At 42.7% G+C, this 72,089-nt stretch overlaps 1 long non-coding RNA gene across 1 annotated transcript; it reads right to left on the minus strand.

The window, feature by feature from the left end:
- Window positions 1–1,082: 1,082 nt before the first annotated feature.
- LOC133365424 (uncharacterized) lies at window positions 1,083–39,759 on the minus strand. Its single transcript, XR_009758210.1, has 3 exons — window positions 39,714–39,759; window positions 5,511–5,553; window positions 1,083–1,216 (listed from the first exon to the last, which is right to left on the minus strand). It is a non-coding gene; the product is annotated as an uncharacterized LOC133365424 (long non-coding RNA).
- Window positions 39,760–72,089: the final 32,330 nt, after the last annotated feature.

Genomic DNA, 72,089 nt, shown 5'->3' on the forward strand with positions numbered 1-72,089 from the left:
TGCAGTTCTTGCAGAATCAGTGTTATATGCCTCTCTCCAGTGGTACATGTCACCCCAGAGAGAAGCATAGCCACCACATTCCACACTAGCCACAGCTTCTGAATCAGCTTCAAGGACAGCCCCACACAGAGTGCATTACAATAGTCGAATCTAGAGGTTACCAGAACATGGATCACAATGGGAATGCTCTCCCTGTTCAGGAACAACCACAGTTGGTTGAAAGGCACTGTTTGCTGCAGAGTCCATTTGAACTTCTAATGACAACAGTGGATGTAGGAGCATCCTCAGACTATTCTTCAGAGAGAGTGCAACCCCATTCAGAACAGAAACACACATACTGTAATGCGCTCTACGTCGGGTTACCCTTGAAAACGACCCAGAAATTACAGCTTATACAGAATGCGGCGGCGCGCTTACTTACCAACAGCCGCCGACGGGATCACATCACGCCAGTGTTGTTTGACCTACACTGGCTGCCAGTTGTTTTCCGGGCCTGATTCAAGGTGTTGGTTTTAACCTTTAAAACCCTGTACGGTTTCGGCCCAGCTTACCTGAAAGAGCGCCTCCACCGCCACCAATTATGCCGCCCAACTAGATCAGCCACACAAGGCCTTCTCTCAATCCCTCCAACCAAAACAGCTAGGTTGGTGGGTACTAGGGAGAAGGCCTTTTCTGTGGTGGCCCCCACTCTCTGGAACTCCCTCCCATATGATCTTCGACATGCCCCTTCCCTAGATGTATTCCGCAAGGCCCTGAAGACGTGGCTATTCCAGCAAGCCTTTGAGGTCATTGGGTAAATCACCATGATTCTGTCATTTATCTTATGTTGTTATTATAATTGCTTTTATATGTATTGATGACTGTCCAGTATTTTACCTATTGTTATTAATGTGATTACATCTGTTATTGTATTTTATCTCTTTTAATGTACGTCGCCTAGAGTGGCTAATTGCCAGATAGGCGACAAACAAATTAAATATTATTATTATTATTATTATTATTATACCCCAAAAACTCCCAGACCTAGGAACTACCTACCCACAGGGCCTCTTCTTGTCAGGATTCAGTTTCCATTTATTAGCTCTCATACAGCCTACCACTACATCCAAGCACCCGACTCAGTTGATGCAGAGAATAAGAACTGGGTTGTATCAAGAAACTGATGACACCTTGCTCCAAATCTTCTAATTACCGGTCCCAATGGCTTCATATAGATCTTAAACAATATTGGAGACAAAATAGAACCCTGCTAAACATTTTCCATTATATAAACACATGTACCTGGAATAGGTTTGGTCTGGATTAGACATATCAGACCTGAAACATATCCAGTTATTGTATTAAATCAGTCCTCTCTTTAATACATAAATTATTTGGGTAAAAATTGTATTCTTCACAGTCTGTGAGTCCTATTGAAACTACTTATGCTTAGAATGTACCTTTAATTTCTTCTACATATAATGCATTTGTCAGACGACTAATTAATAAAATGACTTCACTGGATGAGTCATACCATGACCTCTGAGGTCCTCATTAGACTTCAGTGAAAAGACTAAAGGCCAAGGCAATCATTTTAAGCATAGCTGTGTGCTGATAAACATCTTCTACTAGTAACCCTGATAACCAGCTATGAAGCAGAGGTGGTGTGTGAACTAATGCCTGAAATCTAAACTGTTTGGTTATTGTTTGTTTTATGGCAGTTTCTTGATCAGGGGTTCCCAATCCTCAGACCATGACTGAATGGTCCACAAGCTTCATTCAGGTGGGCTGTGGCTTGTCTGTCAAACTACAACTAAAAATCATACAGTATATAGCAGAGCACATTACAACTGCAACAACAGGCATAAAAATAATTAAGTGGTATGCTAAGACCCTCAGCAGTTTTCAAGTGGTCCATGATGGGGGGAAAGGGGAACCACTGTTTTGGGTTATTTTTGGGGAAACTGTAGTACACATGTAGAACATGCAGGATACATTCTTGTGGAGAGCCCTCCTCAGCCCATACACAAACTGGAAGTGGTGGATGTATTTGGCTTGAGCTCTTTTGCTTAAGGATTGTCTTCAAATCCAGAAATATATTTAGAAATAGTGTCCACCAATCTTCAAGTAGATTGTTAGGATGCTTCCAATGAAAGTAGAACCAAAGTATGGTCGTGGGGAGGCTGGCAGGGATATGTTGTGGTGGCAGGATCAGCAGGCCTGGCTGCAAGCTTCTACACAACTCTTCCATGCAGCTATTAATATTAGAGCCACATTACTCTAATATTGCCAATCCATTGGATCAGTAATCACAAATATTTGTTTGAGGCTGATGGCTTTACCAGTGTTGAAGAGAGAAGTGATGTTGGCGTTGGAAAAAGGAAGGAAATCAAGATCCAAATGTGTAACAAAGCTTTATACCAGAAGATTTATTTTCATAAGCTTCAGAATCGGTATGGACATGATACTTAATTTCATCCCAAAAGCTCACCAGTTTGACCTTTTATGAAGGTCCATTAAATATTTATCTGAATCTAAAACTTGAAAGGGCTGCACACTTTACATCTTTATGCCTCTTGTTGCTCAGCACACCTCATAAAACGTTTGACCTTGAGGTATGTGTGGATGAAGGGAACACTTATACAGCTGACAGGTTACTAAAGACAAGCAGGAATGAAATAAGAGGCTGGGGGTGGGGGGAACCGCACACACAATGCTCTCTCACACAGTCTTTCACCGAACATTAGAGTATGAGAGAGAAGATGAAGTCAGGCTACTGACAACAAGCTGTAGAATGTTGACATTCTCATCACCACAGAGCAAACAGAATTGCAACTACACAATGCCTCTTGCTTACATGATGGAAAAGAACAGTGGGGCAGGGGGAAGATTTTGTGCTGAATCTTAAACTGCCAGCATTGGGTTCCCCCTTCTCCTGTGAGCTTTTTGACAACTGTAACTGTCTCAAAATTGTTAAAAGAAAGACTGCACCACAACAACCACATAACACCCCACAATTGTTCAAAAATATACACTTCAGACATTTTCATTTACTGTAATCATTTTTAAAGCATTTTCGTAAACTGCTTTTAGACAGAAATAATCCCCTGACATGGGCAAAGGGGAAACATCACTTTTTTAAAAAAATACAATGAAAAAGAAAAGAGGCCAACAGAATCATCAGTCCTAGACTTAGACATACTAAACACCAAGGTGAATAAAAACAGTACTGAAAAGGGGATAAACTTAAGAAGTGAATGCTGCATTGTGGATCTGTGGGATCCAGAGCACACAAGGCTGGCCCCCACCATTAGGCAAATGAGGCAGCTGCCTCGGGTGGCAGATGCTGGGGATGAGTGCAGTTGTCGGAGGTGTTGAAGACAGAGCTATGTGTGCCGCGTGACTTGCCTTCCACCACCTAAGCTAACCTACTGCTTCAAGGTATGGTGGAGATCTGCATCCAATCCTCAGCATTGAAGTAAGATTCAGCTGCCAATCTGGTTGACTTCTGTATGTGGAATGGTATGAGGAAGTGCCATCTTGGCCTCCACCTCAGGCAGCAAAACATCTTGGGCCAGCCATGGCTTGCACACAGAGGTACCAAAGAATTCATCTCAAGCTATACCTGGTTTTGACTTAGTGTCCGAAGGAGCTCACTGAGGAGAACAAGGTATGGAGGAGTAATAATCATGGGTTGCTGCCTCAGTATCAGAAGTTGTAGAAATATTGTTGTATGTGAACCAGCTCTAAGAGGACAATTCAGAAACCATGTATTGAGAATGTTCTGTTCTAGGCTATTGTGCTCTTTGACTGAATTGACTGGGGCACGCTACTCCAGTGTTCTTCAACCCTGGGTCCCTAGATTTTACTGGACTACACTGCCCATCACCATTTATCATTGTCTAAGCTGGCTGGAGCTGATGGAAGTTGGAGTCCAGCAACTTTTGGGGACCCAAGGTTGAAGAACATTGCACTGTTCTATACAAATTGCCCTTATAAACTTCAATAGGCACCTTAATTGGTATAGTACAGCTGCTGTCCACCTGACGCCCTCCAGATGTTTTGGATTACAACTCAGCTGTGGCTGATAGAAATTGTAGTCCAAAATATCTGGAGGACACCAGGTTGGTTAAGGCTGGTGTAGCAGAACTGAAGAACTTCTGTTGTGAATACATCAAATGCGGGACTTTGGTTTGGACAATAAATTGTGTAGGCTGTTGGGTCAAACCTCGTGCTTTTTAAAATATAAACAGAAGCAGAAGCAACAGGTGCTAATAATGCAGGAACCCGTTTGTCTTATAAAATAAAACCTTGTGATAAGAACCAAGCGCTTTGTATTTTACAAAGAATTTCCTGGTTTTTCCCCTCTTTCATTCTTGTTAGAGAAAATGTTGTTTTGTTGGTTTGCATGTTTATCACCAGTATCTATATTTTAATATTTTACCCCCTTTGAATTTTGTTTTATTTTAGGTGACAAGATTTCATCTCAGTTTGTTAAAGAGAACCAGCTGTTTTCCTCCGAGATAATTTTATGGAACTGTTGTTTGCCATAATTACATTGCAATTACTCAGTCATATCCATAAAAGCAGATGAGGGTTTTCTATGTGTCCTTCTAAGTTGTTGGAAGTCACAAAAATGATAGATGTTAGTTTGTCATAGCTTGACTGTTGCCCTCTGTTGGCAAGATATCAAATATTTTTCTTGTATGTGTATATGCGTGTTTTTAAGGGGAGAGAAAAAAGCATAAAGAAATAATTTTTCGAACGTCTTCATATATCCAACTTTAGTCATGGGCTTGTGAAAATATCACAAGACTTCAAAAACCATAGGCTCCTCCAGGCTACCTGTTTATCGAGCATTCATCCTGATTAGCTTGCACAAAACTTACATGGAGGTTAGACCAAGGTCACATTTGCACCATCCATTTAAAGCACTCTTATACCACTTTAAACAGTCATGGCTTCCCCTAAAGAATTCTGAGAACTGTTGACCCTTAACAAACTACAGCTCCCAGGATGCTTTGGGGAAGTCATGACTTTTAAAGTGGTAAAGGACTGCTTTAAATGGATGGTGTGGATGAGGCCTATATCTGGTTTTCATTTGTTGCACCAGGGCAACAGAGCACTTTAATTGCACAATTCTAACACCAAAAGTTCCAGTTTGTGCTTGAATCCCTCCTGCAAAATACCAACAGTCTGAAGGTAACCCATAATAATTTATTTTATTTATTTAACAGGATTTATAAACCTCTTAATAATCAAAACGTCTAAGTGGTTTACATAAAATAGAAAACACACATTAAAAATATTGATATAATCAGATGTTTAAAACAAGTTGACAAAAAATTCAAAATATAAATAAAATCAGCAGTTTAAAAAATACACATTATGAAATAAACTTTCATATTAAAATACATGGCATTTATATCTGAACATTATTAAAAGATGATATAAATGTGTGTGATGAGCATCTTGGAACTTATGGCTGCATTCAGACAGCAGTTTATTCTGTGTTCCTGATATTTCCTTACCTGATTTGATCTTTCACATGATGTCAAAGCCATTCCTGGAAATCTAGAAGAATATAATGGAAGTTTAGCTCTCATTTCTTTGTTAATTGCTTCCAGAAAAAAACCATTTGCAACCCCATTAATCCAGAAAACTGGGGGAACAAAGTGAATAAATTTGAGGCGGTATACCACCATGGAGTTCTTTCCTGCCATTTTCATGGGGGAACAGAAGTGCTCATGTGCAGAAGGGGTGGAGGAATAGTGACATGTCCAATGTTGTTCACTGTTGTGTAACACCATGCCCACAGGAGTGAATGAAATTTAGTGTGACACGGTGGTATATTGGTCAAAAAGCCACAGTTCCATAATGCAACATGTACAGCAGTGTGAAAGGAATGTTAGAAATTGGGTGAGAAGCACTATCATTGTAATCAGTAAAGCTAATGCAATAAACCCCATGTCAGAATACAGCCAAAATCTATAAATACTACAGAATGGATTGCTCCCTTCAAATTTGCTGAGAGGAAGAGCACTATTGGAGAGGTGCTGACCATTTCACTCAGAAAGGTGCAAGAAAGTAAGAGCATCATAGACCTCTGCTAGATTAAGTAAAAGGTCCATCTAGTTCAGCATCCTGTTTTACACAGTGGCCAGCCAAATGTTGGGGAAGGGCCATAACTCAGTGGCAGAGCACATGTTGCATGAAAAATGTACCAGGCTCAATTCCTAGTGTCAATCTTTGTCAGCAGTACTGAGCTAGATGGATCAATGGTCTGACTTGATACAAGGCTGCTTCCTGTATTTCTGTGCTTCTGAGAAGTTCACAGGCAGCTTATGAAGGTGATAGTCTTTTCCTGTTGTGACCGCAGCAACTGGCATTACCATACTACCAGTGAACATGCAGATTCTGATTTCAGCTACCTCTCCACTAATAACTACTGGTAAACCTGCCCCCCCTGCATTTGTCCAATTACCTTTTAAAGCCACCTAAACCATGGCAATCAATTTCATTACATGACCCTGAGTTCTAATTTATGATAGGTGGTACAATAAGCCTTACTCAGGCATTAAGTCCTCATGCTTGCCTGGCCTTACCCCAGCTATCTCATCCACTACTGGTCCTGCCCTTATTTAGGGATGGGGGAGAAATTCAATTCCCTTTGCATTTTAATGAGTACCTAATTTACTCTGCTCAGACCAATATGCAAACTGAAATGCCACTATCCTTCACAGCTTGTAATTCTCTGAATTTTGCAATGCAGCTCTCCAACCCATGTGTACAAAAATGCATCTTAGGGGAAAGTGTGCATAAAATGCAAGCATTAGTAAAAAAAATAACGTTAAAAAGGAGTTATTTTAAGGAAAATTGATTGCAAAAATGTGTTTATCAGGAGAAATTTGCACAAAAATGCTGATGATTTTCATGAGCATTTTGGGGGCGGGCAGGAGAGGAACTCACAAATTGCAATGGCAATGTGGATATTTGAATTTACAATTGGAAAAAAATGAGAAACTGAGATAAACCAAAATTCACAGATTCATCCATCCCTACCTTCAATTCATGGGGGTGGGGGAGATGCATGAAGCAGAGAGCCTGCTCTATACATGTAGGCTCCCTGCACGATTCAGAACTCTGGGCAATCAGGTTTTTAAATCGCTTGGGAAACCTACATGTTTAGAACAGGCTCCCAGTTTCATATCCTCTCTTCCAATAAATGGACTGTGGCAGGGCTAGGGAAACAATGGCATGGATCTTACTGACCATGGCCTCACTCTCTCCCTTGTGTATGAGGACTTAACATCTGTATTAGGGTTTAAGTTTCAGGCCCATCTGCACTATACATATAAAGTAGTATATCATGTATGGAACCAGGTTTCTTTGTGTATATCCCTAGCTCAATAATGGATTGCTTGTGCAAATTTGTAGTATAAACGCAAATTTGCAGTTCCTCCTAGGACTGAGCCAAAATGATCCCCTCCCAATTTCACCACTCTATTCACAGGATGCAATCAGAGACCACTTGGGATTATTTCCCCCGGGGGGGGGGGACTCACTTGCATTTTCTTTTTATCTAAAGACAGCAAGAAGAGGTCAGGAAATACTGCCTTCACTCTTATTTGATTCCCCTTGTGATGATATCAGTAGATCTCATTGACTATATGGTGTCATCATGAAGACTAATTGGATTAAGATTAAAAAGCATTGCCCTCATTCTGTCTTGGCTTTATGACAATGGCACAGAACCAATAAAATCTGACTATATCTGAAGCTCAGTCAGAACAAGGGCAGTGTTTGCTACCCTTGCTCTGCTGTCTTATGGATAAGACATGTAATTCTGATTAACAATTTTTGTTAGTCACAATTACATGTATATATTTTTAGGTGATTAACGGAATCCTTATAGAGATCCAGAAGACGCTTGAGTGAAGTTATGTTTTCGCTTTCAAAACTCTCTCTCTCTCTCTCTCTCTCTCTCTCTCTCTCTCTCTCACACACACACACACACACACACACACACACTAATCATCATGATCATCAACAGGAAAAGAGGGAGAAATGATACCTAGCAGAAATAGAGAACATGATTGGCATTCCCATTTCCAGGACCGTGCATGGGTTGTGAAGAGGAGATTAAAAAGGTGAGCAAAGTGACTTTTGTAAGTTCCTTCCAAAGCCCTTCCCCTTTCAAGCCAAAAAAGTTTGATTGAGAAATTTTGGTTCAGGCTAATGGGAGGCAAACATGTTTTTTTCTTTTACGAACAATCCCGGTGTGAATGACATGGCATCATGATGTAGGTTCCTTCTCATTGGGCCATTCTGAAGGAGGATCACAGCCCAGGCTTCTGATTGTTGCAGCTCCATTTTTGGAAGCACACTTTTTTTCTATTTAAACAATTAAATAAATAAAGATTAACTGCAACCCTCTGCCATTTTGTAATCCTTGGGACTTTTTAGACATTTCAACCAAGTTTGCAAATTCTTCAGAAGCTGTTTTCACCCCATCCTTTGAACCCTACAAAAATCACTGGGCCAAATATTACTTCATTTATTTGTTTTTTTATTTATATACAACAAAACAGGCTCTTAAGTTGTTTACAAGTATAAAAATTAATTACACAAACATTAAAATATAAATATCCTTAATTAAAATACACAATAAAACAATTAAGGCAACTTCATTTTATTATCTTTTTGTAGAGATCTTCTGTTTTAAAATAAAGCCTGGCAGTATTTTTGAAAGGCTTTGCTTAAAAAGTCATGCACTCTGTATAAATCCTCCATTTAGGGTCTCCAAAGGCTGGAAAGGTGCCTGAAAAAGCATTAAAATCTTACACTCTCATTTAAAAAGTGTATTTGTGGGTTTTCACCACACAGCATCTGCTCTAGTGCTAACTGACAGTCGTAATTAACTATTTTTAGATTTTTTTAAAGCAGTCTTTGACATACATGGAACATCATGTTAATCTGCTGCAGAAGCTTAGATTTTGGGGAAGAAGCTTATTTATTATGTGATATTTCCATTTTCTTGCTTTCTCTATCTTAATGCTCTCACTTCCACCTATTGCCTATATCCAATCTTGCTTCCTTTAGCCATTTCACACTGAAATTCAAAGATCCATTTTTAGTTGTAGGGCTCTAATTTTCTTTGGAGCTTCAGTCATTCCATTTAAGCCAGGGTTCGCCAACCCATTGCTCACAGGGCACAGTGGTGCTGGCAAGGCCCTTCATTGGCACCCCAGCAGGTAGCCCAGAATCTGAGCTTTCATTTAAAAAATAAACTAAGTCTCTAGCTCTCCTGGAAAAGACGTTATAGAGCAAAATGTGCAAGTACCCTTCTACATGATTTATGTAAAATGAGCCAGTCTGGCTGTTCTTGTCTGTGTGCTGTGATTAATAAGTGAGTTGTTTTGACACCAGGCAGCAGGAATCCCTAGAGCCTTAAAGAACTGCTTTTTGCCCTCCCTTTTAGTGCAGTTTTTCTGCTTCCATCTTTTCCCCCTAATCCTTGGAAACTCCATAGTTTGTCCTTCCTTCTTCCCTGGTTTGCCTGAGATCAGGCAGTGCCAAGCAGTTATTTTTGGCAAATATACCATACTAAGTGTGGGTGAATGTTAAGGAATCCCCCTCCCCACAAATGGCAAATGTGAAAATTTTGCAGAGAGGATTAGGCATGCCTCCTACTTTGCAGGAGCTAAAAACCAGTGACTCATTAAGAATCCACTGTATAATTAACTCACAGTACAATCGTATTACTTCCATGGGGCTTACTTCCAGGTAAATGGGTACAAGATAGCAGCCTAGGCTTTGGTTTAGGGGTGCCATTGGGGAAAAATAGAGTTCTTGTGCATTTAACAGTTGTAGGGCAGGCAGAAATCCAACAGGTCAAGCCTTTTCTAGTTTGGAAATACAATTACGGGAAAAGGTTCACCATGACTACTCTCTAATTTTGTGTTAGGCCACACTCCCATTGCAGTAATTTTGTGATTGGTACCCCCAGCACTCTCTCAAAATTTGAAATGTGCTCTCTGGTTCAAAAACGTTGTGACCTCGATATAAACTGTAATCTGGGGAAGGACTTTTCCAATGTTGGCTGCTTATATGTGGAATCCCATCTCGACTGAGCCTCATCTCTATATAGTTTTAGCTAGATGCATCTTTTTTAGCAGGCTGTTGGAGGAGGACAGATTGCAATGCACTCTACGTGGGGCTGCCTTTGAAGACAGTTCGGAAACTGCAGCTTGTGCAAAATGCAGTGGCCAGATTGGTAACGGGGACCAGATGGTCCGAACATATAAAACCGATTCTGGCCCGCTTGCACTGGCTGCCTGTATGTTTCCGAGCTTGATTCAAGGTGCTGGTTTTGACCTATAAAGCCTTACACGGCTTGGGACCACAATATCTGATGGAACGCCTCTCTTGATATAAACCCACCCATACACTACGTTAAAGATCAAAGGCCCTCCTCCGGGTGCCTACTCCAAGGGAAGCTCGGAGAATGGCAACAAGGGAGAGGGCCTTCTCAGTGGTGGCCCCCAAATTATGGAATGATATTGGTGATGAGGTGCGCCTGGCGCCAACACTGTTATCCTTTCAGCGCCAGGTCAAGACTTTCCTCTTCTCCCAGGCATTTTAGCATGTGTTCTATATTGTTTTAAATTTTTAAATTGTGTTTTAAATTGTTTTTTAAAAGATGTATTTTAAATTGTATTTGTTTTTAGTTACTGTAAACCGCCCAGAGAGCTTCGGCTATGGGGCGGTATACAAGTATAATAAATAAATAAATAATAAAAAGGGCAAAAAGGAGGAACCAGGGAACTACAGGCCAGTCAGTTTAACATCAATCCCTGGAAAAACTCTGGAACAGATTATAAAGCAGTCAATCTGTAAGCACCTTGAAAACAATGCAGTGATTACTAGGAGCCAACATGGATTTATGAAGAACAAATCCTGCCAAATTAATCTTATCTCATTTTTTGATCGGGTAACCTCCCTTGTAGACTGTGGGAATGCTGTGGACATAATATATCTCGACTTCAGCAAAGCTTTCAACAAAGTGCCCCATGATATTCTGATTAGCAAGGTAGGTAAATGTGGGCTGCATGGAACAACTATCAGGTGGATCCATAGTTGGCTCCAGAATCGTACTCAAAGAATGCATATCAATGGTTCCTTCTCAAACTGGGGTACCACAGGGCTCAGTCCTGGGTCCAGTGCTCTCCAACATTTTTATTAACGACTTAGATGAGGAGGTACAGAGCATGCTTATCAAATTTGCAGATGATACAAAATTGGGGGGCATAGCTAATACTGTGGAAGACAGAAACAAAATTCAAAGGGACCTTGATAGGCAGGAGCACTGGGCTAAAAACAACAGAATGAAATTCAACAGGGATAAATGCAAAGTTCTACACTTAGGAAAAAGAAATCAAATGCACAGTTATAAGATGGGGGATACTTGGCTCAGCAGTACGACATGTGAGAAGGATCTTGGAATTGTCATTGATCACAAGCTGAATATGAGGCAACAGTGTGATGTGGCTGCAAAAAAGCCAAATGCTATATTAGGCTGCATTAACAGAAGTATAGTTTCCAAATCGCGTGAAGTATTAGTTCCCCTCTATTCAGCACTGGTTAGGCCTCATCTTGAATACTGCATCCAGTTCTGGTCTCCGCACTTCAAAAGGATGCAGACAAACTGGTTCAGAGGAGGGCAACAAGGTTGATCAGGGGACTGGAAACAAAGCCTTATGAGGACAGACTGAAAGAACTGGGCATGTTTAGCCTGGAGAAGACTGAGGGGAGCTATGATAGCATTCTTCAAGTACATGAAAGGTTGCCACACAGAGGAGGGCCAGGATCTCTTCTCGATCATCCCAGAGTGCAGGACACAGAATAATGGGCTCAAGTTGCAGGAAGCCAGATTTCGACTGGACATCAGGAAAACCTTCCTAACTGTTAGAGCCATACGACAATGGAACCAATTACCTAGAGAGGTAGTGGGCTCTCTGACACTGAAGACATTCAAGAGACAGCTGGACAGCCATCTGTCGGGAATGCTTTGATTTGGATTCCTGCATTGAGCAGGGGGTAGGACTTGACGGCCTTATAGGCCCCTTCCAACTCTACTATTCTATGATTCTATGATTTAGTGGTTGTGTTATTTTATGCCTTGTTTTGATCTTGTTTGATTTTGCTGTAAACCACTCTGTGGCTTGTGCAAATAATCTCAATACATAAATAATCCTATGCATACTTTCCAGGGAGTAAGCCCCATTGAGCATTGTGTGACTGACTTTTGAATAAACATGCACAATGTTTCACTCTTAGTGAAAAGAAGACATCTACATTCACAAAAAAATTACATTTGAGTGTTGCACCACCTAATTAAATACATTAGGAAGTCCATACACATAGCTAAGCACTGCAGAACAAGATGGATCTCAGGAGCGAGATGGCAAAATGAGGGTATTCATTTCACTCTTTGTGCAAGAGCATTCCCTCAGTGGTGCAGTTTGGTAATTTTAGAGTCTGGACTTATTGGTCTTATGCAGGTGGGGGAAAGTTTGGTCCTCCAGATGTTGCTATACTACAACTCTCATATTCTCTCGCCATTGACTACACATGCTGGGACTGATGGAAGTTGTAGTTCTGCAATATGTGGAGGGCCAAAGGTTCCCCACAGCTGGTTTTATGGTCTGGTCTTTCTCTTTAGATGGCAATGTGCATAGGAGAGACCCAAGATATTTTTCTGTCTGAGGCAAAGGACAAGATGGCATCCTTCCATTTCATGTACAAGAGCCAACTGGTCTGGATCTTGCTTCAGTGTTGGCAACAGAATAACATCCTGCAGCATACCTGAGGATAGTGGGCTAGTTTAGGGGGTGCAAGTCACGTCATGTGGCACACAGCTCTATCTTCCAACAGAAGAAAATGGCCAGGGTCTCAGGAATCAGAGTCGGGAATTTGCTGCCTAAGGCAGTTGCCTCACACTGCCTATTGGTGGAGCCGGCCCTGGATGTCCCTGACTTCACTTCAAAATATGGTAAGCCAGTGCTGCTGTGTTTGGAAGTCCTCCTTCCCATTCTGCTGCATGGGCTGCTGGACTTCTGCCCAAAGTCCTACGCTGACAGCACCACTGATGCCCTTAATGTGTCATTCAGAAGTTTTGTGAAGTAAGTAATAAGGAATCCTTTTTATAACAAGGACTAAATAATGCATGTGCATGTGTTAACCAGCGATACATGTCAGGACTTCAGAAGATGTGAATGTCATTGAGTTGATAATGCTGGGTGCACCTATGAAAGTTATGTTATCGCTGTGCTGAGTGACCAAAAATGAGCATTCCCAATTTGCTGTTTGAGGATGTGTGTGTGTGTGTGTTACTGTTTGCCAGGAACACAAATAAAGCATTTAGAGACTTCCATGAACTAGATATTTCATTTTGTGCAACCATTACATCAACTTCTTCAAAAAACTATATTGGATTGTCTTGATATGTTGGTCTGTTGTCCAAGCCAACACCATGACATTCCCCACTGCAAAAGAAAAAGTAGTTCATTGTTTTCATTCCTTCACCCCAGTGATCCTGAAAGTGGTCTGCAAATGTTTCAGCCACTAAAACTGGTTGTACAGCAATGATTAAACCAGCTAAGCATTTTTCCTTCCCTTGTCTGCAACCACTTCAGGTTAATCAAAACAATGATTTTAATGCCTTACCCAAAAATCCAAGGTGGGCAGCCCTTTGCTAGTTTATCTGAAAATGTCAAGGATTCCATGGTATTCCCCCCTCCCCTTTTCATATAAGGAACAATGGGTCCAGATTTGCAGTTAAATTTCAGGACCTTAATGATCCAATTTAGACATCTACATCTGTTTTGTTTAGAAAATCTGTCCCTCGCTATATTATTAGAGACATGTTGCTGTGACTCATCCTCTTCAGAACACACTTCTTGAAAGGTCATTGCATAAGATAAGTTGAGGATAGAGGTCAATTGCTAAACATTTGGCCATGTCAGAGGGTACGATAAAGAAGAAACAAGGCTTTAATCTACAAAGACACGATAAGGTAATTGGTCCTTAGTAATGTCATCGCCAGCTCTTATTAGGGTAATTGATCCAAAGCCTTTTGGTAATGGAGCCCTCTAATAGGGAAATCTGTTGTGTTCTGGTGGGATTCAATGTGTGCGCAGAGTTCCACTGGCTTGGAGGTATTCTAAGGAACATAGGAAGCTGCCTTGTATCAGGCCAGATCATTGGTCCATCTAGTCTACTATTGTCAACACTAACTGGCAACAGCTCTTCAGCATTTCAGACAAGAGACCTTTCCAGCCCAACCTGGAGATGCCACGTACTGAATGTGGGATTCAAAGCTGTTATGGAAATTTGTATATGAAGAGATCATCAGCGGTCTGAGATACGTGTGTGCCATTGTGTGTATTTACCTAAGTAGCAGGCTTTTACCCTGCATTTAGATCACGGAGACTTAAGATGTAGTAAAATAAGACAAGCTACTTTATTTATAGAAATACATAGTAGATAGGAAAGGCATACCAAATTTCTAACTAAGTTGGAGGTGCAATGCCCAGGTGTGGGTATTGCCTCATGGCACAGGAGAGAGAGCAAAAGACAAAGATATCTCCTCTCTCCTCGGGCAGGGCAGATAAGTTTCCCTGAGCATATCAGTTTACAACAGAAGGAAGTTAGGTAGAGAACAGCTGGAGGACCTTAACCTATCTTCTTTCTGGAATACAAACAAAGAACCCAAACAGGAGCTGCTCTTGCCCCACTTCCAACAAACGCATGGGCTCTACCACTGAGCTACAGCCAGTGGTGCAGTGGCAAATTCAGAAGTGCAGGGTCCCTTCATGATAGTCATAGCTATACCCCCACACACAGTCACACCCCTTTCTAAAATTATGCAGCATTCCAAGATTTATAGAATAACCTGCCCAGGCTTGAATACTGCTTTAGAAGACTTTTCTCAGTGGCCAACACACTCCCCTTTAATGCTGATTGGCTCATAGGACACTGGAGACATAGGGACCCTGCTGGGATCTGACTTCCAAAAGAGTAAGGGGTCTAAGACCCCTGAGACCCTGGATGACTACACCCCTGGCTACAGCTTATCTTAAATGGGTAGAGCTCACATGGATAAAACATAGAGCTGCCTCTATATTTTCAAGCCCAATTCAAAGTACTGAGAAAAAAGAGGGGGGAATCCAGACCCCTGCTGGACTTTTTTCTGTAAGTGGTCTCATAATTTGTTGAAATTAATTAAAAATCAGTTCACAGAGTACTTGTAATCCTATAACTGACCTTGCCCCATACTCTGACTTTCATTTTCTGCAGTTTAAAAGTTAAAAAAAATGCATGGCTGATTTTTAATTAATTTAAGAAATTTAACATTGACGTCCATGATAGCTCAGTAAGAATCAACTGTCAGTGTTCTAAAAGCCAGAATAACAGCTGCTTGGCTAATCTGGGAGGCACACCCATGCCAGACATTTATTCCACTTTAAACAGTCATGGCTTCCCCTAAAGAATCCTGGGAAGAGTAGTTTGTGATGGTGCTGAGAGTTGTTAGACCTGTATTCTCCTGACAGAGCTTCAGAGGCCAGAGTGGTTTAACAGTCAGCCCCTCTTCTGGGGACTGAAGCTCTTTGAGGGGAATAGGGCATCTCCTAATAACTCTCAGCACCATTCACAAACTACACTTCTCAGGATCCTTGGGAGAACCCATGACTCTTAAAAGTGGAATAAATGTCTGGTGTGGATGTTGCCAGGGACAGCTTTGGTTTAAATTTGAGTGGGAGACTGCATGTGTCTGCTGTAGAATAAAAAGGTGGGGGAAACCCCACAAAATAATGATACTGTTCACAATGGTTTCCTTTTGGAAAGGAAATGGGCTTTCCCTCTGCCCAGTGCCCACCCACTGAATCTCCTCCCCTCCCACTCCTCCCCCTACTTTTCCTCCCCCTCTCTGCCCCTCCCCCATGGTCAGTTTCACTTATCCTAAGCTTAATTGCACAGGAGTAAATCCCATTGAACTCAACAAGCATGCAAATGATCAAACCTCCCCTCCCCCTCCCCCTCCCCCCTCCCTCCCCAATATTTTATACATGAAACATCACAAGGTAATAGCCTCTGATCTATTGTCCTGCATAGTAATTTAGCTTCCCAGATAGCTACTAATAGTCAAGTTACTGACTGGATTCCTTTCCCATTATCACTTGTTTCACAGCTGTATGCAGCTCCCCCCCTTCCTTCCTCCTCCCCCTTCCTTCTCACTCCCTCCTCCTCCTTTTCCTCCCTGTGGTCAGTTTCACCTATCCTAAGCATGATTGCATGGGAGTAAATCGCACTGAACTCAATAAGCATGCCCTCCTCCCCCATTCCTCCTCCTCCTCCCCTCCCCCTCCCCCTCCCCCATGATTATAGGGGAGTAAATCCCATTGAATAAGCATGCAAATGATTAATCCATTCTCAGCAAACTTGCACAGGTTCCCATTTCTTACCTCCCATTAAAAAACAGAGAAGTTCACTAATAGGCAAAAAAACCCCTTGCATTGTGAGAACATACCTATAGCCCACAGATATTTCTATCAAACTTTAAAAAGCAGGGAAATTAGGCAGCTATAGTGAATGCACCAGGGGAGCAGGAGACCTGATCTCCTCTCTGAGATATTGTACTGCCCTACAAATTTGTCAAAATGCAAACACCATTTTGGTTGGTCTTTCACAGACCAATTCACTTGCTGTGTAGCTTAGAAGAATTTGGTAACGTGCCTCTTAAACCGCAGGGTTTTTTTGCCCAAGTGAATTTTATGTTATGTGTTATGCTTTTAAATTTTGTAAGTCACTTATACACTTTTTGTGTAGCAGACAACTAGTTCTTATTATCATTATCATCATTATCATTATCATTATTATTGGTTGGCCCATTAGGGTGACTCAGAGATTGCCCCACAAACCTCAGTCTGCCTTCACCCAGTCTCCACCTGCCTGCCTTCTTACTTACAACCTCTCCAGAGGGTGGCACTGGTTGTCGGTTCCCTCCTTGTTAGTCTCAGTGTTTCCTTTGTAAAACTGATTGGGGAAGAAGATGGAGACAAAGCTAGAATTGGTTTGCTCTGCCTGTCATTGACTTTGATTGCACCAACTGTTGGCTTCCCTGTCTATTGCCCTTCATGTCCCAATGGTCACCAGCAACTACTTAACAACACCCATGTGTGTGCAGTAGAAGATCCTCATGTGCATGTGCAACCCCTGTATGGATGCATGGAAATCTTTTGACTCTTCATGTTCCCTTACCCTTAACTCAGGATGCATCGAGATGAGATGACAAGAAATCTATGATTTCGTTCATGGGGGGTGGGGTGGGAGTTGATGGTGAATGCAGCTGTGAGTGGTGGTGATGATGAGATTTGGTTCAGGATTGCAGCACTGAGAAAATATTGTGGGGAAAAGGGTTAACTCCCCCTCCCCAAGCAACCACAGTCCTGATTTGAATTACTTCTGCCCCATGGCTGTAAACAAACAAACAAACAACAAAAGCCCTGCGGGAGATCTAATCGTAGATCTCCTAACATGTCAGCAAGTAAAATTGTGCTCTCAATTGCCATTCATTAATGGCAGGAGAGAGGTGCGGTTGTTTATCTCTGCAGAGGCTGAACAACCAGGGTTCCTAAAGGCACAACAGACCACTTCTCTAGGTTGAAATGATCTATAACACATTTACTTCAGGGAAAGGGAGTTAACAAGAGTTGTCCTACTTTACTTCTAGAAACAAGACTATTGTACTCTGAGGTGATATATCATCACTGTACTCACATCAGCCTGACAACATACATAACATTTACTTTTTTGTTTCAGAATGGAGGGCATTGAGAAGCATTACAGGGGAAATTATTATGTCCACTTGATGACTCATTAGTTCAAGAGAAGTGCATGTTGTATTAAAGATAAATGAGACATCATCACAAATGTGTTGGTTTCATCTGTTAGCATGATCATTCAATGGATAGAATTCTAGTGTTCCCTGTATGGGGGTAAAACATCTTTTTAATATTTAGAAAGATTCTTCAACTCACATTGACCAGGACAAAATGGTGTACTGTTCCATTTATGTATTTTATTTAACAGTATTTATAGGCTCTCCTATAACAAAGTTCTCAATTTAAAATTCAAAAACAATATATTATTCAGCATACAAACATAAGATGAGAGTTGAGGCCAAACACAAATGTGGAAATTAATCTAAAAGCTGATGAGGATTCCATCTGTGACCCTATCTGGACAGGGGTAACCTGGCTAGAGTAATCTATACTCTGGTAACCTCAAGGTTGGATTATTGCAATGCACTTTACATGTGGTTACCTTTGAAAACTGTTTGGATGCTTCAATTAGTGCAGAATGCAGCTGTCCTATTGCTGACAGGTTCAAGGAGAACAGGTCACCTGTAACACCAATCCTGTTCCAGTTACATTGGCTGCCTATATGCTTCTGAGCCCAATTCAAAGTGCTGATTTTGACCTATAAAGCTCTTTATGGTTCAGGACCCCAATATTTTCTGCAATGTCTGTCCTGATAGGAACCTACCTGGACCCTTAGATAGTCTTCTGAGGCCCTTTTCCAAGTCCCTCCTCTGAGGGAGACTCAGAGGGTGGTGACAAGGGAGAGGGCCTTCTCAGTTGTGGCTCCCCATCTGTGGAGTGGCTCCCCATCTGTGGAGTGGCTCCCCATCTGTGGAGTACCTCCCCAGAGAGGTCTACCTGGCACCTTCATTGACATCTTTTTGGCACCAGGTAAGACTTAACTTTTTTCCCAGGCATTTGCTAGACTGAGTTGATATTGTTTGTTATTAGTATGCTTCCTGTTGCTGTATGGGGATGTTGTTATATTATTGTGTTGTTTTAATACAGTAGGGCCCCGCTTACCGGCGTTCCGCATTCCGGCGTTCCTTTTAAAGCCGATTTTGTGGCATTTTGCAACATTTTCGCATCATTTTTGCGCGACGGCCCCATTATAGTCTATGGGTTCTGCTTTACGGCGATTTCCGGTTTATGGTGGGGGCCTGGTCCCTAACCCGCCTTATAAGCAGGGCCCTACTGTAGTATAGTATATTTGTTTTTATTTTTAACATTGTTGTAAGTTGCTTGGAGTCCTTCGGGTAACAAGCAAATAATAACAATAACAATAACAACAATAACAATAATAAAAAAATCATCCCCTTTTAAAGCCATTCAGGTTGTTGGCCTTTATTACTATTATGGTAGCAAATTCCATAGTTTCTCTATGTGTTGTGTGAAGAGGTACTTTCTCTGTCCTGAATCTCCCAACTCTCTAGGATGGCCCTAAGTTCTACCCTCTCCCTTTCCATGTGTGCACAACAGAAGATCCAAACCATGCAGCTGATGCTCAGCCTGTTCTAGACAGGGTAGAATTCCTCTGAAATGATTAGGCTTCCAGTCTGAAGTTGCTCCTAGATCCACCTTTGTCACTAGTAGGGGTGGAAAGATCTGTCAATTTTGGTTCTTTCAGTTTCTCACTTATCTAATGTTAAATTCATTTCTCTACATTTCTGCAGCTATATGCAGATTTTTTTAAAAAAAAATCTTCATGAAAATTCTCCACCATTTTAGTGCAAATTTCTCTACATAAACTCATTTTTGTAGGCAGTTTGATTATTGTTATTGTTTGATTTATATCCTGCTCTTCCTCCCAGCAGGAGTTTTGATAAAGATACACATTTTTGCAAGCCATTTCTCATCACATCATGCCCTTTTCCATGTTATTTTCACTCATATAGTCATTTTTATCCACACTTTCCCCTAATATATGCAGGCTGTTCTTGGCAACCAAGAGGTCTTCTGTATCTTTAAAAGTTGTGCAGGGGGAAGGGAGAATTTCACCTTGTGGTTTTTCCCATTACAGTGTTGCAAGGAAACCTGCAAGTAGCTGAAATTTCTCTTCTCTTAAAGATACAGAATCATTCTCAGACTCTGAGCCTGGCAACCCTAGGCCCAGCTTACCCTCTGTGGCACAGGCTGGGTCACCAGCTGCAGCCTATCCTGGCCATGGTTATCCATGCTGTGGTAACATCCAGGATTGGTTACATAAGGCATTAGAATGTGGATACCTTTGAAGACTGCCCAGAAACTTCAGTTAGTTTAGCTGCCAAGTAAGGCAATGGGGGACGTAGTTGGGGTTAGGCAGCAAATTAAGTGCTTAGGAACTCCACTAGTTGCCAGTTCATTTCCAAGCACAATTCAATGTGCTGGTACTCACTTTTAAAGCTGCATATGGCTTGGAACCTAGGTACCAGAAAGAATACCTATTCCTATATCAACCTGTCTGTGTATGATACAATTGATGGAGGCTGTTTTATGGATGCCTCTGCCATTTGAACCGACTTTCCAGCCTCCCCCTGCCCCCCAACACACACATAGCAGACCTTCAGCATTCAGTAGTCACTGAACATGCTCAGTCCTGATGGGGCTGATTTGGGTTTGTACTTCTGCAAACCTTGGGGTTTTCTGAAGCCTGCTGATACCTCTTTTTTGTATGTGGACGATGCAATTTTAGCTACATAAGCATCACCCTCATGAGTATTACTTTGCCGTTATGGGATCTTCTTCACAAGTAGACCTGTACTGGCTTATGAAAAAGAATGTCAGCTTTGCCTTTGAGAAAGCAGACTGGAATCCTTACTCTTGACTACTAGCAGGAAGGGGTCCTGCCTGAAAAGTAGGTTGGGGACCTTTCCATGACCAGATCTACTTGTGAGTAATCACTCTAGCCTGCTGTTTCAGGTAGCAACCTTTCAGGTAGCAATGTTGTTCCTAGTATGTTTGTTCAGGCATTGTAGAACACCAGAGAAAGTGTGTATCTCCTCAATAAGGAACCCGCATCCCAGCAACAAAATCCAGAAGTGGATGCCTGCTCAGGGATAACATGTAGCAAAAGTTCCTTGGCCAGAGATAACCAATGTGGTGCCCTCCAAATATGGTTGGACTACAACTCCTGTCATCCGTGGCCATTGGCTATGCTGGCTGGGGCTGATGGGAGCTGAAGTCTAACAACATCTGGAAGGTATATTGGCTACCCCTTCCCTAGCCACTACAATACTTTGTCTCCTATGTATACGTAACATACTTAACCAGAGCCAGTGTGAGAAGAATCTATCTGAAGGACATGTTCTATCCTTTCCTGCTGGTATAAGGAGAAAGGGTGCAACCAGGAGAGGCAGAGTAAGGCTCATTGCACAACTGAGAGCAACTGACCTTGATGACTAAAGACAATGAGTCACTGTAGCATATCAGATCCATAAACCAACACTGGAGAGGCAACTGATCACAAGGCAAGTGGGGAATCTACTGAACTGATAAGAGGAATGGGGTTAATTCCATGAATCGAGGAACAGAATTGTCGAGGCTTCTGTAACTGAAAAGGGGCAGACAAGCATAATACTTGCTAAGTGTAGGTAGCCTATAAAGAGAAGAGTGCTGAAATTTCTCCTAGAGGACTCACCAGAACTCCTCAGTGAATGATAGAGGGTTTGGGGGCTCTGAGGATATCTTGGGCCTAAACAAAAACCTTATGCTGAAGGGAAAGCAGTGAGCACTGATCTCACACCCTCAAACAAAACAAACTGGTGGCAAATGCAGAAATGTTTTTGTTTAATGGCCTAACTTCCTGTCCATGCATTGACAAGGCATAAATACAGGCAGCTTGACTGATATTGAGCATTATATTACACCCTGCACTTTAAAGGAAGTGCTCTCACTTATTAAAATGCTTTCTTCAGTTTAGTCATAGCTTAGGAGTTAATAGTGAATTAATCATCCATGCACCAGGGGAGAGTGTTTTGATCAATATTCAGAATATATCCTTACTAACACATTTGATGGGTACCTCTTGAATACAACTACTTTATGCACCAAGTCCTCTTCCCCCATCCCCACACACAAAGCCAACCAATAAGCATTAGAATTGCATATGATATAAAAGGCTCGTCTCAGCAACAGCTTTGACTGCTCTAGCCAAAGTGTGCCCACCCATTCCATCCACAGCTAGGCAGTTTGCACATCTAATCCATTATTAACATGGTGCACAAATAATAATGGATCTCGGGTTAATTTTTCATGAGCCGCATGAAGCTCTAAAGATGTGCCTACCACAAAGAAACTACTGCATTTATGTAAATTATGAAAAGAGGAACAACACCCTTAGTAAAGCTTAGGGGAAGGAGCAAAAGTATCACTTTAATATGTTTAAACATTGACATTAACTCTGTAAATGTTTTTTTCCCCTTCTCAACTGCTATGAAGATACAAATTGCAGTAGCCCTGTGGACAACCCTCAGGTGGAGGTGACAGTATTCACAAATGGTGCTTCCAGGTGAGTTGTAGTGGGCAGCCCTTCCTGCACACCCACAAAAGTCAAGGTTTGTCTGAATTGGCCATGGGAATTATTATTAGGACTTTCTTCAAAAAGCTTGTTTCACTTAAAATGTCAAAGGTAAGATAGGGGCAAGGCAGGTAAAGAACTGGACTTGCAAGAAGGCCTGCTGAGGTGGACTATGTGACCGCACAGGTTGCACATAGAGATGTGAGTGGAGAATGTAATTGTGTATAGTGCTGTGCTTTACTTTTCCTTACAGGAGTAGATGATTACCATTCATTTGTATGGGAGATGGGAAAGGGCTGTATTTCAGGATGTCACTTGACTAAAGAATTCTTGAGTCAGGTTTAAGGAATCTGAATCCAATGGCACTTCTGAGTAGAAATTTATACGATTGGACTGTGTATCAGCTAATCCATTAATTATTTTTGCGTATGGGTAAAAGCAATCGTAAGAACACAAGAAGAACCCTGCTGGATCCAGTCCAGCATCCTGTTCTCACAGTGGCCAACCAGATGCCTATGGGAAGTCTACAAGTAGGGCCTGTGTGCAACAGCAATCTCCTCAATTGTGATTACCAGCAACTGGTATTCAGAGGCATACTATCTCCAGCAGTCGAGGCAGAACATAGGTATCATGGCTAGTAGCCACTGATAGCCTTATCCTCCATGGTCTAATCCTCTTATAAGCCATACAAGTTGGTGGTCACCATATATTACTGTGAAGTTTTGTTTTTAGATTATGCTTGTCTGTCATAGCAGAAGTCAGTCTTTAGAAGAGGCATTCCTCTTATGTGTGAGAGTAGGAAGATACCCCTTTAAAATCCTGCTTATAATAAGTATTAAAAACTGCTACTTGATTAATTAGGGGCATATTTTAGTTGATTATATGCTTTTTTTCTAATAAATTATTTAATCCAACTGATTAAACATTACAGCCCTAGTTGTATTGTGGAATGGCAATGGGGTAAGGGCAGATGTCTACTCAGGAGTAAGCCCTATTGAGTTCAGTGAGGCTTATTCTGATTAGATATGTATAGGATTGTACTGTAACCTTACTCCCTGGAGTCAGTGTCTGGGGTGAGGGGCTGGTTTTATCTCCTCTGAACTGAGCTCCGGAAGACTGTAGCCTGTTTGCTTTGTCCCATAGAGCTTAATGGGGAATACTGAGACTTGTATCTAACTCGAATCAATTCAAGTCCTAAGAGGAACAGTTGAATTATATTTAGCCTGGAGATTAAGGAGAAACATGACAGGAGTCTTCAAATATCTCAAGGGCTGCCATACAGAAGATGGCACTGACATGTGCCAGAAGAAGGCAGAACTAGAATGATTTTAGCTAAAAGTTAAGCTAATCTTCCTAACAGTAAGAGCTTTTCTACAGTGGAACAGGCTGCCTTGGAAAGTGGTGGGATCTCCTTCACTGGGAGTATTTAAGCATAGGGTAGGCAGCCATCGGTCAGGGATGCTGTGGGTGCATCTTGCATAAGTGCCAGATGAGGAGGTGGAGGTATGTGACCTGTCCCAGTAAGTAACCTCATTGTTCTTTCCACTCCACTGCTGGGCCTCTATGGCTACTTGAAAGGACACTTCCAAAAAAGGGTAGAATCCTAAGCATGCTTATGTGAAAAAAATGAACAATAGGTCTAATGTCAGATAAAATATATTTAGAATTGGAGCATTAATGTGAAATATACTCTTATTTCTTTTTCAGAAATTAACATGTAGGACAAATTCTCCTGTAATATGCGCTTTGCCTCCTCTGAACCTCTCTGTCCAAGTTTTTCTCTGTCTCTCTCTGCACTTGGTCACATGAGGGTCCGATGGAAATTTGGGAGTTGGCTCTTATGTCCAACGATAAGATTGCATTTCTAGTTTAGCCTTTTAATTCAGGTTTTGATTGTGAAGCACTGGAACTTGATCTTGATGACAGAGTGGGGTGCAAATCCCACACCAAGTTAATGAATGGCGTCATGTGGCACTGAGCCTGATGTCTCATCCATTTGTTTGAGAGGCTTTGTGCAAATAATTAAGTGTTGCTATGCCAAAAAAACTGTGCTGAAGCAGAGTGAGGCAATAATTGTAAACTTGTGAATATCAATTGTCAGAACTCTGTCAAGTGCAAGACTAAAAATGATCATTCAGCCAAGAATTTTAAATTGTAACTTATCATTTCAGATGGTGTAAAATTATCTTAACATATCAGGAGCTGTTAATGCTGATCAGGGACAATATGGGGGGGGCTGCAAAGTTATCTGTTTCCTATTAAGTTTCACTATATTAGAAATGTGTATTTCACTTGTTTACCTTCCACCCCTGGTGATCCCTAATGGTTAGGGACATAGGATGCCATCTAGGTCCATCTAGCTTAGTGTTGTCAACACTAACTGGTGATGTCTCTCCAGGATTTCAGACCAGGATCTCTCCCAGCTCTAAATGGAGATGACAGGAATTGAAGCATGGCCCTTCCCCATAGTTTAGTGGTAGAGTGATGGCTGTGCACTCCCTAGTTATGTAAAGTCTGTGCTGTAGTGCTCAGCTTACTTGATTTAAATGGAACATCTCAGTGTTCAGGTAAATCCTCAGTGGTGGAGCACATGTTTTACATTCAAAAGGTCCCAGTTTTAATCCCTGGCCTCTCCACAAAAGATTGGGAAATACTCCTGTCTGCAGTCCTGCAGAGCCATTTCTAATCTGTGTAGAACTGCTTGTTAAAATTGCTAAGATGTTTTTAAAGCTTTTTAAAAAAGATGTTTTAAGGATGTTTTGTTCTAATATGTTTTTAAAGATGTTGTGCTTTAATATATTTTAATATCTGTTTTTATGATTTTTGGGGTGTTTTAGTGTTTTTGTTTGCCATCCTGGGCTCCTACAGGGAGGAAGTGTGCGATATAAATTTAGTAAATAATAATAATAATAATAGATGAGGGGTAGCCAACACTGTGTGCTCCAGATGTTGTGAACTACAACTCCCATCATCCCAGAACATTGGCTATGCTGGCTAGGGCCAATAGGAGTTTTTGTTCACAACATCTGGAGGGCACCACATTGGATATCCTTCATACAGACAATACTGAGCTAGGCGAACCAAGGGTATGACTCAATATAAGGCAGCTTCTTATATTCCTAGCCTTTTGCAACAAGACTATTCCACACTGTGGGTCGTAGTCAATTAATATCCATTCAAATTAATGAACCTGAGTTAGTCTATTAACTTGCATGTTATCAGGCTCATGTAATCAAATGGAATTGTTTGTTGGACTGTTATGTTTTGAAATGATTTAATACTTATTGTTATTGATGTAGTGCTTTTTATTTTTGTTGTGAGCTATTTTGAGAATATTTATATGGAAAAGTGGCATGCAAATTAATCATAAAAATGTCAGTGGGTCTACTCTGAATAGAACTAGCACTGAATACCACCATGTGGCAGAAAGGCAACCCCTCAGCCCATTATGTGGGGGCAGGAGATTATAGTCCTAGAGCGAGTAGGAGTAGTAACATCTGTGATTATCTGGAAAAAAAACCCCTAATTCTGCTTGTTCAGATCAGTTGATTCTTTCCTACTCATGTTCCTCTTTAAACCCCAAACATGTCGATAGCAGACTGGAATCTTTTTCTTTTTCTGCTTAAAAATTCTTTCTCTTTTCTAATGTCATCCATGGATAACATGAGAAAGAATCTTTGGGGATGGACCATTGCTCAGTGGTAGAATGTCTGCCTTGCATGCAGAAGGTCCCAGGTTCAATCCCTGGTGTCTGCAGGTAGGGCTGGGAAAAGTCTGAAACTCCAGAGATGCCCATCAGATAAAGCTGAACCAGATGGACCAAATGTCAGACTTTGTATAAGGCAGCTTCCTCTGTCCCTACATTCCAGAAGTATAATGCTTGATCCCACTATTGTCTGGTTCAGAAGCAGAACAATCTGTGTTGGATTCTCTCCATTACCTTCTTTCTCTTTTCCCTCTTTCCATCCCCACCACTTTTGATGCTCATGCTTAGAGAAAGAGATGTGCAATGTGTGCAATCAGCAATTCCTGGCAATTAAAAATGTCTTTAGAAGCATAACATTTTCCCACAGTAAACTTTCCGAGTTTGTACTTCCTAAGAGCAGATAAATACCTCTTGGAACACTGCCAACATTTACAATCTTGTGCCATCATCATCAGCCAGCTGACTTTGCTCAAGCTACTTTAAACTTGCCAGCATGTAAGTGTGTTTGTGTGTTTCAAAAAGAGGGGAAAGTCACCTGTAATTTCTTTGTGTCGTCAGAACTTTGATGTTGCAAATCTGCAGAGTTCCATTACAGCAGGATTTAAAAAAAAAAAAAGGGGGGGGGGAGAATTTCTAGGATTACTTAGTAAAGTACATCCAGCTTCATCCTCTGACATGGCTCTTTATCAGTAGGTAATAAGACAGATAATTTAACTGTACAAGCTCTAATTGGTCTAATTCACTAACTGACCTCTCACCACTTGATTCACTAGTACAATTGAGCTCTGATAAAGCCTTTAATTGTAAATTGCACACAGCTGTGAGCTGCTTCTCATGCTGGCACAAAAACACTATCATCGACTGTTTCATCTCGGCGACCTGCTAATTTGGAGCATATGTAACTGTTTTTAATGCTGAAGGCTTGACATACCACAAACAGCAGATGTTGCAGCTGCCCCTGAGACGCTTTATTTAATTCAATTACGTCTTTTGGAGATATGTAAAAAAAAAAAAAAGCTAGGCGAGATGTGAGAGGGCAAGAGAATGTTAAAAAATGGGGAGCTCCTGGTTGAGGCCCAGGTGGCTCGATAGGCAAATGATTGGGTGAATGTCTAAATGATCTTTTTAATTGAGTAGACTGACGGCTAATCAGGGTCATGAAGTGTTATCACACTGATGAGCAGAGTGGAGCCCTGGGCTGCTCTGCAATTAATGCTGCTTTTGTGAAAGAAGAGTAGGGAGAGGGAGAAGAGGAAAGATAATGTTATACCATCTGGCAATTGTTTATGATAAAAGCAGCAGTTTGCTACAAATTCAAGCTAAATGCTATTCATAAGGTTGTTTCTGCTGCTAATGCTATGACTGTGGCTCAGGGCAAGGGTGCTAAGCCCAGGTCTTTGTCTAATGTGCTCTTTCTCTCTCTCAACCTTTGGGCCCACATGGGTTCATTCACAATGGCATTACTCATTGAGATGCTTATCTTCTGAGAGGCCAGTACGATACAGTGTGGCCTAGACTTGGGGGCTGAAAGCAAAACCGTCATGCCAAAGTGTTAGATAGTAAGAAAACACCAAACATTGTTACTGATGTCAAGGTGAGAGTGGCTTATTCAAGCCCCACAAGGGTGGACACTTATGCAGCGTCCATTGAGGAAAAGCTTCACCACAAATGAGGACATAGGTTCGCCTAAAATTGAATACAGGAATACCCCGCATTAACGTACGCAATGGGTCCACAGCTAGTACGTAAACTGAAAATGTACTTAAAGTGAAGAACTACCTTTTTTCACTTATCGATGCATATACTGCACTGCAATCGTCATATACGGGCATAACTGATGTAAATAACGCATTTATGACTAAAATAAACACAGTATTTATTTTATTTATTTATTTTATTATACTTGTATACTGCCCCATAGCCAAAGCTCTCTGGGCGGTTTACAGTAACTGAAAACATTAAAACAAATACAATTTAAAACAGATCTTATAAAAACAATTTAAAACACAATTTAAAAATTTAAACAGTATAAAACATATGCTAAAATGCCTGGGAGAAGAGGAAAGTCTTGACCTGGCGCCGAAACGATAACAGTGATGGCACCAGGTGCACCTCGGAGTCATTTGAAGTAGGCACCCGGAGGAGGGCCTTTGATCTTTAACGTAGTGTATGGGTGGGTTCGTATCGGGAGAGGCGTTCCATCAGGTATTGTGGTCCCAAGCCATGTAAGGCTTTATAGGTCAAAACCAGCACCTTGAATCGAGCTTGGAAACATATAGGCAGCCAATGCAAGCAGGCCAGAATCGGTTTTATATGTTCGGACTGTCTGGTCCCTGTTACCAATCTGGCCACTGCATTTTGCACAAGCTGCAGTTTCCAAACCGTCTTCAAAGGCAGCCCCACGTAGAGTGCATTGCAGTAATCTAGTTTGGAGGTTACCAGAGCATGGAAAACTGAAGCCAGGTTATCCCTGGCCAGATAGGGACGTAGTTGGGCCACCAACCAAAGTTGGTAGAAGACACAGCGTGCCACTGAGGCTACCTTATCCTCAAGTGACAGAGATGATTCTAGGAGAACCCCCAAGCTATGAACCTGCTCTTTCAGGGGGAGTGCAACCCCACCCAGGACAGGTTGGACATCCACTATCTGGTCAGAAGAACCACCCACTAGCAGCATCTCAGTCTTGTCTGGATTGAGCCTCAGTTTATTAGCACTCATCCAGTCCATTGTTGCAGCCAGGCACCGGTTCAGCACATTGACAGCCTCACCTGAAGAAGATGAAAAGGAGAAATAAGCTGTGTGTCATCAGTATACTGATGGCAACGCACTCCAAAGCTCCGGATGACCGCACCCAGCGGTTTCATGTAGATGTTGAACAGCATGGGGGACAGAACTGATCCCTGCAGAACCCCATACTAGAGAGTCCAGGGTGCCGAGCAATGTCCCCCAAGCACCACCTTCTGGAGGCGACCTGCCAAGTAGGAGCAGCACCACTGCAATGCAGTCCCTCCCACTCCCAACTCAGCCAGTCTCCCCAGAAGGATACCATGGTCGGTGGTATCGAAAGCCGCTGAGAGATCAAGGAGAATCAGCAGAGTCACACTCCCCCTGTCTCTCTCCCGACAAAGGTCATCATACAGGGCGACCAAGGCTGTTTCTGTGCCAAAACCAGGCCTGAAACCCGACTGAAATGGATCCAGATAATCGGTCTCATTCAAGAGTGTCTGGAGCTGGCCCGCAAGCACTTGTTCCAGGACATTGCCCAGGAATGGAACATTTGCTACCAGCCTATAGTTATTAAGATTTTCTGGGTCCAGGGAAGGTCTCTTCAGGAGTGGTCTCACTACTGCCACTTTCAGGCAGCCAGGGACCACCCCCTCTCGCAGAGAGGCATTAATCACCTCCCTGACCCAGCTGGCTATTCCATCCCTGCTAGCTTTTATTAGCCGAAAAGGGCAAGGATCCAGCACAGAAGTGGTTGCACGAACCTGTCCAAGCACCTTGTCAATGTCCTCAAGCTGCACCAACTGAAACTCATCCAAGAAATCGGGACAAGGCTGTGGTCTGGATACCTCGCTTGATTCATCTGCTATAACACTGGAGTCTAACTCCTGGCGGATGCTAAAGATTTTATCCTGGAAGTGCCTAGCAAATTCATTACAGCGGGCCTCAGATGGTTCTACCTTGTCCCTGGGGCCAGAGTGTAATAGCCCCCGGACAATTCTGAAGAACTCCACTGGGCGGCAGAGTGATGATTCGATAGTGGCAGCAAAATATTGTTTTTTTGCTGCCCTTACTGCTCCTAAATACAGCTTACCATAGGCACTTACCAGTGTATAATTGCATCCACCAGGAGTTCGTCTCCATCTGCACTCAAGCCGTCTCCTATATTGTTTCATCACTCTCAGCTCTGGGTTATACCATGGAGCCGTACGAGCTCTACACAGGAGAGGGCGCTCAGGAGCAATCATGTCAACCGCCCGGGTCATTTCTGTATTCCACAGTTCAACCATGGTTTCGACAGGAGCGCAAGCCCTATCAGCCGGAAAACTCCCCAGAGCCCTTTGGAAATCATCTGGATCCATTAGTCTCTGGGGGCGGACCAACTTAATAGGTCCCCCACTCTTGTAGAGGGGAAAAGCTGCTGTGAGTCTAAACTTCAGCAAGCAGTGATCTGTCCATGACAGAGGGGCTGATGTAAGGCCCCACACATTCATATCACCAACTCCATGTCCAGATGCAAAAACCAGATCTAGAGTATGCCCTGCTACATGTGTTGGGCCAATGGCATATTGGGACAGTCCCATGGTTGTCATGGAGACCATGAAATCCTGAGCCGCCCCATATAAGGCAGCCTTGGCATGAATGTTGACATCCCCCAGAACCAACAGTCTGGGGGATCTCAACAGTACACCCGAGACCACCTCCGTCAGCTCAGCTAGGGAGTCTGTGGGGCAGCGGGGTGGGCGGTACACCAACAGAATCCCCAGTCTGTCCCATAGGCCTTATTTTAAGAAAAAGTTTGTAGTTGGAAACTGATCGGGCGGTGGCGTCATGCCATTAAGTGTCCGTTCTTGCGAAGCAAGCATACGTAAACAGGGGAATGGTGCTACTGTAAATATGTCCGTACTTGCGAGTGTCCATAAAGTGAAGGTCCGTATAGCGGGGTATTCCTGTATACTAATTTATATGTAGAAATGTACATCTACTACATATTTTGGAAAGTTGTTTGTTGGCTAGGCATTTGGATACCTCTTTGATATCCTAACCAAATTTTGCATGGATTACTGAGATTGAGGAGTAGGTTTTCATCCATGTTTGGATACAATTGGATGCAATTTTGAAGCAAAATGGCAGATCGAACCTTTCAAAATTGTACTGAATTTAACAACTGATTTCAAAACTGCACTGATTTTTTGGTTTCTTCAGATTCCCATGCAATGCCTAGTATGAGGCTGCTCATTTAGAATAATTGCTATAATTTGCCAGTTTATTTCTGGGCCCAATTCCGGTTGCTCATATTATTGTTTAAAGCCCTAAACTGCTTAGGCCCCAAATATTTGAAAGACCATCTCTACTTACCAACCTTCTTGAGTGTTAAGATCTGCAGAGGGGGCTCTCTTGGTAGTTCCACCACCCACAGAAGTGTGTGGAATGGTGACCCAGGAGAGGGCTTTCTTTCTGGCAGCCTCTAAATGGTGGATCTCCCTCCCTACAGAGCTGTGTCTAGTGTCTTCATTGTATGGCTTTCGCCATATGCTGAAGACACAACTCTTTGCCCTGGCCTTTGACAGTGAAGTTATTTTCTTGTGCGGGACTCCTCTCTTTTGCTGAATTTATATTGTTCTGTTCCATTGGGAATAATGTGTGTTTTATAATATAAATGTATATTCTATTGTTGTAACTGGGGCCTTATGGTGAAGGGTGGGTAAGAATTCTTATTAATAAATAAAGAAATATAATATAATTTAAAGAGATATACTGTACATCTCACATAGTGGGGAAGACCAGGTGGCCCATGTGCCTCCTTTAATTTGCTGCCAAGGTGCTAATGGCTGTTTGGCAACTTCAAGAATCTGCTCTCTCTTTTAAGATTTTTTTTAAAGTCTTTAAACTAGACTTTGACGAGATCTCTCGCCCTTCCCCTGTTGTGCAGCGATGAAATGCTGAAGCGATATGCCCAAAGAATAATGCACCAAACAATCCAGAATGCCCTCGAACATAGAATAATGACGGACAACAGCAAGTTATGTATAGATGGATCTTTACTGATCCCTAAGACAAAGGTTACTCGATAATACAATTCTCTTACTCCGACTAACATCCCCCACACCTTGAGATTTGTCTCCCAAGGCTTTATACACTTTCGGTTCAGTGCCAGCTGCAGTTTGTCCTTGGACAGCTGCACAGTTTTAACCCATTACTTGTCTTTCTGGAAACACTTCACTGTCCAGAAGCCTACAGTTCCCACCTTTCCATAAAGACAAGATACAATTTAATACACAGTTTTCAAACATAATTCTCATTTGTTACATTCATGTTACATTTGTTCATTTTGGTTAGGTTTATTACAAGTGAAATATGCAGTTCCTTCTTTCATTCATCATTCAAGTTAAACACGCCAAGCATAGTAACCATTTTGCTGTACTTCTCTTCACATATGGGTTTGGTCATGATATCCGCCAACATGTCAGCAGTGTTGCAATATATCAACGTGATGAACCCCTGCTGTATGCTTTCTCTGACATGGTGATATCTGACACGTGTTTTGTGCGCTTGGTGTTCGCTTCTGATGTCGCTAGCCTTATACATGTTTGATTATCCTCATATACCTTTATAGGCTTCTTAACCTCTATTCCCACTTCATGTGTCAGATGCTCGAACCATTGCAGTTCGTTGCACGCGTTTGACAAGCCAATGTACTCAGCTTCTGAGCTGGATGTTGCCACAACCGCTTGCCTTCTGCTACACCAATCGACCACTGACCCGTGCAGCTGCATAACTATGCCAGTGGTTGACTTGAGGGTTGTGGGTTCACCCACATGGTCTGCATCCACGAAACAGTCCATGCCACCCTGTTCCTGCACGGAAAGAACCAGCCCCTTTTTACTTGAGCCCTGGAGGTATCTAAGCACTCTCTTGACACCTTGCCAGTCGGTTTCTGAGGGTTTCTCCACCTTCCTGCTTAAGATGCCGACTGCATTACAAATGTCTGGGCAAGTCACCTTCACAAGGTATTGTAGCTTGCCCAGGATATGTCTATGTAGAGTTGGGTCTGCGCATTGTGTCTCCTGTGTTTCCTGTTGAAATGAGACAGTCATGGGTGTCTTTACTGGTCTACAGTCTGACATCCCACATTCAGTTAGAAGCTGCTTTATTTTTCCTTCCTGTCTCAGCATAAAGCTACCATCATCACCACGCATGATGTCAGTTCCTAAATAGTGCTTCACTGGCCCCAAGCACTTCGTATCTACATGCTGTCGTAGGCTATTATGGAAGTATATCTCATCTTTCTCATCGTGGAATATATACAGAATATCATCCACATACACGGAACAATACGTGGTGCTTGTTCCATTTGTCTGGACACACACACAAGTGTCTGCTATACATCGTCTAAAACCCATAGACCTCAATACTTCGTCCAACTTTGCATTCCAACATCTCGCACTCTGGCGAAGACCGTATAATGATTTGTGCAGCCTACACACTAGCCCTGGTTTCGTTACAAACCCTGGGGGTTGCTCCATGTATATCTCCTCCTGCAGGTCTCCATGCAAGAAAGCCGTGCCTATATCATAACGGTAGACCTTCATGTGTTTCATTGCAGCAATCTTCAAGAGTATTCTAATGGATTCATGCTTGACAACAGGGGCAAAGACGGCATCATAGTCATTACCATACTGTTGTGTAAACCCCTTTGCTACTAGTCGCGCTCTGTATCTTTGCACCTCTCCTGAGCTAGTTCTTTTTCTGTTAAACACCCACTTACAGCCGATGGCTTTCTTTCCTGTGGGAAGACTGCTCAGAGTCCATGTGCCGTTGTTGTCTATGGCTTTTAGCTCCTCTTTCATGGCTGCCTGTCATTTGGCCTGCTCGGTCATGGGCAACTGCCTGATATCATCAATGCAAGAGGGTTCCTCCTGTAACTCCTCATGTGTGACTATGGCGGCAGTGAATGCCAGGGACGACTCTATCACTGGGCTCGTTTCTGTTGCACCGTCTGGGCCTTTGCTGTTACTCCCTTTTGGTATTATTAGGCTTTCCACCCTCTGAGTACACCTGATGAGACTTATTTTTATATAAAACAGTGAATTCTTTAGCTTTCCTTGTGCACATATCCCATGTCCTTTGCTTATTTTACACATTCCGTGACTAAACAGTACCTCATAACCCATGCAATTTAATTTCGTGACAGATAAGATGTTGTTTTCTAATCCTGGTACATATAAAACATCAGTCATGACAGTGTTAAGTATACATAACTTTACAGTTCCCCTCCCCAGTACCTTTCTGTGTGTACCATCAGCAAGTACCACATCCTCAGTCGTGGGAACCATAGTTTTAAACAATGTTCTGTCTGTGATCATACTGTGAGTAGCCCCTGAGTCTACTATCCACTCAACATTGTCTTTGTTTCTGCAGCTTTCAGTTTTGCACTTGTCAGCACTCACCAGCTGCACGTACGGTGGCTTTCTCCCTCGTCCTTTTCTTTTCAACTCACAGTCCTTTTGTAGATGCGTATGTGAACCACATATATAACAGGCTTTCATTCCAAAAGTTCTCATACTTATGTCAGTTCTTTCAGTTCTTCTTTCTTTTGTTTCCAATCCTCTCTCTCTTTCCTCTGCTTCCTTTCACCTTTCCCATTCCTGGATCAGCTTTCCCGAAACATACTGGACAGTCAGCCCTTCGTCTGGCATTGCTTCCAATGAACATACTACAGAGTCCCAGGAACTAGTCAATGAAGAGAGAATGATATATACCTGTTGCAATTGCGTATGAACTACATTCCTTTCTTGCAATTCAGCAAACAGCTTCTTAATCTCCAGAAGATGTGTAGACATTTTTACGTCACCATTGAGTCTCATTTGGTATAGCTTTCTTGCCAAATGTATTTTGCTGCTGGCTGTTTTTCTTATGTGCACCTCGTTAAGAGCAGTCCATAGAAGCCTGGCTGTCAGCCTATCTTGAATATGCAGCAACTGTGAATCATCAACTGCCAATATGAGAAACGACCTTGCCTTTTCATCCATATAAATCCACTGCTCCGGTGGCGGCACGGTTGGGGGTTCATGTATAACCACTTGCCATAGATCCTCCTTTGTCACAAATGCTTGCATCCTCAAACGCCAACTTAAGTAATTCATTTCTGTCAGCCGTTCCAGAGGCATGCCAGCCGAAAGCGAAACTGTCATCCTGTCTGCAGCTGCTTTCTGCGACTCTGCACACACTGTACTTTGTTTGCTGTTCTCTCCGAGCTCTCTGGGTTATTTCCTCGGACAGTCTGGGTTATGTCTTTGGATAGTCTGGGCTATATCCTTGAGCCATCTGGGCCCATAACCCTTGTTGTGCAGCGATGAAATGCTGAAGCGATATGCCCAAAGAATAATGCACCAAACAATCTAGAATGCCCTCGAACTTATAATAATGACGGACAACAGCAAGTTACGTATAGATGGATCTTTACTGATCCCTAAGACAAAGGTTACTCGATAATACAATTCTCTTACTCCAACTAACATCCCCCACACCTTGAGATTTGTCTCCCAAGGCTTTATGCACTTTCGGTTCAGTGCCAGCTGCAGTTTGTCCTTGGACAGCTGCACAGTTTTAACCCATTACTTGTCTTTCTGGAAACACTTCACTGTCCAGAAGCCTACATCCCCTCCCCCCTAAAAACACAATAAGTTAGGGAAAGTTTGTGTTATCTATGTTTGTCATGCACTACGACCACCAAACAGGCTGTCCGTGTAGTCCCAGGACCCAATTCCCAACCCAGGGCAATTGATCCTAGCAAAATACCTCCCCTTGTCAAGGCTGTGCAATCCAACACCAACCCTGCAATGGAGGTAGACTGCCCCCACCCCTTAAACTGGTTAGCCACTCTGAGTCAGGGGAAACCCAGAGTCCAGAAATAGTTGTGCCAGGGATTCCAAAAGACAAGAGCCAAACAGGCACTCCTCGTCCTGGAGCCCCAGGCAACCCCAATACACGGTAGTCAGTGGCCAGTGGCCAAGGTACAAGATTCAGAGCCACATTTCCCCTCCTGCAAAGAACACACCTGGGTAAATAAGAAGAAGCTTTATTTGAATAAAATATAAGTGCCAATTAATAGCAGCAAAACATTCCTTGAAACCCACACCCAAAAAAGGACTTAGGTAAAATACAAACAGAAAGTTCAGACACAAACCAAAATAACAAGACTAACTAACCTATTCTACTTACTGAAGAGGTAGTTGAAAAGCCTCACCTCTCCCCAGAAAGGCATAGCTAGGGTAGTGAAAGGCAGTGGAACCCCACTCAGGTAACCACCCATCTAGATGGAACACAGGGGAACAAAGGCTATAGGTTTCACCCCCCCTATACTTAAGGAAAAGTCCCTAGGAACAGACCATACTAATGTAGCCAATCAGGGGGCTTTCTTGTGAGATAATGCTTCTTGAGGCTCCTCCAGTCTTTGCACCTATCAGGCCCCATCCTCCCCTCTGTTCTCAGGCCAGTCTGTCCTTGGTACCAGGCTCTCATCAGATCAACAGGTGCCTCTTCACAGGCCTCCTAATTAACTAGGATTTTTCCACTCACTCAGAGGCCCATCTCTGCACAAGATAAAATCCCCACAATTCTTTGCATCAGAGCCATGTTACAAGCAACCATTCTGAAACATTTTGACAAGTTCTTAACAATCTTGGCATTATTTCCCCATTATTCTTCAGTGGACACGTCTTTGAAATATGTCCCAAGTGTTGAAATACAGAGCCTTTCAAATGTGTAGGCAGGGACACCTTTCATATGGCTGTATCACCTCTGATTAATGCACTATGTATAAAAGATCCATTGATGGTGATAGTACTCAACTTGGGAACTTCAGCTGGTCCAAAATGCAGCAGCCAGATTACTGGCCAGGGCTGCTTTTAGAACTCATATAACCCCTGTTCTAAAACAGTTGCACTGGTTGCCAGTTCATTTCTGGGCCCAGTTTAAGGTGCTTACCCTTGTCTATAAAGCCATAAAAATGACTAAGACCCCAAACATCTGAGAGACCACCTCCTTCCCTACAGACCCTCTTATTTCTTTATTGTATTTCTATACCGCCCCATAGCTGAAGCTCTCTGGGCAGTTTACAGTACCTAAAAACACAAAAAACACATATACAAATTTAAAACACATCTTTTAAAAACAATTTAAAACACAATTTAAACATTTAAAACAATTTTAAAAACACATGCTAAAATGCCTGGGAGAAAAGGAAAGTGTTGACCTGGCACCGAAAAGATAACAGTGATGGCGCCAGGTGCACCTCATCAGGGGGATCATTCCATAATTTGGGGGCCACCACTGAGAAGGCCCTCTCCCTTGTTGCCACCCTTCCCTTGGAGTAGACACCTGGAGGAGGGCCTTAGATGTTGAGCGTAGTGTACAGGTATTAACATCAGCAGATGGAGCCTTCTTGGTAGTTCTACCACACACGGAGGTCTGGGGGTGAGGGCCCTGGAGAGGTGCATTCTCTGTGGCAGCATCTAAGATGAGGAATTTTCTCCTCACCGAGGTGCGCCTGGCACCGTCACTGTACAATTTTCAGCGAATGGTAAAGACATACTCCTTTACCCTGGCCTTTGGCACTTGAGATATATGTTTTCAGGACCCACCCGATTCTTATGAATGTAATTTGTTTTAATTGCTTCAATATTGAATTTTCAACTGCTGTATCCTGCCCTGGGACCTACTGGTGAAGTGCAGGCAATAATAATAATAATAATAATAATAATGATGATGATGATGATGATGATGATGATGATGATGATGATGATAACGATAATGATAATGATAACGATAATGATAACGATAATGGTCTATTTCATATATTATTGCTATTATCATCATCATCAAAATGTCTTTATTTCTACACTTCCTGAATTAACTAAGAGCTGAACAAAATATGAAAAGCTTTCAATCTAATAAAGGGTATAAAAGAAAACATCAAATATAAGCATCATGGCCCCCAAAGTTCTTCTTTGGCTTGGATTTTGATCTCTCAGTAGTGCTGGGAAAATTGCATTTCCCAATCTTCCTAATGCCTGACTTACAGCCATAACAACAAACAGGCACCAGCACCAAAGCAGGGAGCAAGAGGATTTGCTCCCTTTTCTCATCTGACTGGAGATGCAGTTGGAGCAGCAAGGTAGGTAAGTGGGAAAGAGGGAGATGCAGGAAGAAGGACAGGAATGCAAGCAGGTCGGGGGATAAAAGCAAGCCAGCACAACAACATTGCATCCTTGGGCAAATGCTGGATCCCATGAGGCTGAAAAAGACCCCACCACTGACATAAGTCTTGGTCTAGACCCCCAGCCATCACCTTTTCCCTAGCACTGCCAGCACTGTATTCATGTGATTGGATTCCCCCATGCCTCCATTTTGGTTCCCTCTCAATGGAATGCAATATGTACAACATGACATTGTAGAAGAATTAAAATGATGGTTCTAGGGATTCTAGTCTTGTGGCCCTGGTGCTCCTGTCAGTGCTGTCATTTTTGGGGGGGGCAATCTGGTCTGGCACCGGATTCCAGGGAATCCCACTGATGGCACTTCATGCAGGAGAGCCCTCCTGTCTGAAGATGGCCCTGGATAGGAGGGTGAAGGAAATGCGTTTGGAGTCTCCCTGGTAGAGCTTGAAATTGGGATCACATCCCATTACACTCCCAACAACATTGTCAGGAACTCGGTGGGTTCTGATCTGGCTTGGAATTGGGCTCTGAATATAGCTAGCTATTCATTTGGTTTTCTGAGCTCACTACTGATCCTAGTCAGGGACATTCATCCTATCAGTGAAAACAATAATTGCAAAGCAGAATGACACACAAAGGGGGGTTACAATATTGTATATCTCTGTGTACTGGTTTTCTAGTAATTTTATATATTTATTGTAATTAACAGTAATATATTTCTGATTTTTTAAAACTAACTCTTCTGTGTTTTACAGCAGTGCCTAGCAGCTTAGAAGTTCCTGTGGTATATCCCTTTATAAGGACACAAAATACAACTTAATATAAACATTAAAGCTGTAATTTATGGGAAGGAAGGTTCGCTTAGTATTCTTTCAGAAGACAGGCACCCTGGAAAGAAGACTCATACCTAATACCCATGCTTTAGGAGATAATGCAAAATAATACCTAGATACTCTTTGTATCTTGCTAAAATCACTGTATTAAGCCTGGGCTTGTACATGAATATGGATTGACTTTATTTTAATGAAATATGTCTCTTAGAAGCAATAAAAAACAAACACATTTCTTCAGGTTCTAATGTTATTTAATCTCTCTTTCAGGGTACAGTCAAGACAGAAGATAGTGAGACTTTCCCCATGCCAATAAGATTTGCTTCCTTTCAAAGAAGCAAAAGGTGAATTTTCCAGACAGAGTTGTAATGTGAATTACAGCCCTCTTAGTGGGAGGGGGAAAGCTGGGATCATGCTAGGTAGCCATGCACCCAGTGCCAGGACACTCCTCTGACCAAAACCCCTGACATATGCACATCCAGTTCAAGATATACAGCTCTACATGCTTGGAGATTTCCACATGAATAAAGACCCTTCTCAATTATGGTTCTGTCACATGGAATTCCCTGTAACAGCTGTATACATGTAAGGGTCCATTTTGCCTATGCAAGCTGGACACGTGGAGATCAGGAGCATGGGCAGAGGAGTATGCTTACAGTTTTGTCAGTAGCACAGCCTTCCCCATTCATAAAATGGATATTTATTTATTTATTTACCCATGCACGGATGTTTCCCTTTCTCAAGATTTCAATCCAGTGCAGCACATTCTTCAGGCAAAATCACTGTTAGTAACATGAAGTGGACTCAATTCAGTCTATGGTCAGTTATCATTACCTCTGTTTCTGATGTTCAAGCTGTGGATGCTATGACTGATGTAGACAAAATGGCATCATCCATGACCAAGGTGGAGGTCTGAGGCAGCTGTGGGGAACCAAGCAGAAGTAATTTTAAAAAATTAAAGAAAAAAAAGAGGGATCCTGAAAAACAGCACAGTGAGGACTGAGCGTGGTAAGTGGCTATGGAATGCTGACTGACTGTTGGGGGGGGAGATGTAAAACTGGGTGGGAGGGGGAATAACTTGCTTAAACAGGCATTCCTTTGATCTTCCAACCCAAGTCTCCTGTTTTATTTGCGGTGTTGTTTTAATGTGATTGTTTTATTGCATATTTTAATCATATGGATGTTTACATTTTAATGTCTGCGTCATTGGTTTTCATGTTTGTAAACTGCTTAAAAACCTATTTGGGCATTAAGCAGTATATTAATAATGATGATGATGACATTTCTTGCATTTGCTAGTTGTTTTATACCAAAAAAAAAACTCAGAGCAACTTAACAAGATAAAATATAAACAGATCAAATAAATCAAAAGCCAGAAAATATAAAAAACTATGTACAATACAAAATTCCTAAAATGCTCATCCTACCCTACCCCGCTAAAAGATGAGCATCATAGTAGATGGTAGCTTAACTACCAAAATGGAAATGGACTGCCTTCAAGTTGATCCTGAGTTATGGTGACCCTCTGAATAGGGATTTCATGGTAAGCGGTATTCAGAGGGGGTTTACCATTGCCTCCCTCTGAGGCTAGTCCTGCCCAGCTGGCTAAGGCCTGCTCAGCTTGCCACAGCTGCACAAGCCAGCCCCTTCCTTGTCTGCAACTGCCAGCTGGGGGGGCAACTGGGCTCCTTGGGACTATGCAGCTTGCCCACAGCTACACAGGTGGCAGGGCACATAACTCTTGAGCAGAGCTTGGAAAAGTTACTTTTTTGAACTACAACTCCCATCAGCTCCAGCCAGCATGGCCACTGGATTGGGCTGATGGGAGTTGTAGTTCAAAAAAGTAACTTTTCCAAGCTCTGCTCTTGAGCCATTCACTGTGGGGGTGATCTTTAGCTGGCCCTTGACACCCAGGAGACATGAGCAGGGATTTAAACTCACAGACTCTGGACTCCCAGTCAGGCTCTTCTCCCCACTGTAAATACAAATGTCTTAGGCTGGCACCTAAAAACTGAAAATGATGGCGCAAGGCATATTTCCCTGGGGAGAGCATTTTTTAAAAATGAAGGGGAGCACCTCTGAAAAGGCCTGCTCCTCTGTTGCCACCCACCAAACCTATCTTGGATGAGGCACATGGATAATAATAATGATAATAGTTATGAAGGTGGAATGAAGTGATTGGAATCCAGAACGGAAGCATTCTGCACTGCAGCATTTTGTTGCAAATCCCTTTGTTTCCTGCACTGCTATTTGTAACAGACTAATAACTTTTCAACAAAACTTATTCAAGCTGATTCAAGAGGAGAGGGCTTTATCTGTTGTTAACGTATGATTTTCAGAAATTATACGAACCAGTTTTCAAATTAATTAAACCAAGCAATCATTTTGACTGGCTTTTAGGCTCATTCAACCCATAAAATGTAAAAAGAGTCATGTTTCCAAAACTCTGAGTTGAATGCAGATTTCTTTGTTTTTGAGTCTTTCTCTCAGTGCTGTCCACAATAATAAGAACCTGTCAAATAACAAAAAAGGAGCTCTGTCATACACAGCCATATAAGGCACAGCACTGGAATAAATCTTCAAACAAAAAAGAAAAAAAATCCGGATATGAACATAATACCAAATGGATCAGCTCAATATTTTGCAATAATTTTTCATAGTTTTTGGAAACTTAAAGTCCAAGACACATGTAAATTCTGTCAAAGTGATAAAAAACACATACACAGAGGAATGTACCCTACTGAACAAGCATTTTAAGTTTGCTTCAAAGTGAATGGGCTAAGTACAAAAGCACAAACGTCTGTAAGGCAGGTGGTAGGGAACCTTTGGCCCTCCAGCTATTGTTAACTCCAACTCCTATTAGTCAACCAGTTATTTATTTATTTATTTAATAGATAAACTTGTATAGTGCTTAACATTTTTAGAAAATAAAACCCCTCTAAGTGGTTTACAAGTCTCATAAGATATTAAAACAAACAACAATCAGGAAATGGCAAATACATTACAAACAAACACACACACACACAAATCAGCAGCTGACCAGAATAACCCTCCTAAACATCAGAAAAGGCCTGAGTTTAAAAATAAGTTTTTAACTATGCTTAAAACAGAGGTGACTAATCTCGCCCCCCCCAAGGGCCACATACACCTTGTCCAACCCTGCAGGGCTGCACACCACAGGTGGGTGTGGCCACCCCATACTCTCACACAAGGCACACAGCCCTCCCCTCCACACACACACTTTACAAATGATCTGTGCAAATTGATTGAAAGTGGTATAATTGCCACCTCCTCAGTCATCAAATTATCAATCTGATGATCAAGAAAGGAGTGATTTGCATTCCCATAAGGGTGCTGGGCTGAGTGGAAAGGTTTAATCTTTTCTGCCCATCCCAGCACTGTGTCTACTTAAATTTGTTTTCTTTTTGCCACTTCCACCAAAACCAGTAGGGCCAGAAAAAAATGGTTTTGGGGGGCCAAAATCAGGCCCTCAGGCCAGGGATTAGTCACTCCCATTTTAAAATATCCAACCGATGGAGCTTCCCAATGATCATCCCTGATTGTTGGCTTTTGACCATGCTCATTAGGGCTGATGGGCGTTGGAGTCCAACATCATCTGGTGGGTCACAGTTTCCCTATCCCTGCTATAAGAGCTTAAGATCCAGTAAGAGCAGCTGAAACGCTATCAGATTCCACACTTCTTTAAAGGAGAAAATGTGTTTCTTTCAATGTGCACCCCATTAGGGTGATCCTTATTCATTCGCTTTCTCCATGATGGAGTACTACAGAATCATGTCTTTCAATCTGGGCAAATAGCTGAGTGGGCTACATTTTTACTACAATTTCCTATAGAGTGGCTGCGTGGTTTTCCATCCATTTTCATGCTGCAATTTGTTCTGCAGGCCCTACTAGACTACCATATTAAATGCATCCATGCTTTCCTGTAGTGCTTAAACTTGACATGGGAGTGGGAACTAGAAAAAAATGGAAAGGGGAAGATGGGATAGGGAAAAACCATCACAGTTCCTGTAATTTCAACCATTTCCTCTGAATAAGTTGCTGTGAAATGCGTTTGCAGCTGAAAAACCTGTATTTGGAGATTAAAAGATTACATAAAAAATCCAGCTGCCCTTCTTTCTTTCTTTCTTTCTTTCTTTCTTTCTTTCTTTCTTTCTTTCTTTCTTTCTTTCTTTCTTTCTTTCTTTCTTTCTTAATAAGATTTGGCATCTATTTAAGCCATGGGTGAGGAATCTGTGGTCCTCCCAATGTTGCTAGACTATGACTGCCCTCGTCCCTGAGCACAGGTCATGCTGGCTAGGACCAATGGGAGCTACAGTCTAACTTTCCACTTCGAAGCCTAAATTTAATTTATATACCGCCCTAAGCCCGAAGGCTGTCTGGGCAGTGTATATAAAATAAAAACAAGTACAATATATAAATACAATAAATACAATGAATCAAAAACCAAAAACAGACAAACAATACAAAAACCAAACAACGTCAAAAATACAGAATAATGCTAAAATACTGTAAAATACACTTTAAAATGCCTGGGAGTATAAAAAGGTTTTCACCTGGCGCCGAAAAGATAGCAGCGTCGGCGCCAGGCGCACCTCATCAGGGAGACCATTCCATAGTTCGGGAGCCACAACTGAAAAGGCCCTATTTCTAGTCACCACCCTCCGAGCTTCTCGATGAGATGGAACTCGGAGGAGGGCCTTAGATGTTGAGCACAGTGTACGGGTAGTTTCATATTGGGAGAGGCGCTCCACCAGGTATTGCGGTCCCATGCCGGCTTTATAGGTCAAAACCAGCACTTTGAATTTAGCCCGGAAACAAATAGGAAGCCAGTGCAGATGGGCCAGAACAGGTGTTATATGAGCGGACCTTCTGGTCCGCGTCAACAATCTGGCCGCTGCATTCTGGACTAACTGTAGTTTCCGAACTATCTTCAAGGGCAGCCCAACGTAGAGCGCATTGCAGTAGTCCAATCTAGAAGTTACCAGAGCATGAACGACTGAGGCGAGGTCGTCACTGTCCAGATAGGGACGTAGCTGGGCTACCAATCGAAGATGGTAAAAAGCATTCCGTGCCACTGAGGCTACCTCAGCCTCAAGAGAAAGGGAAGAGTCGAGGAGAACTCCCAAGCTACGAACCTGTTCTTTCAAGGGGAGTGTAACCCCATCCAGAACAGGGTGAACATCCACCATCTGGGCAGAGAAGGCACTCACTAACAGCGTCTCGGTCTTGTCTGGATTAAGCTTCAGTCTGTTAGCTCCCATCCAATCCATTATCACGGCCAGGCAACGGTTTAGTATGTTAACAGCCTCACCTGAGGAAGATGAAAAGAAGAAATAGAGTTGCGTGTCATCAGGGTACTGGTGACAACGCACTCCAAAACTCCTGATGACCGCACCCAGCGGCTTCATATAAATGTTGAAAAGCATGGGGGACAGTACCGATCCCTGTGGGACTCCACAATGGAGAGTCCAGGGTGTTGAGCAGTGTTCCCCAAGCACTACCTTCTGTTGACGACCCACCAAGTAGGAGCGGAGCCACTGCCAAGCAATACCCCCAACTCCCAACTCCGTGAGCCTTCCCAGAAGGATACCATGGTCGATGGTATCAAAAGCAGCTGAGAGATCAAGGAGAATCAACAGGGTCACACTCCCCCTGTCCCTCTCCCAACAAAGGTCATCATACAGGGCGACCAAGGCTATTTCGGTACCAAACCCAGGCCTAAAACTGGATTGAAACGGATCGAGATAATCAGTGTCATCCAAGAGACCCTGGAGCTGGCCAGCCACCACCCGTTCCAGAACCTTGCCCAGGAACGGAACATTCGCCACAGGTCTATAATTGTTCAAGTTATCTGGGTCCAAGGAGGGTTTTTTCAGGAGCGGTCTCACCACCGCCTCTTTTAGGCAGTCAGGGACCACTCCCTCTCGCAAAGAGGCATTGATTACCTCCTTGGCCCAGCCGGCGGTTCCGGTCCTGCCAGCTTTCACCAGCCAAGAGGGGCAAGGATCCAGCACAGACGTGGTCGCACGCACCAGTCCAAGAATCTTGTCAACATCCTCAAGCTGCACCAACTGAAACTCATCCAATAAAAGAGGACAAGACCGTGATCTGGATGCTTCATTGGGTCCAACTGCTATAATATTGGAATCTAAGTCCCGACGAATGCATGCGATCTTATTTTGGAAGTGTCCAGCGAACTCATCACAGCGGGCTACAGATGAGTCTATAGTATCCCGAGGGCCAAGATGTAAAAGCCCTCGTACAGTTTTGAAAAGCTCCGCTGGGCGGGAGAGTGATGCCTTAATACTGACAGCAAAATATCTCTTTTTTGCTGCCCTCACCGCTGCTGTATATCGCTTAGGGCAGGCACTTACCAAGGCATAATTGCATTTGTCGGGAGTCCGCCTCCATCTGCACTCAAGCCTCCTCCTCTCTTGCTTCATTGCTCTCAGCTCTGAGGTATACCATGGGGCTGTATGAGCTCTACATAGGAGGGGGCGCATGGGAGCGATCGTGTCAACCGCCCGGGTCATCTCCGTATTCCACAGTTCAACCAGGGCTTCAACAGGAGCGCCAGTCTTCTCAGTCGGAAAATCCCCTAGAGCCCTTTGGAAACCCTCAGGATCCATTAGTCTCCGGGGGCGGACCAATTTAATAGGTCCCCCACCCTTGCAGAGGGAAAGGGTCACCGTAAGCCTAAACCTCAGCAAGCGGTGATCTGTCCATGACAATGGGGTAGATGAAAAAACCCCAACCTCCAGATCACCATCTCCCTGTCCAGTGGCGAAGATCAAATCAAGGGTATGTCCCGACACATGCGTCGGGCCAGTAACAAACTGAGACAGCCCCATGGTTGTCATGGACGCCATGAAGTCCTGAGCTGCCGCAGATAAAGCAGTCTCGGCATGAATGTTGAAGTCCCCCAGTACCAACAGTCTAGGGGACTGCAACAGTATCTCCGAGACTACCTCTGTCAGCTCAGTTAGGGAATTTGTTGAGCAGCAGGGTGGGCGGTACACCAACAAAATTCCCAACCTGTCTCTCTGGCCCAGCGCAAGGTGGAGACACTCCAAACCAGTCGTCACCTGTACAGGGTGCTTGGTGAGTGAGAAAGAACTCCTATAGACCACGGCAACCCCACCTCCCCGACCTTCGGCTCTACCATAATGCTGAACCATGTACCCAGGTGGGCAAAGCTGGGAAAGAGCAACTCCTCCCATATCACCCACCCAGGTCTCGGTTATACACGCCAGGTCAGCCTCCTCCTCCACAATTAAATCATAAACAAGGGAGATCTTATGTTGTACCGACCTGGCGTTTAACAACAGCATATGGAGATCCGAAGGCTGACTGATAGGACAACCAGCAGTCCTGGGGATGTGAGGAGAACCGGAACGGGTCACAGACACTACTTGTCTGGGACGGGTTCCTCTTACCTGGCCTGCTCTCCTCACAACACCATACCTCCCGTTACCTGTCACTACGCTAATTGGGGCCCCCGAAGGTCTCCCCGATTGATGTATAATACTCTCTCCCAGGCACATATTAAAACAGATAAAAGCACCAATACACACACACCTGATCACATTCATACCAAATAATCAACACACTTAATCAATAATACAATACAATAAACATGCACTCAATACACTCAAACAATATTAAAACTACAACGCAATTCCAACTAAAGACTCACATAGATTAACAGCTCAATCATTCACAAAACATAAAACACATTCAGGCCTATTCATTACATCCAGGTGGCAGCAATGAGTTAAAATGTTGCAATCTCAGTGCCGCAACAATGTTAACAACACTGGCTGTTCTTAAAGAGGCCGTAATAGCAGCAACACACTGATGACACGATGGCGATGGGACAGAAAGAGCAAAACCGCAGCAATATCCCAAAATAAGAAAAATTGACGTTCGCGTCCCAAAACAAACGGCGATCCACTCCATCTCCGATAACAGAACAGCGAAGACAATAATGGTAGAGACGACCAAGCAACCAATGCAGCAACGATGATCAACAATGCAGCAAGGCGGAAAACACACGAAGGACGACAGGGCAGAGCAGAGCGCAAGCGGCAACAACGGCACCCACAACGACAGCAGCCCGAAGCAGCAACGCCACAGCGACCAAGAGCCAGCGACCCAAAGAAGGAGCAACGACTCCAACGGCGAAAGACGCCCCGCGACGACAGCAAGCGGCAGCAACCAGCAAGCGGCGAAACAGCAAGCGGCAGCAAGCAGCAAGCAGCAAGCGGCGAAACGGCAGCACCCAAGCCGCCCGAGCGCAACACAACAGCCCGGGCCACAGCACAACGGCAGCGGGGTCAGAGCCGTTCGAAGCCGCGGCGTCCCAAAGGCAGAGGCCGCAACACCGGCAGACCAACTCGCACTCGACCACACTCTGTCGCCCTCCGTCAAAAATAAAGATAACAGTGGTTGTTGGATACATCAAAATCTATCCAGAGTCCTGGGATAACAGGTAAGTTGGTAACATTAAAATATGAAGATGTTAAAAAGCTAAATGCGGAGCTCTAGTATTCTCTAGTAGGGCCCAGCATTAGCTGTGACTTTTTTACTTTGTATAAATTTAACAGAATGTATGTACTATGCAATCATGAAAAATATCTAAGGGGTTTACATAAAACAATATAACATTCATAAAAAATACCAATATCATCAAACATTAACCCACTTATATCTGCTGAATGGTTGGAAAGGAGAGTGTTCCTAAGAAAATGAAAATGGTTCTTCCTCAGCATTGAGTGGACAAACGTAGCCCTCCCGGTCTCCCTTTCCATGGGTTAGGAGGACTTATGGGTTAGGAGGACTTCCAGATCAGACGAAGGTAACGTGTCAGCCCAGACATATCTCATTTTACAAATTATTCACATCATATGAAAGCATTCTGATGTGTGTGCACTGAGAACATGGGTAGAGAGCATTTGGAATGTGGTGAACTAGTTGCTAGATTGCTTCAGCACATGTTTAGTCTGCAAATCAACACACCCCACACTTCACATAGCTCCACAATTGTGCCAGAAGTTTGTCAAGTGGTAGTATGGCAAATATGACTTACAAGTGGATGCATAGCAAAACAATCTCACATCTAGTTTTCCAGACACAGATCTTTGCATGGATTCACTCAAAAATATACCTGTTAGGGTATAGACATTGGGCATATATAGTGGTCTCAACACTGCTTCTGAATTGTGCTTTCAGTAGATCAAGGTCTGGGTGATTTTCCGTGGCCCTTTTGATCGGAACTTTTGGGACTGCATGCTCCCAATTTCATTGCAATGCATCACTTCAAATTAAAGCACAGTGTTAAAGAGAGAGAGAGAGAGATTTCAAGGTCTTTTCATCTGTGCTAATCCTCCACTTGCCACTCAGTGAAAGGTCACAGAGGAAACAGACCTCAGCTCAGCTGTAGCACAGCCAACTTGGCAGAGAAGCTTGGCTGTACCCCAGAAGTCCTCTTTACCCTTTGGGCAAAGTGTATGTTGAGGGATGCATAGATCTACACTATGTGTGTGCAGGGGGTGGGGTGGGGTGGGGTGGGGGAGTTCATGTTAATAAGCCCTGCTCATCATGCTGATCTTTATGCCTAATTCATCACACACTTTCAAGTGTGATCTGATCATCAACAGTCCCACACTGAATTTTTTAGCTCCAGGCTTGCACATCTTAATCTCCCCCGCCTGGCAGTGGCGAAAGGAGTTCAGTAGTCCAAGTATATTTAGTAAATAAAATTGAAACTTTGCTCCAGCCATCCAGCCTTCCACCTGCTTTCTTTCTCTTGTTCGACTCTCTTTTAAATGGTTAGTATTTTATTTTATTTATTAATGTAAATTATTAAATTAATAAATCAAATGATTACATTAAATTATTAATCATTTTCAAGATTGTCTGGCTATTTACAAAATGGTTTCAAGTAACATTATCATAACCTTTAAGAGCTGGCAGAGGAAAATGGATTTGAATGCACATTACTTTGGCAAAAGAGCAGGTTGGTCCTAGGAGTCTTGCCCTGATTGAGAAATACTGAAATATTTGTTTCAGAAAGTCTGCTTACTTACCAACCAGAAGGCACATTTTCATATTGAAAAGTCATACATTTATATATTTTTATTGTCACACACCTCACTCCTGAAAAACTAAATCTTCCAAAATTTCAAATTTCTGTATGCTCAAGTAATGTTATGAGGGTTTGCCTCTGTTTGTTGCTGTTCCACACAATCTCCATGTGAATACCTTCCATATAGACCAGTAGGATCAATATCAGTGGTGTAGCAAAAAGCACCTGCTCCACCAGAACAGAGGAGGACTATAGTAGGGTTGTCAGGTCTCCAGTTTTCGGGATGCTCTCTGGATCTTCAGGTGGAGTCAGCTTAATTTCCGGACTCTCTCCTTTCTTTCTTTTTTGAAAAAAAAAATAAGTTTCTAGGTGCTCTGGGTCAGGAGATATAGACCAAAATGTCAGCTGCCGCCCCGCACAACTTGTGTTAAATGAGCTCATAGCTGGCTGCTCTAACCCTGCCCTTTCAGGTTTGTAGCCAATAAGTGAAGTCAGGGTTATGATTGACAAGGGATTTGTTGACCTCCAGGCAGTATCTAGACACCACTGCAAGGCCAGAAAATTGTTGTTTTTTCCTGCTTGCTTATTTATTTATTTATTACATTTATATACCGCCCCATAGGCAAAGCTCTCTGGGCGGTTTACAGCAATTAAAAACATTAAAAACAAATATACAAATTTTAAAACACAAAAAACAATTTAAAAACACAATTTAAAAAAGTTAAAAACACATGCTAAAATGCCTGGGAAAAGAGGAAAGTCTTATCTAAAAATTCATAAATTGAGTAAGTATATAGATTTCAGCAGTATCAAAAGTCTTTTTCTCTCATGTGTGCAGGAGTCAAACAAGTTTAAGTTTTCCTAGGCTGTTGAAGAGGGCAGTGTTTTGAAAACCTTCCCAATATGAAGCTTTAATCCTATACTCATTGCAATGCTAATCCCCCACACTGGGAGTAAACCCCACTGAAGTCCTATTTACTTACTTTTGAGTAGACATGGTTAGGATTGTGCTGTAAATTAATGGGACTTTTGAGTGAACATAGCAAATAATTGTGTTTGTGTTGTAAATCTTTCTCCCCCCTCCCCCATCCTATTTTTTAAAGCAATTAGGCAGGGCTTAGTTAGGTGTCACTGCTTTTATTTTGTAGGAAACTAATACTGATTTTTTTAAAAATGTTCTTCAATGACTAACTGGTTTTGACAATAGACTATTATATGAGGTGTATGTATTTTTACTTCTCTAGTGTGTGTGTTTATATGGAGTCCTCCCAAGAAACCTGTGAGGTAGGGTTGGTAATTGGAAGTCAAGGCAGCTCACAACAAGAAATAAATCCATTTAAAATCCAATAACCATAAAAGGAGTATAAACAGTTGCAAAACAGTTTAAAGTGGCATCATTCTGAATTTGGGGTTGGGTGATTGAAGTTCCTTATCACTTGAGGTTGCAGTTCTGTGCACACTTCCTTGTTTGAGTAAGCCCCATTGAATACATTGGGAGTTGCTCCTGTGTAAGCATGCATAGGTTTGCACTATAAATACCCTTACAGGTTCTGTAAATAATGAACATCTTTGACAGTCATGCTTATATAAATATTTCTTCATACTATGTCCTGATTAGGGTTGCCAGGTTCAGGGACTGAGACTGATCCCGTATCTTTAGGAGAAGAGAAAGTCAGCCAAGTGCAGGTGTTCTTGGAACACTGTAATGGGAAAAACCACAAGGTGGAATTCTCCCTTCCCCCTGCACAACTTTGAAAGATACAGAAGACCTATTGGAGGCTGGGCCTGGCAAGCAAGAGGTCTTCTGTATCTTTCAAAGTTGTGCAGGGGAAAGGGATAATTCCACCTTGTGGTTTTTCCCATTACAGTGTTGCAAGAACACCTGCACTTGGCTGACTTTCTCTTCTCCTAAAGATATGGGATTAATCTCAGGCCCTGAACCTGGCAACCCTAGTCCCGATAAGTATCTGATTTCACACTATGGCTGTACGTTATTACTTCCTCTACATTTCAAGTGTGCCCTTTTTCCTTGGGGTGGTCATGGTTCCCCTCTGTTGTTTTCATCCTGAGGAGCAGATTAAGCTGAGAGATGGTGAGCAGCCCATGTCATCTAGTAAACTGTATAGCTCATTTCCATTTAAAAAAATGTAATTAAAAAGATTTACATGCAGGCAAAGTTTATTAAGTAGATGCAACTTGCATTTAAAGCCCATGACGTCCCCTAAAGAATCCTGGAAAGTGTAATTTCCACCCTCACAGTTATAGTTCCCACCACCCTTAACAGACTACAGTTCCCATGATTCTGTGGTGTGATTCATGTGCTACAAATGTCTGTTGAATGTGCTTTAAATGAATGGTGTGGATCTGCCCTAGGTATAATGTGCATTCATTAGTGAATTGAAAAGAACAATTTCAAAAGATACTTTTTTTAAACAGAGGAAGGGCTGTAGCTCAGTGGCAGGGCATATGCTTTGTATGTAAAGGTCCAAATTTCAATATCTGGAAAAGACTATTGCTTGGAATCCTGGAGAGCCAATGCTAGTCCATGTCATCAGAATTAAGGTAGATGGTATCAAATGGCCTGAGTTGGTATAAGGTAGACTCCTTTGTTCCTAAACGTGGAAAGAGACCCAAGGGCCACAGTGACTCCAAAATTTATATATGTATTTTATTTACAACATTTATATAAAGCTTTATTGTAAAAAATCTCAAAGCGATTTACAAAAGCACTTAAAACAATAAAATTATTGGCAAAAACTGTTAAAGACAGGTATTGAAAAATATTCAAAATAATAAAACCAACAATGAGTTAAAAACAGATAAAAAACACAATAGTTTCTACATGCCTGGGTATACTTGCCTAAACAAAAAATGTTTTAGCAGGTGCTGAAAAGAGTACAATGAATGCATCTGCCTAATGTCAATAGACAGTGAGTTCCAAAGCATATGTGCTGCCACACTAAAGGACTGATTTCTTACAAAGGCAGAACAAGTACTATGTGGGACCCAGAACATGGAAAGCACACCTTGAACTTGGCCTGGTAGCAAATCAGCAACCAGTGCAGATTTCAGAGCAGAGGTATTATGTGGTGACAGGGTCTCACTCATGTCAGCAATCAGGCCACAGCATTCTGCACTAACTGCAGCCTTTGGGTCAGGTTGTGCTGCATGGGGATTTCTGTTACCTTGGCTGACCGGCGGCCAGGATTTTTTTAGTTTTGGTTTTTGGTTAGGAATCCTGACTGGTTATGGGCTGTTGAGTTTTCTGCCTTACTCATAGGAATCTAGTTGTGGTTGGTATGGTATTGTATTTAGGAAATCCTCACTGTCTTTGCTTTTCTTTTTCTATTTGCATTTCATTTACCTCTAACTTCACTCCCTTACATCCATAGAAGCAACAACCGTAGTTCCATACGGTCAGCTCAACCCCCTTAAACCCACTGATGATGCACCTTGTTGGTTGCATGATAGTTTGTTTCTTGGCCAATAGTAAAGAGTAAAAGTAAAAGAGAATTCACATCCGGGGAAGTGTGGCTGCAATTGTTGTTCCCAAGCTGCTGCCTGTGAAGTTAGGCCAAACAATGTGTGTTGTCTCTGTCAATTATTACTCACTGGAATTGGGTTGGCTGTCAAAGTGAGTTTATAACAGCCCACAAGGTAGACAGAAAAGGGTAGAGAACCTTCTTACTCTTACTCATTTCTCAGACCTCTTTCTGAAGTGAAGGGTCAAAGCTGTAAAGAGGTTTGGAGCAGCCATGTTAAAAGATAGGGGCAGGGCATTCCAGGCAGGGGGTTGCCAACCCTACTTGGATATGGATATCTTTGCAGAGGGTCCCTAGTGAAGCTTTACCAACAGCACAATCCAAACCATGTCTACTCAGAAGTAAGTCCCATTGAGTTCTATGGGCTTAGCCCCTTAGTAAGTGTGTTTAGAATTGCAGCTCTTCGGGGGCATCCATCTTTACTCCTGAGTGCTCCCATGTAACATCTCCACAACACTAGGTTCCTTTCTTCCTATACAGGTATTCTAATGACTGGCCTGATCTTAGGGCACTGAAACCCTTCTTGCCAGAAGCAAGCCGGCTAGATTAGATGTTTCCTACCCAGGCTCCAGCTTTTAGCTAAGATTTCTATCTTAATTTCCAATCAGAGAAATGTTTTTGTTTGAGTGGTATGCTCCAAGTAACTGTGGTTGATGCTTAATATATCATGATTCATGACATCACTAGGGCCTGCCCCTGTGACATCACTAGGGCTCGCCCCTGAAATCTCAGGGCTTGGGATGCTTCTGATCTATCAACCCAATAGCGCAGGAATAGAGTGTCTGCTTTGCATGCAGGAGGTCCCAGTTTCAATCCCCAGTAGCTCCAGGCAGGGCTAGGAATGTCCCCTCCGTGAAACACTGGAGAGCTGCTGCCAGTCATTGCAAACAATACTGAGCTAGATGGACTTATGGTCTGACTTGGCAGTTTGCTATGTTCCTAAGAGTTGGTGCGTCTTCTGTGTGGTTCGCTTTTCCCCATACGCAGCTCTTCCTGTGTAGTGCAACCATCACTGGAGGAAGTTGCTGTCTGGACATAGCCCTAGTATTTTGAGACTGCGTGTATGTACTGTATATACTTTTAATATTTTAATATTAATTATAATGAATGTTGTTTACCATTTTGATCATGTCAGTGGAGGTGGAAAAAGATGCCCTAGGCCAGTCCAAAATCTGAAAGACTATTTGTCTATCTACCTGGTGTTATCAACGCTGACTGGCCACAGTTCTCCAGGATCTTAGACAGGGATGGCCGTATCTGTCCAATTGCATTTCTCTCAGTTTCTCCCTCTCCCCATTCTTCAGTCTGCCACATTTCTACATCAGTTTGTGAAAAATGGTCACAAAACTTTGTCAGCATTTCAATGCACATTTTTCCCAGCACATACATTTGTAGGCCATTCTGCCTAATCCACACATGCCGACTTATGGCGACCCTATTAATAGGGTTTTCATGGTAAGCAGTATTCAGAGGGAGTTTACCAGTGCCTTCCTCTGAGGATGGGAGGCCATGACTGGCCCAAGGTCACCCAGTGAGCTTCATGGCTCTGTGGGGATTCGAATCCTGGTTTCCCAGGTCATAGTCCAACACCTTGACCACTACACCACACTGGCTCTCTCTCTATATGCAAAGCAGGTGCCTTAAAACTGAGTTGTGATCTCTCTGGCAGATGCCTCCTTATGGATTGGCTACCTTGGACTCTTTGTTGATGAAAAGCCCTCTTGGTAGACCCTTGGTAGCAATATGAAGCTCTCTCAATTTATTATCCATTAAAAAAAGCCAATTTGCTAAGTTGGCTGGAGCACTGAATAGAAAGTACTAGCTCAGGGTATCCTCAATAGGTTGTAAATTTTGCAGCTAGCCAAACCATCATATTAAAAATGAACTGAATTATGAACTCTCCCATTAAATCTAGTTAAACAAATACATAAATTCCCTAAAATAATGGAAAATTCTATAAATGTGAGTTTCACTGACTGGGTTCATGATTTTTCATTTATGTCTGTAAGTGTCAGTACATCTTAAAATATCCTTATTTTACTGAACTGCAATCAAGCATAGCATAGCACAGCACTGAGGACATTGGGGAACCATTATTCCTTAAGCTTCACCCTATAAGAATGTTTTGATGCAGGAACTGTATTCTTAGGAATATTAAAGAGCAGACAATCCTATCTTGGTAATTTTTCAGCTGACATGCCAAGTGAAAAGAATGTAAGGTCAAACCTTTTTGTCTCCTTTTGGATGTTTAGTCCTGAGGCAGACAACATACTGCCCTCCAGATGTTGGTGGACTCCATCTTCCATAATCCCTGACTACTGGTCATGTTAGCTGGTGCTGATGAGAGATGGAGTCCTACATCTGGAGAACACCATATTGGCTATCCCTGGCCTAGACTATTGAAAGGGGGGACTTGTAACCAAAAGTTTCAATAAATACATGTGGAATGTTTCTGCTTAATTTGACAGACAGACAGACAGACAGACAGACAGACAGACAGCCATGCTTACATTTACAGAGAGCCTTTGGGAGGGACTGAACGTAGAGCCTGAACTGATTTTAACCTTCTATTTTAATTTTACCTCTTTAGTCCCTTCAGTACCACTCCCTATGTATGTATGTATGTATGTATGTATGTATGTATGTACCAGGATGTTATATCCAGTACATAGGAAAAACTACAACTGACCTACGCACAAGCTTCAGAAACCACAAATCAGCAATCTTGTAAAAAAAAGTGGAGCAACCAGTTGCAAAACATTTCAATACTGAGGGCCACAGTCTGTTGGACTTTTCTATAACAGCGATAGAGATGCCAACAGATCCAGCAGCATTGACCAAAAGGGAGAACTTTTGGATTTACTCTCTGGACACATTGGCACCACATGGCCTGAACCTGGAGGACAGTACCACCACTACTTAGCTTCTGCAAATGAAGCCCCTCTGAGCATTCCATCCTCAAAGCTCTGTAACTGCCACCTTGGTAACAGCATTTATATGTTGGCAGCTGGTGAAGGCAGAAACCGGAACATTTTGGTAGAACAATAAAAACCTCTGCTTTGTTCATCAGTTACATGTGTGTATATAGATGGACAGACAGATGTGTGTGTGTGTGTATACATACATATATATTGTATTTTATGTATTTAATTGTATTTTGTGTATTTTAATTTATTTTAATGTTTTTTTGTTCTTTATTGTGTACAATTTTGTTATGTATGTGTTCGATTTTATTGTAAGCTGTCCTGAGTGTCCTATTATAGAGTAGAATGGTGGGATAGAAATATTTTAAATAAATAAAATAATAAATTTAAGATGGCCCATTCCCCTGTTGTTGGATTTTTCAATTTTTTTTGACCCTTTAGATTTGCCCCCGAAAAAATCCCCCCCAAATCTTGGGGTTCCCCAGGTCTGGCAATATCCTTCATCCTACATGCAGATTGTTTCCAATAAGGATTGGCATTTGGAGAATTACTTCGCATTAGTATTGGATAACAGTCAACAAGAATTAGCTATTATAAGTACATTTCTAAGGCATTGCTTTCCTGTCCATATCCAGGGGCTCTGGCATGCAGATGGGGTTTGCAAATGCACATGGAGATTGCACAAGTATGGTCTGTCACATTTTCAGATAATTCCACGTTGTCAGATAACATTTACAGATAATGTTCTATGTATACAATTAGAATGCATGTCCAGACTGGGGATGGGTGAGAATTTCAATTCAGTTCACATTTCAAGCAGAATTTATCAAATTTGCAGATGTCAATTCTCTGGGTTGCTAATGTAGGCAAGTGTTTAGACAGTCAAAGGAATGGCTAGGCTGAAGGTTGTTTTCAGATGCAACACAGTTTCATAAAGGGAGATTCAAAAACCAGCTACCACAGGGGTGATGAATCTTTCCAGCTAGGGGGCTGTATCTTGAGTTCTCCCATGGGTTATTATGACAGGTGAGTGGGCCTGCCCACCTGTCAAACACTTGATATCACAATGATCCCAAGTGCCCAAAAGTGTATAGATTTTTCCTTTACAGGCATGGGTCAAGTGTTTAACTGTATATGTTTGACATCCTAAAGATTACTCTACTGCATGACAGACTGCTTGTCCATGCTATACACTGTCTAAGAAGAGACAAGAGGCTGAACTCACTCAGCGGTGACTAGTGATTTAGGTGGTGGCTGCCTTGACATTGAGGCAGCTGTGCATTCTTCACAATGATCTCTTCCTCAAAGACAAAAAGAGACATAACAAGAACAAGTGCCAGAAAAAATGAAGAGTATAAAGAAGCTAGAGAAGCTTCAGACAATGGATGTCCTATGGATAGTTATTCTATATCCCTCCACTGAGTATGACCAGTGTTAGGAAGGAGTATGATTGAATTACACTTTGTTCCAAAAACAACAGATGTTTCATGGCTGAATTTCCTAGGTCAGAGTGAGGAACCTGTGTCCCTCCAGATGTTGTTGGTCTACATCTGTCATCATCCCTGACCAGGCCTGTAGCCAGGGGGTGGGGCAGATGGGGATGCTGCTCCCCTAGAGCTGTGCTTCATCCCCTCCCCAGGATTTTTTTGAGGAAACTGTCTTTTTAATTTGTGTCATGACAGACAATTATAACCTCCATTTAAAGAATGACAGCTTGTTTTAAGAACAGGAGCAATTTAAAAATAGGCCCCTTTGAAAAATTCAGTGAATAAGGCAGAGTGAGTGCACAACAAAAGGCTCATCTGGAAGAGCCCCCAAACATCTGCTCACTCAAGACTTTCCCTGAGTGAGGGTGCATTTTTCATTATCACAAACACCTTATAATTACTTAAGTGATCCTGAAAAAACCAAACAGGCGGTGTAGGAATACAACCCTTGAAGAATGAAATATTAGAACTTTGTATCATGAGCTAAAGTTAGGCTCCACCCCTTGGACTTCCATTTGCTCTGCTTTTCAGTTTCAGATTTAGTTGTATTGTCTACCCAGCCAGCAACAAAGAAGCATGTTTGTTTGCAGTTGAGGTGCGAAATAAAACACAGAGACATCAGCTTGGGTTGAACAAGGGCCACTTTATTAAATTACAGCAAACAGAAAACCCAATTTAAAGTGACCTGCAGAGGGAAACCTAGGTGCGGGAACTGACTTTAAGCAAGTAGCTTGCCATACAGCTCTCGGGCGACCAGCCCCTGCTGGGGCAAGGGCAAGCCCATGTGCTTACCCATTACCCCGGCCACACCTTGTAGGTGAGTAGGGGGGCCTTCCTACATCATCCCCACCCGGGGCCGGATAACCCTTGGGTAGATGAGATAAGTTGGCCCCAGAGGCAGCCCATATCCTGTCCTTGAGCCGGAAAAGCCCTGAGAGACAGGCCTCCGAAACTGCCAATCACCTCCAAAGGTGCCTAAGGGGGCCACCTAGCTGTCCTTACCTATTTCCCCTCCCGCACCTTCCCCCACAAAAGGGGGACAAATCTCTATTTAGTCCCCCTTTACCCCACTACCGAGAAGCACCTCTCGCAGACACCTCTGCAGGTCCCCCAAATATGTCGTTACCTGCATCTTACAGGTGAACGTCATTGGCCCTGTATAGTTCACTCTTCCAATGCTGAACGTGGGAATGCAGAATGACTAACCTCCATGCCCAAGAAGAGCCAACCGAATCAGCTGGTTAGCCTTCCTTCGCTAAACCCTGCATGTGAGCATGTCCGACCACAGCAGACGTACCGAAGGCTATCGTTGCCTTGCCAATTGCATGTCACACATGCCTGCCAACTGAGGGCCTTGCCCTGAGTAACTGAGGCTGCCGTAGCCTCTCTGCAGCATGTCATACATGCCTGCCAACTGAGGGTCTTGCCCTTAAGTTACTGAGGCCGGCGCAGCCTCTCCGCTGCATGTCACACATGCTTGCCAACTGAGGGTCTTGCCCTGCGTAACTGAGGCCAGTGCAGCCTCTCCGCTGCATGTCACACATGCTTGCCAACTGAGGGTCTTGCCCTGAGTAACTGAGGCCAGCGCATCCTCTCCGCTGCATGTCACACATGCTTGCCAACTGAGGGTCTTGCCCTTAAGTAACTGAGGCCGGCGCAGCCTCTCCGCTGCATGTCACACATGCTTGCCAACTGAGGGTCTTGCCCCGAGTAACCGAGGCCATCGTAGCCTCTCCGCTGCATGTCACACATGCTTGCCAACTGAGGGTCTTGACCTGAAGTAATTGAGGCCGTCACAGCCTTTCTAGCTGCATGTCATCACATGCTGGTGATCGGAGGGCCTTGCCTCAAGTAACTGAGGCCATTCCCACCCGGGGGAAGGACCACCATTTGCAAACCCGTCCATACTGAATTATGCTGGAACAAAGTGGGTAGGAGCCCATCGAAATGCATTCCTCTCCGGGCAAGCCACTGTAGTGCAGCCCATTGACCGAGGCCCAACTGTGAGCCCATGCTCAATTTTGAGGCCCTCCAGGCTGCCCAGAAGCCCATGCTGTGGCCGCCTATTAGGATGCGCGTCTGCTCCGTCCCTGTCCAGCAACCTGTTAAATAATTATAACTTGTTTGGCTTTGAAATTCCCAGGCCCTCTAAAAGGGGTGAATATAGCCCTTATAAACCTGAGGACCAGTGTCCAACAGCCTGCACCTTTGCCTGGGAAAACCCCTAACCTGCTGCCGTAGAAGCAGCTCCAAGTCCAAGAGTGGATATCAAACTCTGAGTGGTCATGCCCTAGACCTGTAAAAGCCTGCTTTGTGAGCACCTAAAACTAGTATTTTGTGAGGGGGTCCTCACTTGCATGGGGGAATAAATATCCTTCTCCAGATGCCCCTGGCCAATGTACGGTCAGCCCCATACACCTCTGGTCCATCTTAGACCTTCTCAATTGTATACAGGCACAACCCCCCTTCCATGTAGATGTCTGATAGCTGGAGGGCACATCGAGACGGGTCTCACTTGGATCCAACCATCACCTTGCCTATCCTAAAAGCTCCAAAAAAACAGCGTAAGGGCTACTGCCCGGAATAGTCTGGCTTCACAGCTGGAGGGCATACTGTATTCCCACTGGCTCACCATACCCAATAAAATGTCCAGTGAAAAAGGGGGGGTGACGGGGATAGGGAAAAACCACCAGCTTAGCTATGAAGCTGAACCCCGACAAAACCGAGGTGTTGCTGGTGGGGGATAAGAGAAGGTTGGGAAATTTAGACCTGGTGCTTAATGGGGTGAGATTGCCCCTGAAGGACCAGGTCCGCAGTCTCGGGGTCATTTTGGACTCCCAGCTGTCTATGGAGGCGCAGATTTCTGCAGTGAACCGGGCAGCCTGGTACCAACTTCATCTGGTACAGAGGCTGCGACCCTATCTTCCTATACATCTGCTCCCACGAGTAATACATGCCCTGGTCTCCTCTCGATTAGACTACTGTAATGCGCTCTACGTGGGGTTACCCTTGAAGACGGTCCGGAAACTCCAGCTGGTACAAAATGCGGCGGCATGCTTAATAAAGCAGACCCGTCACCGGGACCATATCACCCCAGTGCTGATTGAGTTACACTGGTTGCCAGTTGTATACCGGGCCCAATTCAAGGTGTTGGTATTAACCTTTAAAACCCTATACGGTTCCGGCCCAGTTTATCTGAAGGAACGCCTCCAGTATCACCAAATATGCCGCCAAACGAGATCAGCCTCACAAGACCTTCTCTCGGTCCCACCGGTGAAAACAGCTAGGCTGGTGCGGACCAGGGAGAGGGCTTTTTCGATAGTGGCCCCCACCCTCTGGAACTTGCTTCCCTTTGACCTTCGGCATGCCCCCTTCCTGATGACCTTTCACTGCGCCTTAAAAACCTGGCTTTTCAGGCAGGCCTATGGGATCTCTGGGGTGGGTTAGGTTTTATACTGTATCAGTGTAGGATGGTTTTTTAGATGATATGATATTAATACTGTGATTGTTATGAATATGTTGATATTGTATTTTATATTGTGTACGTCACCCAGAGTGTCCGTTAAGTCGGACAGATGGGCGACTAATAAATAAAATTTTATTATTATTATTATTATTATTATTATTACTATTACTATTACTATTATTAATATTATTATATGAAGGAAAGTCCTGTCAGCTTACCTTGAGGTGCTTGGACTAACAGGCCCCTTCTCCTGCCATCCACTGGGAATTTCAACAGGTGACTCAACAGAAAAAGCCATTCTGGCACATAGTCCTTGCCGGCCCAGAATTCCTGAATCGCCCTACCTGCTCTGTGGTAGCTGGCGAGCGTGCCGGGGAAATGGAATCTACAGGAATTCCAGTGCACAGTTCACAGGAATAGGCCGTCTTTGCACAGCCTCTGCGGCCCTTTCTGCATTCTGATAGCTGGCGATCACACTAGGGCAATGGATAGGCTTATGGCCATCTCCGACTGGGGCAGATCATCCCTACTCCCAGCTGTCAAGGAAATCCCCAGGTACATAGCCATACTATAAACTGTGACCTCAGGTGCTAACATGCATCCCAAAACCTGCATTTAATGAGGGGACCTTTCACCCCCCCCTTTCTTTTCTCAATTGGCAAGATTACACAAATCCTCCCTGTCCTGTAATAATAATTATGAGAAAATTATTATTATTATTATAAGCCACTGACTATATGGTGTAATTCACTTATTCCCAGACCTCAGTCTATAACAGTAAATCCAAATTATTATTACAAGCCACTGACTGTATGGAGTAATGCACTTATGCCCAGTCCTTAGCTTATAACAAGAGGTATTTTAATTACTGATTCTATTTTAACGTCAATATTGGAGCAATGTGATCTCGCTTTACTGGCTGCAGAAACAGCCTTGAGTATTTTAAAGCCAACGTTGTAAGCAATGTGTGATCTTGCTTAACTGGCTGCAGGAAAAGCCTTGTATATTCAAAGACTTGAAAACCAAAGCCTCCACGTGTGATCTTGCTTTAACTGGCTATAGTAATAGCCTTAGAGGTGGTGCACCTCCCCCTCCCGACGGGGGGGGCACAGCGTTCGGCTCGCAAGCCTTTTTAAAGGCCTACTCCAGCTGCAGCTGCTGCTCAAGCCCCTCACCGCTCGGCCGCAATCACCACTCCCTTCGGGGAATAGAATAGGCCTAAACGGCCCACTGGAAGCGGCCTGAGCCGCAGCAAACCAGCGCTTAATGGCGTGGAGGCCACCAACTCAGCCTGCGCTGCCAAAGATCATCGCCTCCAAATGGCGCCGATCTTGCGGCCGCCTTAAAACGGCCACCGCTGTTCTTCTCTACACTCGCTCTCCCTCGTGGTCCCTCGTCACGCTGCAAAGAGGAAGGTAGGAGGGGCGGCTGGACTTAAATAGTCGCAGAAGCCCCGCCCCTCCATGCTGCATGTCGTGCGTGCGTAATAAGGCATGACGTGTGACTTTGCCCCATACTAAGATGGAGGTGGCAGCTTCGCCCCCATCTGCAACCATGCCCCGCTCGTCAGCTGTGTGGCGAGCAGGGCGTCTTTTGCCTGCAGTAAGAAGTAGGGTTTGTTTATTCTGCAGTTATTACAATGAGTAGAGCAGGATTGGGTGCTTATTGCTAAAAGGTGAAATAAAGAGATAACTTTAAAGTGATCTGAAAAAAAGTTACCCTTTACTCTTCTAAAGCACTCACTACACTCAGTATCACAGTGGCTATTTTTTTTCCCGTATTTTTCTTGATTACTTAATGGTAAAGGATGAAAACAGCCCTAGAGGTATAGCAATATTGCCGTGTACACTAGGAATGGGTGAGAAATTTGATTCAATTCACATTTCAAGCCAAATCTACCAAATTCACACTTTGTGAAACAATATAACTGAAACAAAGCTATCCTTTGAAACATGCACTTATTCAAATTTTGTGATGTTTTCAAAACTGCAATACGTTAGAGGAAAGTGTGCATAAAAATGAATGTATGAGAGAAAAATCAACCCAGTAACCAGTAAAAAAAATCCAATTGTTTTCCACAATTAGTTTCCAATTGTTTTGTTCATCCTTTATATAGCAGCCAGTTAAAAAGTTTTCCCTTGATTGTACAATAGGAAGGAAAATCTAGAGTAAGACTAGAAGGATGGACTCTCAAGGATGAATTAACAAAGGAGGAGTTATTTTCTCTCTGCCCTTCCCTAAATTTGTAGTATTTACAAGTTTGTTTTTCAGGTGGAATCTAAAACTGAGATACCTAATGTAGCATCGGAGCAAGGTCAGGAGCTCACTGTCTTTACCAAAGTAATTCAGTTCATGAAGAATTAGAACACCGGGACAGATCACAGGTGAAAGGGAGCTGTAGCTAAAGGCGATGTCAAGCTTTTGAGTCTGGTATTCCTGAGGATCTCTCAAAAAATAATGAGACAATTCAACAGATTAAAGTTCATTCATGTAGGTCAACCCAATCTCTGGATGAAGGGGAAGTGATGGAGAAGGTCACTGCCTTTCCCTTCTCCTGGCTTGGTCCTCACATCCTCTCTTCCAGTGGGGGGGGGGGAATTGGCTGGCGCTATGCATTTCTTCCTCTCTAATGCCCCACCAAGAAATGTGGTTGCCCCACCTAACAAGGAAGGCTAGCTACAGGGCTGTCCCTGACTATTAGCCATGCTGGCTGGGGCTGATAGAAGTTTTTATTTATTTACTGAAATATTTATAATTCACATTTTCATAAAATATATCAAGGTGTTATACAACATACAAATATAAAATTAGTGAAGCATCCATAATATAAAACATTAACAAACATCAGTAGATACTGGTCGGTTAAAAAGAAAAAAATCATATTGTTAAGGTCTGTCTAAACAAGACAGTGTTCAGAAGACACCTAAAAGGAGGCAGGGATGGTTCCTGCCAAATTTCTGCTGGAAGGGAGTTCCATGGGGCAGGGCCCACCATACTAAAGGCTCAGTCTCTGGTGAAGGCCAACCAAACCTTAGGGGCATGAAGTCCCTCATCAAAGGATCAGTCCAACCACCTCTGGAGGGACAAAGCTTCTCCACCCTTTATTTATTTATTAAACTTGTATACCACTTCATATTTCAAAAAATCTCAAAGTGGTTTAAATTTCAACAAAAATAAATACCAATTCTACATTCAATACAGTTGCTAATAATAAGAACAATAATAATCCACATTATAAGTGGATTGCTATCCTGGGCTCCTGCCAGGAGGAAGGGCGGGACATAAATCAAATAATAAATAAATAAAAGTAACATAACTGAGCCATAAACCTCTAAAATGTATATAAAATGAAAATACTCTTTATTAATACTCTCTATTGATACTAAATACTCTTTACTGATAATGGTGATGATTAGACTACTGCCTTTAAAACTCAGAACCAATTCAGTTTCACAAATCTTACAATGGTCAGTCTGATCCTGTGCATGTCTGCTCAGAAGCTGGATTCAATGGGACTTATTCCCAAATGAATGTGCATGAGACTGCCATGTTAAGGACTTTGACTTAAGCCTTTATGCTCTGACCCAAGAAGTGGAAGAAAATGCATGATTTATAAACATCCCAGATTTTGACTTTGCAGGAAGGAAGTATTTAAGATATAAAATAATATTATTATTTTAAAAATCCTCCGTTCTTGGCAAGAGATTGTAAAATACCCTGAAGATCAGATTTCTTATGAAAATCCTCCTTTGAGTTTCCTACTTAGCATCTTTCCTGTTTACAGTTCTGAGGAAGAGTAAGAAACTCTCTCTTTAAAAGTGAACTCTCTCTATCAAGCTCCATAAATGTTCCACTTAGAACTGTCAAGCCGCACATAAAATATTGATACCTCACATTGGCAGGGTTAATATAGTGCTATTTTAATTGCAAACACACTGTGGTGATTAGTCAAACTTGGTGTATCTTGAATTCAAAGATAAAAGATCCTTCTGGCTGGACCACCTATGTAATTACTACTATTACCCTTCTCTGTTAAGAAGATTGGTCTAGCAAGAGTATTAGAGATCTTTCATTAACCTATTCTGAACCATTCTGCAAACCGTTATTGCATAAAAGACTCCAACATTTGAGAGCAGACATGGGAAAGAATTGTTCTTTTGCTGAACTGAGGAATGATGAGTGAGAACTGTAAAGATCTACATGAATTGAAGTGATAAAATAAGGTTTCTAAATACATGATATTCTTTTCTTTTTATTAATGCCCATTCAGGATGAATTGGGACCTTTTTTTAGGATGCATTTCCATGGTTGGGAAGAGAAGTCAGATATTATGTTAACTAACAAGATCGGCCACACAGGGCCTTCTCTCAATCCCGCCAACAAAAACAGCCAGATTGGCAAGTACAAGAGAGAGGGCATTCTCAGTGGCGGCCCCCACTCTTTGGAACTCCCTCCCACAAGATCTCCGGCACGCCTCTTCCCTAAATGCATTTCGGAAAGCCTTAAAGACCTGGCTCTTTCAACAGGCCTTTGGGGTATCCGGGGAGGGTTAATTGTTATAACTGTAATGCCTCCTGCCCAGTTTTAATATTGTTGTTGCAGATGTATTGTTTTTATATTGTATTACTGTATTTTATCAATTGTATCTTAACGATTTTGTAAGTCGCCTAGAGTGGCCATTGGCCAGATAGGCGACAAAGAAATTAAATTTATTATTAAATTTATTATTAATGCAGCTGGAAAATACAAGCAAAACACATCTGGAAGTGCTTTCTTGTCTTTTATTAGTAACCTTTGGCGGGGGGGTGTTGGTCAGAAGAGTAAGAAGAGGGAAGAACCCTAATGGTTTGCTTTATATTTAAGCAAGTTTCTGTTTGTGAGTGAGATCACTCCAGACTTCTAGAAAACTGTGCAAATGAACTGAGAAACATTTTTGTATTGCAAATGTGCCGGCAACTCAGGGGGACTTCACAACATCAGGAGGCACATTTGTTACCTATTAACACACTTTAAACACCTTTGGTAGTCACACAGTCAGGATGGTTAAAGGGCAGACTGTTTTTCCAAAGGTATTTTTTTTAAAAAGGTGATGCTAATCAATGTTAATGATTGTGAGAACACTCCAGGTAAATTAATCTGAAAAACACATATATTAGCACAGGGATATATATGTGACACTCCCATAAACCTGAGACTATAAGCAAGGGGAAAAATACATTCCCTTTTACCAGCCACTATCCCATAAGAGAAAGAGCTGTGCTGCATCACACTGAAGTCCCGAAAGCTGCTTTTTGCAGTGGCTAGCTGGTTCCAGGCATCCCACCAACAGGGAAGGAAAGCAATAGTCTCATACCCCACACTGGTATTTAATGGTGTATTGCCAATGGTGCCATCAGGGCAGGTATTTTGGGCAGAAGTCCAGGAATGAATGAATGGATGGGGAGGGGCTAAACACAGCAGGACTAAGTGAAGTAATTTCAGAAAGTTCAGACTAAAATGTGGCGCAAATTCCACTGTCCCACTGATATGGAGCCACTAGCTGCAATTCAGCAGTACACGTTACCATCAGGGGCGGGGAGGGCTGTAAGACCACTAAATCCAGATCTAAAATTTCTTAATTGTGTATTTCCTCTGATGCTGGCATTTCTGTATAGTGTTGTCCACATACTCAGAGGAAGACTGGAGAGACAGAACATTTGGTTATATTTGTTAATATAACATAAGGCCCTGCGGCTAAGCATCCTTTCTAAGGATGGGATCCGTTAGCCAGTGCTGCTTCAAAAGCATTCCATTGGCCTAACAGGCCGGTGTTGATTTGAGTTAATATTTTGTCTGCTATCCACGGCTTTTATTGCTCCATGTTTTTGCTTCCCTGCAAAAATATTGATATAAATATCAATATTCTTAAAGGAAATTTAGATAATTTTGTCAGAGATACCAATAAATGAAAGGAAATATTTATACAATTATTGTGCTTAACATCAATATTGTAGAGGAGGTGGTATGGAGTGAGCAACAATTTTTCCAAAAAGAGCCATGGAAAATCACTACATAAAAATCCAATCTGCAACTATAGAGAATAAGCAAATTAATGGAAAATCTGGTACCAAATCAGAATTGGGCAGAATTCTAGCATATCCCTAATTCTAGCTATGAACATCCGTCCTTTCAGCCTGGGCTAAACCAACCCAGGCATACTCCATCATCACTAGCAGGTGATGATAGGTGATTTTTTTCCCCCAAGCGGGGATGAGTACCCAGCCTGTACACTTCACTCTGTCCCTGTACAGCAGAGTGCACAGATCTACCAAATGAAGATAATGTTCTAGTACTTCTGGCTGACCGTTAGACTTTGAATTGGCTGATTTAGGATTTCTGGTTGAACTAGGCTTGCCAGGTAAGAAGCATCCCAAACCCTGGCACTCCCCCAGACATCTTCCTACCCCACCCCCACTCACCATCTTTTTTTGTCGGCATCCTGCATTGGGCACTTACAGGCCTCCCTCTTGCTTGACCTGTGGGGAGGCCTGGGTTCACTCACTGCTGCCACCGCCACCGCCTCTCTTGTGACCTCACAACCTCTTGCACAACCCCACGTGACTGTGCGATGACCCCACAACCTCTTGTGTGACCCCCTCACTTGTCCAGAGATTGAGGTGAATCCCCCAGAGACCCTGGGAGGACACCCAAAACCTACTATCTCTGGGTAAAATCCAGAAAGCTGGCAATGCTAGGCTGACCTCTACTGTTCCACCAGGCCTTATTGGAACCACTAGTGCTGAGTTCTCAAAACAGCAGCTGCAGCAGCAGCAGCAGCAGTAACACCTTAAGACTTTTGACAGTGTAACTCTTAAAGTTGAAAAAGAGGAAGGCCAAACAAGAGATGGACTGATGCCATAAAGGAAGCCACAGACCTGAACTTTCAAGATCTGAACAGGGTGGTTCATGACAGATGCTCTTGGAGGTCACTGATTCATAGGGTCACCCTAAGTCGTAATCAACTTGAAGGCACATAACAGCAACAACAAACTCTTAAAGACATAGTCAGTATCACATCACCTTCCAAACAGTCTTTACATCTTAGATTGTAAGCCTGCAAGCAGCATTTGATATTTTCAACTTAAATTACTGAATAAAACCTAGTGTTTGAGGAGGTACATTTTGATTCTTATTCATAAACAGCACCTGCTATTTATTTTATTTTTAGTACATTTCTGTCCCACCTGTCTTCCATCATGGAATTTAATGCAAGGTTTCTAGGAGTTCTTCCATCCAGACCAGATCTAGATCTGTTCAACTTCAGCAAAATAGTGGCATCCTGTGCTTCTAGACCAGGGCTGGGGAATCTGTGGCTCTCCAGATGATGCTGGACTACAACTCCCATCATCCATAACCATTAGCTGTGCTGGCTGGGGCTGATGGGAACTGGAGTCCAACAACATCTGGACGGCCAAAGATTCCCCAGCCCTGTTTCAGACCATGCAAAGAGATGCCTACCACTGCTTCAACAGAGAAACCAGCTACTACTAGGGATTTTTTGTGACAGTACTCATTGGACCTCTTTTTTTGCTGCCCATGCCAGCCATTTTGTACTGGCACCCATGGTACATTTATATCTCATTTTTTACACAAAAAAAGGGACTGCTACGATTACTATTAAACAGAAGCTTACTACTTCTACTATATCAAAACCTGGTCCCATATTGACTTGACAACTCTAAATCAACCCATTGGTCATTTAGCATTATAATGCAGTATAATGCAATTCCTACTGTGTGTCTTCTTATCTGTACTTGATCTTTGACAGCAAAACAAGGCTCTGTGTCCTATGATTTGCAGACCCTGTTTAATCAGAGATAGATGTCCTACCTCTTTCTTAAATAATGCACCATACCTTATGTTACCTCCAGAGAGGTCAGTCAGTAACAACTTAAAGCTATTGTTAATCATCCACTACTACCCCCGAAGGGCAATTCAATTGTTAGGAATTCTGGAGATGTGATGATTACCATTCTGCTGAATTATTAACAGATTTGTATCAAAGCACATGCTTAAGTTGCTTTGGTCTTGTGTAAAAATTCCTCTGATCTTTGGCAATCATAATTTATTTACAGCTTCCATACGTTCTCCCCCTTGCAAAGAAACAGGGACATCTTTTAAGTATGGCCAAGAGGCTTTGTATTTTTATACTCAGCCCCGTCTCAATGCTGGGAAGTACAGCCAGTTTTCCTATGTGAAAGGCAGGTTATCTAAACAAATTCTTCCCTTGAGAGAGACAGATTCATAATATTTATTCTAAAATACAAATATTGGGGCTCTTTGCTCCGTGAGAATTGTCCTTAGGTATAGTAAATGCAGTTCAGGGTAAAATGAAATTAGTGATAGCTAATGTTTACATTTGCAGGGAGGACATGTAAGAGAGCGATTTTTGCAGCGAAAAAATTGGCTGTAAAGTTTGAGCATAAGCTTATACAGAACAAACTTTTTTTTATTGTGGATGCTTGCTTTCCCAAAAACTGAGTTTGATTCGGAAGAGCAAATTAATACTGAATGTCTTTTTTTAAAACATTAAGCAGAAGAGACAGAGTGCATTCAGCCCAGTTCAATCAAACCACACCTTGGTTTTTGTTTTGTTGCTTTTTGAACAGACAGGGTATGGTGCGCGAGAAGGGCCAAATAACTGCATAATGTTTTTGACTTGCTGGCCTGAAAGTGACACTTTCTGGAAAAGCTTATTATTACTGCAGACAAATTGTTCAGCCACACTGAAAATAAATGGATAGGGTGGGGTGGGAGAGGAGGAAAGCAGCTCACCAAGTCATAAATATTCATAGAAGTATTGGTCTCATCTGCAGATTACATTTAAAGAAGTATTATACCACTTCTAACAGTTATTGCTCCCCCAAAGCGTCCTGGGAGTTATAGTTTGTTAAGGGTCCTGAGAGTTTGGTTAACTCTCACAGCTACAATTCCCAGGGTTCACTGAGAATAGGAACTGATTTTTCAATTAACCTGGAAATTGTAGCTCTGCGAGGGGCATAACACCTCAGTGCCAATGGATAAAACAGGTCTTCTTCATTAGGTGGGGCTGCCACATTTCCATATGAGATTTCAGAGAGAGGAATGGACAATCACTGAATCTCTCATGGCCAACACAAATTCTCATTTCCCAGTTGCCGTTGCTGAGCCCTAGTGTCTGAGAATCATTATCATACACACTAATAGTGAGCCATTCTCTGGACTTGGGAACCTCATCTAGCCAAAATGGCACCAACCACACTGTGCACATGAGAGATGCATCAAGAGGCCAGGGGTGGGGGGAGGGATCCCAAAATTTGCAAAAGTACAAAAACTTCAGGAAAAAACCAATTCTACGGTGAAGGAAATAACAAAATAGCCAATGAGGACTCAGCATGCTTAATGGCCACAAAATGCAGCTGAATTTGGGGTGGGGGAGGAACAGAAAAATGGGGAATGAAGGAACCTCAAACAGAAACACGCCATACTGCAACATTTTGTTTCAAGTTCCGCTTGTAAATCTAATGAACCTTATTTTAGTTCAGACCGCACCTTCATTTTCAGTGCCCCCTGTCTCAATGCATTAAACAAATAATAATAAATAATAATAAGTGCAAAATCTTTAACATTTAAACCATAAGGATATGGTGTGCTCCTATATCTTCCTTTCAAACCAACTTCAGGCACAATGGAACAGCGTCCAATAGCAGGGTCCCTGAACTTGTAAATGTCAATGGATATACTTGCACTGCTTCTAGATGCTCTGTACAGCATCTTAAACACAAGGCTATACTGTCAGCAGAATGATGGGATAAAGCTTTTCCTGGACGGTGCCAACTCAAGCTTCAGGCGATGGTGGGAAATCAAACATTTCAATGCTCACCCATAAAAGCAGCCCCTATTTGCATGTTGGAACCTGAAATGGTCTAGTCCAAGAACAGCTTTATTTCTTGGTTCTCCATGATTAAAGGAACTAACTCTAAGAGTTATGCACGTGGCTATGCTTTTAGCTATTTAGCACAATTCTGTCCTAACAAAATAAAATGAGGGGCTCAAAGGTTTTTAAAAGATTGGCCCATTTGCTTAACACAGTCTTTGCCAGATATTGCTGTCCAGGGATTCTTGGACTACAACTTCCATCATTCCTCACCACTGGATATGCTGGGTGAGGTTGATGTGAGTTGTAGTCCAAAACATCTGGAGGGCACCAGGCTGGCAAATGCTGGCTTAACATATGGAATCCGTTTAGCTGCTGTAGTAGTACCCACCTCTCTTTTTGCCTCTGTAGCTAACAAAACAGCAGCATCCCATGATCAAGCTATTATGTCCCATTAACTGTAGATGGAATCAGCCAGCAGAATTTAGGTACTTTGACTTAACGGTTTTGCATATCAAGCTGTTATTGACTTAACAGAAAGTTCAAATGGTCTTTTAATGTAAAAATAATCAACAAGGTTGTGTAGCTCTGAAGTGATGTTCCTCTGCTGCTAACCTGTTAAAGATCACAGAAGGCATCCAAACAGAACAGATGCCTATTGCAAATGGGAGCATGGATCAGATATGTTTACCTTCCAGGCAAAATGTTAGTCTCATATCCACACTGTAGATCTCACTTCTGATTTTCCTCATTTAATTAAACTATTTATACCACTAAGCAATAACATCACTGCAGTTCTTCTGCTATTTGGGTTATCACTCAAATTAAATTATATCACTTCATGTTCCTCACATCCTACTGCTATGCAACTACTCATATAAAGTGTCCCTGTTGTCATAATTTTTTTAGCTGACTTTCAGTCTCAGTCTACATTAGTACTAATAAACAACAACAGCTCTAAATCTCAAGTGTGTTATGAAATTCAGGTTCCACACATGTATTAATAATTTAACTGGTTTACAGTTACAGGAGAGAGACCTATAGCCCTCCAGGTGTTGTTGCACTACAACCCCCATCATTCTTCACTATTGACCATGGTGGGGGCTGATGGGAGTTAGAGTCCAATGATATCTGGAGGACCACAGGGTTTTCCATTCTGTATTTACTAGGGATGTGCATAGGCTCTGTGGAAGACTGAATAATTGGGCAAATTGGGATGATTCACGGGTTTCCCCCCCTCCCAAGTCAAAACATGATGCCAATAACATCTCCAAGTTGGAAAAGGGCCCCACAAAGCCACAGAGTGCTCAGTTGTTCTCTTTATGAGCTTTTCTGTGCTAATGCTTCTCTATATTATACAGCCACGAGAGTGGCTGGATACTATTGTCAGCACGGATATTTCACATTCTGCAATGTTAAATTGAAAATACCCCATATGCCATTCTGATGCTTCCTATAAGCTCATTTCAAAACAAAACCTTACAAAACATATAGTCCTGAACTCAGAAACGCTTGCTTAACAACCCTTTAAATTTTCATGGCGATACACAAAACAGTCAGAGACAATCAAGAGTTCAAAGTGTAAAAAGAGAGAGGAAAAAATAACTGTTGATTTTTAATTAATTTAAGAAATTTAGCATTCAACCCAATGATAGTGTTGAGCATGCTCAGTAAGAACCAACTGTCAGTGTTCTAAAAGCTAGACTCAAGGCTGCTTGGCTTGCCTAATCAGGGGGCCACACCCAGACCAGACCTTTATTTCACTTGAGACAGTCCTGGCTTCCCCCA

This window comes from Rhineura floridana, chromosome 10, assembly GCF_030035675.1.
Source record: "Rhineura floridana isolate rRhiFlo1 chromosome 10, rRhiFlo1.hap2, whole genome shotgun sequence".
NCBI lineage: Eukaryota > Metazoa > Chordata > Lepidosauria > Squamata > Rhineuridae > Rhineura > Rhineura floridana.